Source organism: Lactuca virosa, chromosome 7 (assembly GCF_052849685.1).
Source record: "Lactuca virosa cultivar CGN04683 chromosome 7, Lactuca_virosa_CGN04683_v6, whole genome shotgun sequence".
Classification (NCBI taxonomy): Eukaryota; Viridiplantae; Streptophyta; class Magnoliopsida; order Asterales; family Asteraceae; genus Lactuca; species Lactuca virosa.
The window spans coordinates 115980268-116052356 of record NC_136432.1 but is presented as its reverse complement, the minus strand read 5'-3'; the positions used below and the strand labels follow the sequence as shown (position 1 = coordinate 116052356).

Genomic DNA, 72089 nt, shown 5'->3' with positions numbered 1-72089 from the left:
TCGAGTCAAAACCCTAACCCTGCCAGTGGCTAATGCCATGGGTTGGGAAAGACTGGAAGAACTCATGCTGGCTGAATACTGCCCGAGGGGCGACGTGCAAAAGTTGGAACACGAACTTTGGAACTTGAAGATGAAGGGTTATGACATTGCTGCCTACACTGCTAGATTCTGTGATCTGGCGCTTCTCTGTCTGGGAATGGTCACCCCGGAAAGCAAGAAAATCGAGAGGTACATCTGGAGACTGACACAACCAACCAAAGGAAATGTCTTGGCTGCTAGACTGACTACATATGAAAGCGCCAAGGATCTGGCACAAGTTCTGATCGATAATGAGGTTGATCTAGATGAGGTGGCAGCTGTTTCCGAGCCACAGAAGGAAAGTGGTGGGAAGAAGAAGAAATCATGGAACAAACGGAAGGGTCAGTCTTCGCAGGAGCCTTCCAAGAAGCAACAAACAGTGGCAGTTCATGCTGCTACTACTCCTGGTGCCACTCCAGCTGCCGTTCCAACCTCAAGCTCCTACTGGTGTTTATGCGGGGAAGCTATCTCTATGCAACAAGTGCAACTTTCATCATCACGGACCCTGCCGTGAGTTGAGTTGCAACAGCTGTGGAAGGAAGGGACACACAGCTCGGTTGTGCAAGGTGCCAACCCAACCGACCAACTAGGCTCCGGGAGCGGGTACTGGTCAAGCTTGTTATGGATGTGGAGAGGCTTGGCACTTCAGGAGAAACTGCCCCAAGGCAACAACTGGTGGCAATACAGGGAGAGTTCTGGCAATGGGCCAGGAGGAAGCGGTCACTGATCTTACCGTTGTTACGGGTACGTTCCTCCTTGACAACTCTTATGCATGCATTCTTTTCGATTCTGGTGCAGAGAGGAGTTTTGTGAGTCATGCATTCAAACGTCTAATCAAACTTAAACCTCAACCTTTAACTGAAACGTTCACTGTCGAGATGGCTAACGAAAAGAAAGAGAGCGCTAGCGACAAATTCATAGGTTGTACTCTTACCCTAGACAATCACACCTTTCTCATCGATCTTATGCCGATATCCATCAAGAGTTTCGATGTCATTATCGGCATGGACTGGTTGAGCTCCAATCGTGCTGATATTCTTTGTTTCGAGAAAGTTATATGTCTCAATCTTCCCTCTGGTGAAACCCTCATGATTTACGGAGATAAACTTAGCTCGAACCTTCATATCATTTCATGCATCAAGGCCCAAAAGTATATGCGGAAGGAATGTCATGCATTCCTGGCTCACGTCGTTGATGAGACGCAAAAAGTTAAAGACCTCGGGAGTCTTCCCGAAGTCTGCAACTTTCCTGATGTCTTCCCCGAATACCTCCCAGGAATTCCTCCCGAGCGTCAAGTCGAGTTTCGTATCGACTTAATCTCCGGAGCTACTCCCGTAGCTAAGTCCCCTTATCGTTTAGCGTCGGCGGAAATGCAAGAGTTATCTAGCCAGCTCAATGAGCTGATCAGCAAGGGATTCATAAGGCCGAGTTCCTCACCCTGGGGAGCTCCGATCTTATTCATGAAAAAGAAAGATGGATCTTTTCAGATGTGCATTGACTACCGAGAACTGAACAAGCTGATGGTCAAGTCCCCGACAGTACTCTCACTGGACCTGAGATCATCCGAGAGACAACAGAAAAGATCGTTCTAATCCGAGAGCGACTGAAAGCCTCTCGAGATAGACAGAAGAGCTACGCCGATAAGAGACGAAAACCCTTGGAATTCCAGGTTGGTGATCGCGTCCTCCTAAAGGTCTCACCCTGGAAAGGCATGAAACGTTTCGGAAAACGTGGACAGCTATACCCAAGGTACATTGGACCATTTGAGATCCTTGCTAGGATCGGTCCCGTAGCATACAAACTACAGTTACCGTGAGAACTCAGCAACATCCATCCTGTCTTCCACGTGTCGAACCTAAAGAAGTGTCTGTCCGACGAGACACTTGTGATCCCTCTCGACGAGATCGAATTGGATGAGGGTCTACACTTTGTGGAAGAACCTGTCGAAATCATGGACGGAGAAGTCAAGCGTACGAAACAGAGTCGCATCCCGATAGTGAAGGTTCGCTGGAATGCCAAGCGAGGTCCTGAATTCACTTGGGAGCGCGAGGATTCAATGAAGCAGAAGTACCCTCACCTCTTTCCAAGTTCATGATTTGTACTCTATTCTTGAATTTCGGGAGGAAATTCCCTCTAACGGGGGGATGATGTAACAACCCGGAACTTTTATCTTGTACGCTTAGCCAATTCAGTCAATATTCAACTTGTTTTGTTGATTTCTGGTGTTGTTTAAGGGTTCATTTAAGTATTCTAAGCTTGTATATAACCAAGGTTGAGTTTAGGAATGAGTCAGCGTGTTGAATAGTGAGAAAATCGGGCCATACACACCTCTTGGAGGAGTGTACGACCGTACACCTGGGTGTGCGGTCGCACACCCACTCCCTTAGCAGCACACTCCCTCTTGACAGCACTCACACTCCTATATAAAGGGTAGACCCCTTTCCTTTCATTCCTTTAACACCTTGGCAGCACACTACACCATTTCTCTCAAGTTTCTTCAACCACAAACCCTTCCAAAGCTTCAAGAACGTGAGTACTTAATTCTCTATCTTGCAAATACATGAAAGACCACTCTATCCAAGCCCTAAGTGTGCAAAAACGACATGTTCTTCGTGTTTGGAAGTGAGTGCGGCCGCACACCCTCTTAGGGTGGCCGCACACCCTTAGAACACCCTCCAAAGTGAGAGTTTAACTTCCATAATCGATGTAGACATGCCCCTAGCCTTGTTGTACCATGGAAATGGCATTTTTGGACATTTTTGTGTGGGGTGTACGACCGCACACACCTGTGTACGACCGCACACACCTGTGTACGGCCGCACACACCCTTGTGCGGCAGCACACTCCAAATGTGCGGCAGCACACCCAAGTGTGCGACCACACACTCTTGTGTGCGACCATACACTCATTCTAAAATGCTACTATAGTATTACATGTTTGATCCTAGGGCTTCCTGATGTACGAAATCGATACGTTTTTAGACTTGTTGTTATTGTTTAGTATCATAAAATACTCCTATAGTATTTTAAACCTTAGGTTTGGCTCTAATGCTCCTTTACATGTAAGGTCGGTAAGTTTTAGACTCGTTGCAACGCTACCCTCACTCCCAAGCACATGTTGGTCGTATCTCAAATAAATATAGTTGATCAGGCTATATTTATCCCATATATGATTACATAACTGCCCAGGTTTGACTATAGTGTTCAACATCTAAATGCTTTTGTTTTGTTCGTATTATGATACGTTCTAGCAAGTATGTATACTTTTAGAAGATACTTATATTCTTAAGGTATACTTTTAGTCAGAGTGTTTTTAGTCCCACTGTATTTATAGTTGTATATCTTGTATGGTTAGATATACTAGTTCACTATAAACAATGCTCTGATACCAACCTGTCACACCCCCGAACCTGGACGACGGAAACGTCCGGGGGCGGATGACTTCGTGTACAGTATCATAACAATTGAATATAAATGAAGCATAACAACCAAACATCATACATTAGAAATACACAGTTACATAGTTTACATATTGAATCTTGTTCATCAGTTACACAAAAGTAAGAAAGTAAAATTTATTGAAGTCGCACCACTTGATCTTATAGTCGAACTTATTACCTGCTACTGGAATTCCTGAGAATACAAGTCGTTTTGAAAAGCGTTAACTAAAAAGTTGGTGAGTTCATAAGCAGTTTTATATAAAAATGGTTTTTGTACTTGTTTAGAATAGTTTTCATAGCGCTTTCAGAAATCCGATATTTTCTAAAAAGAAATGGTTTGAAATATTTGTGTTTGATCTTATATTAATGCATGTGTGTTAATGTTTACGAAAATAGAAAGAGAATGATTTCCAGACAACCCGATGGGCTTCTTATTGTAATAGATGTTGGTACATGAATTTCATATGGTGAGGATCAAGTCAGCCCATGTCAATTGACACCGTTGGGCTTCTTATTGTAATAGATGTTGGATTGATCTGAAAGGGACAATTGTTTGAAATGATAGTGTGTTCTATGTACACATTTTTAATGTCACCCATTTCGTTCTTAGTACTACTACTTTGGTTGTCTCGGTCTAAATTTTTGGGTGCCCTAGCAATACAAGTGCCTTGGTATAAACGGTGTGATTTCATAGTCTGATTTCTATTAGACCTCTCTATGATGGTTCGATGTAGCTTAGTCGTACGTAATTCAAGATTTAAAAGGTTGTAGACTGAGTGATTATGCCCTAAATTCACAGTCAGACAAGGAAGAAGAATCAAGGCGGGTCTACGTACTCTAAGTTTATAGAATCTTGATTACACACGGCCTTACGTTTACACTAAGTTACAATAACTTTCGCAAGGCTCTTTTGTTTTCCTACGAAGGGTATGATTAGTTCGGATGAGGGAGTACTTTATGATTATGATTTTTAATTGGCAAAATTTTTGTGAAAATGCGATGCTTAATTTTTGTTGTTTTGAAACGTACTGGTAATCCCAGTCGGGTTCCTTGTTGCTTCATCATGTCCTGTTGTTAAAATCCTCCTGGTCCTTCGTCATTCTTCTCTGTTGGACAATTCCTCTTGAAGTGTCCCGTATCACCGCATGCGTGGCATACTGGACTTACTTCTGGGTTGAGGGTTGGAGTGACGCATGGGGTCGGGGCCCTACAGATGCGGGAGATGTGCCCCTTCCTGTTGCACCTATTGCAATGCAATTTCCGACAGACTCCATGATGATGGTAGCGGCACTTGCTGCAGAGTGGGAGGTATCCATGATACAGTTTTCTCGGTGCTGGGGGGCTAGTGGGGTTAGGGGCTGCTACAACTTGTTGCCTTTTGGGAGGCCCTTGAGTCGATCCGCTTCCTTTCTTTTTCCCCTGCTTTCGCTTCATGACCTTAGGTTTGGAGTTTGGGGTGTATGGGTAAGTTGTCCCTTGTTGGTTTCCTTGGTTGTTACTACAGTTGGAGTTATCGACACCATTTCCATTTCCATTTGGATTGTTGGCGTTGAGTTGTGCCATGACAGCTGTCACGACAGCTGTTACAGCGGCTTGGAAGGTTGCAGGGTCCATCTGCAGAACTGGTGTTTCGCCGGCTAGCTGGTTGTTTCCATGGGAAGACATGATTCTGTTGCATGATGAGAAACTGGTTCGTGAGTAACTACGGTTATATCTAGTCGTATCTCATCTATGATTATAGATATGAAATTATGCATGTACGCATATGAATCATATGTTTTGTTGTACGATTCTCGTGGTTTCGACCTACATCCCTATGATGTATTAATGGTAGTATGTAGAAATAGGTATTGTACAAATGTTAAGTTACCCTAATAGATTATAGATATCAGATCCTTAAGCTGGCTCAGGTTACATGAGTTCTCGTAGGGCGTACCTCTCTCGATTTACTACTACTAGTTGTGACGAATTAGATGGTAGACCTAGGACTTAGTGTGATGACCCTCATATGTCTAAATAGCGTAAAGGTGTCCAACCATTTCGCTCATCTCACGAGTGTCCTTTTCCACTCTCTGCTCTGCTAAGGCTGCTCTAGCCTCAGCTTCCATGAGCTATTGCCTTAGGGTGGTCACCTCCTCTTCTAAGGGGCGGAGATGATTGGTAAGGTCTTCCTGTTCTGCGTGTTGGTTCGGTATAGCATTCCGAGGGGGTAAGGCTCGCTAAGGATCTCTCTGGCGCCTTCATCCATGTCTGACTCCTCATCAGAATCCTTTCCCTCGGGGTTCCTCTCTTGGTATTTTTTAGGACCCAATTTTGGGTTCTCCCTTTGCACTTCCTCTGGTTCTCCCTCGGTCCATTCGTTGGCTATTACTGTAGGGTAGTAGGGGTCTTCGGGGTGAAGCTCAATCATGTTGTCTTCACGAGAGTGGAGGTATGAGATATATGCAGAAGATTTAAGTGTGGAGGTCATATGGTATTCTAAAATGCTACTATAGTATTACATGTTTGATCCTAGGGCTTCCTGATGTACGAAATCGATACGTTTTTAGACTTGTTGTTATTGTTTAGTATCATAAAATACTCCTATAGTATTTTAAACCTTAGGTTTGGCTCTAATGCTCCTTTACATGTAAGGTCGGTAAGTTTTAGACTCGTTGCAACGCTACCCTCACTCCCAAGCACATGTTGGTCGTATCTCAAATAAATATAGTTGATCAGACTATATTTATCCCATATATGATTACATAACTGCCCAGGTTTGACTATAATGTTCAACATCTAAATGCTTTTGTTTTGTTCGTATTATGATACGTTCTAGCAAGTATGTATACTTTTAGAAGATACTTATATTCTTAAGGTATACTTTTAGTCAGAGTGTTTTTAGTCCCACTGTATTTATAGTTGTATATCTTGTATGGTTAGATATACTAGTTCACTATAAACAATGCTCTGATACCAACCTGTCACACCCCCGAACCTGGACGGCGGAAACGTCCGGGGGCGGATGACTTCGTGTACAGTATCATAACAATTGAATATAAATGAAGCATAACAACCAAACATCATACATTAGAAATACACAGTTACATAGTTTACATATTGAATCTTGTTCATCAGTTACACAAAAGTAAGAAAGTAAAATTTATTGAAGTCGCACCACTTGATCTTATAGTCGAACTTATTACCTGCTACTGGAATTCCTGAGAATACAAGTCGTTTTGAAAAGCGTTAACTAAAAAGTTGGTGAGTTCATAAGCAGTTTTATATAAAAATGGTTTTTGTACTTGTTTAGAATAGTTTTCATAGCGCTTTCAGAAATCCGATATTTTCTAAAAAGAAATGGTTTGAAATATTTGTGTTTGATCTTATATTAATGCATGTGTGTTAATGTTTACGAAAATAGAAAGAGAATGATTTCCAGACAACCCGATGTTGTCCGCGATAGCTAATGCTGGAATCTCAACCCCGGTGGTTGAGTACCGGTGCTTATAAATTGTCGTTTTATCAAAAAGAAGGTTTCTTGTTTTATCCCAAAAAGAAAATAGAACGATTTCCTGTTTTATCCCAAAAAGAAAATAGAATGGTTTCCTGTTTTATCCCAAAAAGAAAATAGAATGCTTTCCTGTTTTATCCCAAAAAGAAAATAGAATGGTTTCCCGTAAATCTTATAGCGTTAATTCCTCTAAGTGAGTCGTTATAACCATACTAAATAATGACAATTTCGTCTGTCTTTGCGTCTTTGGGACGCCGACGGAATAGGATAAGGTTTTTGTCACCCTAGACTGGCTAGTCTAACTGTAGCGAACAGCTCAGGTGTGGGGTGTCACCTCCGTATAGATCTATACACAAACTCCCGCTTTCCCTCCAGGAAACTCTGGTTATAACTACAGGCTACGATTGTACACTCAAAGGTGCCAACCGACAGGTCTCACTAGACCCTTAATCGAAAAATTTCACGGAAAAGAAAGAAGAACACATATAAAACTCATTCACAGGCCCAATAAACATGTAAGTGGACCACTAAGGCCCACTATACGTATCTATTATTTCCAGGCACAAAAGGAATGTGAATGTCTACCCTGAGCCCAATATACATGTAAAATGACACTAAGGCCCACTAAACATGTATATTATTTACAGGCCCAATAAGGATAAGAATATCGTTTTTAACCCGTTTGTTATTGTTCTGTTTATTTTAGCTCGATTATTTACAAAATTGATATAAAAAGCCCACTTTTTGTAAAATTACGTTATTGGCCCAATAAGCCATAAAGTTTTCAATTAAGGCCCAATTATAGTAAAAATAACACTTTAGCCCCTATTTTGTTCAAAACTTGTGTTTTTGACTAGTTTGTGGTAAAAATAACATTTTAAACTCATTTTTGTCAAAAATATCATTTTTGGCTTGATTTTTGTGAAATACACATTTTTCTGCTTTTTGGCTTTTTTGACCTAGTTGTTGGAAAATTTGTAGAAAAATCATCGTAAGTCGAAATTTGGATCCGTAAATTCTAGAAGTTTGGAAATTTTGTCTACTTTGTTAAAAAAATTTCTCATAATTTTTATTGGCCTCTAACAAGTGTGAAATTGCTCACCTTCACAGGTTGGTCCGAAATTATTTCAAATCTGATAGGCAGTTTTGTAAAATTCGCCAAAAATAGTAGAAAACTCGTATGAAAACGTGAGAGTAGTCATTTTAAAGGTAATAACCTGAACTTTTTGCATATAAAACAGTTTTGAAAAATATCACCATTAAGGAGGTCAAAATAGTTCGATATTGGACTAAAACTTTTCTGTCAAGGGCTGATTTTTGAGTTTAAGTTATCTAAGTTTGTTCACAACACTTGTTTTTGCTATTTTAAGTGGATAAATCCTAGATCTACAAGTTTACAAGTATTATATGTGAGGACACATACTTTTCTCAAGGTTTATATGAAGATCCAAGTGATAAACTTCATTTTCAAGTAAAGATCTAAAAGTTAAACACATAAGCATGCATATATACATAGATCTAACACAAAAGCACTTGTATTCTCCCCCAAAAACATTATAAAACCGAAAACAAGGGGGTATGAACTCACCTTTGGGGTTTTTGAGATGTGGATGAAGAAGAAGATGGAACTTTGAACCTAGCTTGAGTTTTTTTGGTGAGATCTCAAAATGGTGGTGGATCTAAGAGCATAAACCCGAAAATAAAGTGGATTTTAAGGAAAGATCTTAGCATAGAATGGAGTTAAACAACTTAAGTGTGAAGTAAACTTACCAAGGGATGGAGACTTGAAGAAAATCCTCTTGAAAACTCATACAAATTCACGATTTTTAGATGAAGAAATGAGAGGAAATTTGAAGTTTTGAGAGGAAAGAAAAAGTGTTTGAAGTTTTGGAAATGTGAAGTGTGTGTGTGAGGGTGTGGCCGAGAATAGAGAAGGAGACGGAGGAGAGTAGGTTAGTCATCTTTAGATATAGATGTGAAGTGCTTGGTTGTTTGGTGGTTCATGCCTAGATACATGGTAGTTTAAAATGAGGTGGCAAGCTCATTATCCACCCTCATTTCCCTTTTTTTTTTGAATAACTCAACCGGCCCAAGAGAGATTCTCGGCCCAAATAGGAGATCCATTAACAAAAATGTGGCCCATTAATGCTAAAATAGGTTTTTCGGCCCATTAAAGCCCAAAGGAGGGGTTATCGGTCCATTTGAGCCCATTAAGAGAGTCTTGGTCCAATAAGGGTATTGGGTTGAGAATTTATGGGTTATGGCCCAAAAATTATTGGGCTTGGCTTATTGGATCTAGTTTTGGGTTTGAATCGCAATATATGAAAGTATGAACTTAAAGGGCGTCGTAGTTTGAATTTTTCTGGCTGGGTCCTTGTAAGTTTACATGGAGGAATCATCTTGTACACGGATTAAGATCTAACCCCATTTTTGCTAGTTGTGACATCATCCCCCCGTTAGAGGGAATTTCGTCCCGAAATTCGTTCTATGGCAGTATCCCCAGTACTAAGTAAAATGTTTGAGTGTCTCTGTTATATCTAGTCTCTTTGTTCCTAGGAGAATTTAAGTCTTTGCTTAGTGTTCTAGCGGACCTTTGCTACTGGTCTTTGACCTTTCTCCTCTGGTTAGTTGGGTGTTGGTCATCTCAGCCCAACACACAGGTATTCTGCCTTTGCATCCTATATGGGGAAGTGAATGGATGGTCATGGTTAATGAGGATCACGTATTTGACGCCCCAAAAGTAGTGTCTCTAAACCTTAGGGCGAACACGTTTGTTACCAGAGTTAAAGTTTTGTGCGGTATGGTTGGCCTCATACTTCTTAAGTTGCTATGGGAGTTTCTTACTAAGAGATTTTGAACTAGTGGGAGGTTTATCTTTGCTTGTTTCTAGGAGTAGGTCGAGTAAATCTTCGATTCGGGATAAGGGATATCGAGCCTCGAGGATGGTTTCGTTTGATTCTTAGTAGTCAGTGGTCGTATGGACACTTAGCCTTTCCTATTTATGAGTTGGATAGGCGTTCTCTAAGGCTCAAGTCTTGGTTTGATAACCTCATACTTACTGGGTCGTTCCACCGACCGGATACCTTCGGTGTTTATGTTGGTGCTAAGTGGTCTTGGTGGTCTGGCTACGAGAATGGCTCCTTGAGTTGAGTCGATCTCCGAACTCAACTTGACATGTAGGTGATGTTTACGAAAGGGCTTCGGAAACATCTTAAGGGGGTTTATAAATCTCTAGGTTACCCTTGGTGTCCTTTGCTCCTTGTTTTCTTATCCCTATTAAGGGCTAGGAAAGAGTGTGGTATTACTTGCACGGGTACCTAAGGGTCTAGATGCTCGAGATAATTCGAGTATCGTCGTTAGAAGTTGTAGGGGTCTCGTTAATTGATTGGTTAAGGTGAAGAGTCTCGTTGGTACATGAATTTCATATGGTGAGGATCAAGTCAGCCCATGTCAATTGACACCGTTGGGCTTCTTATTGTAATAGATGTTGGATTGATCTGAAAGGGACAATTGTTTGAAATGATAGTGTGTTCTATGTACACATTTTTAATGTCACCCATTTCGTTCTTAGTACTACTACTTTGGTTGTCTCGGTCTAAATTTTTGGGTGCCCTAGCAATACAAGTGCCTTGGTATAAACGGTGTGATTTCATAGTCTGATTTCTATTAGACCTCTCTATGATGGTTCGATGTAGCTTAGTCGTACGTAATTCAAGATTTAAAAGGTTGTAGACTGAGTGGTTATGCCCTAAATTCACAGTCAGACAAGGAACAAGAATCAAGGCGGGTCTACGTACTCTAAGTTTATAGAATCTTGATTACACACGGCCTTACGTTTACACTAAGTTACAATAACTTTCGCAAGGCTCTTTTGTTTTCCTACGAAGGGTATGATTAGTTCGGATGAGGGAGTACTTTATGATTATGATTTTTAATTGGCAAAATTTTTGTGAAAATGCGATGCTTAATTTTTGTTGTTTTGAAACGTACCGGTAATCCCAGTAGGGTTCCTTGTTGCTTCATCATGTCCTGTTGTTAAAATCCTCCTGGTCCTTCGTCATTCTTCTCTGTTGGACAATTCCTCTTGAAGTGTCCCGTATCACCGCATGCGTGGCATACTGGACTTACTTCTGGGTTGAGGGTTGGAGTGACGCATGGGGTCGGGGCCCTACAGATGCGGGAGATGTGCCCCTTCCTGTTGCACCTATTGCAATGCAATTTCCGACAGACTCCATGATGATGGTAGCGGCACTTGCTGCAGAGTGGGAGGTATCCATGATACAGTTTTCTCGGTGCTGGGGGGCTAGTGGGGTTAGGGGCTGCTACAACTTGTTGCCTTTTGGGAGGCCCTTGAGTCGATCCGCTTCCTTTCTTTTTCCCCTACTTTCGCTTCATGACCTTAGGTTTGGAGTTTGGGGTGTATGGGTAAGTTGTCCCTTGTTGGTTTCCTTGGTTGTTACTACAGTTGGAGTTATCGACACCATTTCCATTTCCATTTGGATTGTTGGCGTTGAGTTGTGCCATGACAGCTGTCACGACAGCTGTTACAGCGGCTTGGAAGGTTGCAGGGTCCATCTGCAGAACTGGTGTTTCGCCGGCTAGCTGGTTGTTTCCATGGGAAGACATGATTCTGTTGCATGATGAGAAACTGGTTCGTGAGTAACTACGGTTATATCTAGTCGTATCTCATCTATGATTATAGATATGAAATTATGCATGTACGCATATGAATCATATGTTTTGTTGTACGATTCTCGTGGTTTCGACCTACATCCCTATGATGTATTAATGGTAGTATGTAGAAATAGGTATTGTACAAATGTTAAGTTACCCTAATAGATTATAGATATCAGATCCTTAAGCTGGCTCAGGTTACATGAGTTCTCGTAGGGCGTACCTCTCTCGATTTACTACTACTAGTTGTGACGAATTAGATGGTAGACCTAGGACTTAGTGTGATGACCCTCATATGTCTAAATAGCGTAAAGGTGTCCAACCATTTCGCTCATCTCACGAGTGTCCTTTTCCACTCTCTGCTCTGCTAAGGCTGCTCTAGCCTCAGCTTCCATGAGCTATTGCCTTAGGGTGGTCACCTCCTCTTCTAAGGGGCGGAGATGATTGGTAAGGTCTTCCTGTTCTGCGTGTTGGTTCGGTATAGCATTCCGAGGGGGTAAGGCTCGCTAAGGATCTCTCTGGCGCCTTCATCCATGTCTGACTCCTCATCAGAATCCTTTCCCTCGGGGTTCCTCTCTTGGTATTTTTTAGGACCCAATTTTGGGTTCTCCCTTTGCACTTCCTCTGGTTCTCCCTCGGTCCATTCGTTGGCTATTACTGCAGGGTAGTAGGGGTCTTCGGGGTGAAGCTCAATCATGTTGTCTTCACGAGAGTGGAGGTATGAGATATATGCAGAAGATTTAAGTGTGGAGGTCATATGGTATTCTAAAATGCTACTATAGTATTACATGTTTGATCCTAGGGCTTCCTGATGTACGAAATCGATACGTTTTTAGACTTGTTGTTATTGTTTAGTATCATAAAATACTCCTATAGTATTTTAAACCTTAGGTTTGGCTCTAATGCTCCTTTACATGTAAGGTCGGTAAGTTTTAGACTCGTTGCAACGCTACCCTCACTCCCAAGCACATGTTGGTCGTATCTCAAATAAATATAGTTGATCAGACTATATTTATCCCATATATGATTACATAACTGCCCAGGTTTGACTATAATGTTCAACATCTAAATGCTTTTGTTTTGTTCGTATTATGATACGTTCTAGCAAGTATGTATACTTTTAGAAGATACTTATATTCTTAAGGTATACTTTTAGTCAGAGTGTTTTTAGTCCCACTGTATTTATAGTTGTATATCTTGTATGGTTAGATATACTAGTTCACTATAAACAATGCTCTGATACCAACCTGTCACACCCCCGAACCTGGACGGCGGAAACGTCCGGGGGCGGATGACTTCGTGTACAGTATCATAACAATTGAATATAAATGAAGCATAACAACCAAACATCATACATTAGAAATACACAGTTACATAGTTTACATATTGAATCTTGTTCATCAGTTACACAAAAGTAAGAAAGTAAAATTTATTGAAGTCGCACCACTTGATCTTATAGTCGAACTTATTACCTGCTACTGGAATTCCTGAGAATACAAGTCGTTTTGAAAAGCGTTAACTAAAAAGTTGGTGAGTTCATAAGCAGTTTTATATAAAAATGGTTTTTGTACTTGTTTAGAATAGTTTTCATAGCGCTTTCAGAAATCCGATATTTTCTAAAAAGAAATGGTTTGAAATATTTGTGTTTGATCTTATATTAATGCATGTGTGTTAATGTTTACGAAAATAGAAAGAGAATGATTTCCAGACAACCCGATGTTGTCCGCGATAGCTAATGCTGGAATCTCAACCCCGGTGGTTGAGTACCGGTGCTTATAAATTGTCGTTTTATCAAAAAGAAGGTTTCTTGTTTTATCCCAAAAAGAAAATAGAACGATTTCCTGTTTTATCCCAAAAAGAAAATAGAATGGTTTCCTGTTTTATCCCAAAAAGAAAATAGAATGCTTTCCTGTTTTATCCCAAAAAGAAAATAGAATGGTTTCCCGTAAATCTTATAGCGTTAATTCCTCTAAGTGAGTCGTTATAACCATACTAAATAATGACAATTTCGTCTGTCTTTGCGTCTTTGGGACGCCGACGGAATAGGATAAGGTTTTTGTCACCCTAGACTGGCTAGTCTAACTGTAGCGAACAGCTCAGGTGTGGGGTGTCACCTCCGTATAGATCTATACACAAACTCCCGCTTTCCCTCCAGGAAACTCTGGTTATAACTACAGGCTACGATTGTACACTCAAAGGTGCCAACCGACAGGTCTCACTAGACCCTTAATCGAAAAATTTCACGGAAAAGAAAGAAGAACACATATAAAACTCATTCACAGGCCCAATAAACATGTAAGTGGACCACTAAGGCCCACTATACGTATCTATTATTTCCAGGCACAAAAGGAATGTGAATGTCTACCCTGAGCCCAATATACATGTAAAATGACACTAAGGCCCACTAAACATGTATATTATTTACAGGCCCAATAAGGATAAGAATATCGTTTTTAACCCGTTTGTTATTGTTCTGTTTATTTTAGCTCGATTATTTACAAAATTGATATAAAAAGCCCACTTTTTGTAAAATTACGTTATTGGCCCAATAAGCCATAAAGTTTTCAATTAAGGCCCAATTATAGTAAAAATAACACTTTAGCCCCTATTTTGTTCAAAACTTGTGTTTTTGACTAGTTTGTGGTAAAAATAACATTTTAAACTCATTTTTGTCAAAAATATCATTTTTGGCTTGATTTTTGTGAAATACACATTTTTCTGCTTTTTGGCTTTTTTGACCTAGTTGTTGGAAAATTTGTAGAAAAATCATCGTAAGTCGAAATTTGGATCCGTAAATTCTAGAAGTTTGGAAATTTTGTCTACTTTGTTAAAAAAATTTCTCATAATTTTTATTGGCCTCTAACAAGTGTGAAATTGCTCACCTTCACAGGTTGGTCCGAAATTATTTCAAATCTGATAGGCAGTTTTGTAAAATTCGCCAAAAATAGTAGAAAACTCGTATGAAAACGTGAGAGTAGTCATTTTAAAGGTAATAACCTGAACTTTTTGCATATAAAACAGTTTTGAAAAATATCACCATTAAGGAGGTCAAAACAGTTCGATATTGGACTAAAACTTTTCTGTCAAGGGCTGATTTTTGAGTTTAAGTTATCTAAGTTTGTTCACAACACTTGTTTTTGCTATTTTAAGTGGATAAATCCTAGATCTACAAGTTTACAAGTATTATATGTGAGGACACATACTTTTCTCAAGGTTTATATGAAGATCCAAGTGATAAACTTCATTTTCAAGTAAAGATCTAAAAGTTAAACACATAAGCATGCATATATACATAGATCTAACACAAAAGCACTTGTATTCTCCCCCAAAAACATTATAAAACCGAAAACAAGGGGGTATGAACTCACCTTTGGGGGTTTTGAGATGTGGATGAAGAAGAAGATGGAACTTTGAACCTAGCTTGAGTTTTTTTGGTGAGATCTCAAAATGGTGGTGGATCTAAGAGCATAAACCCGAAAATAAAGTGGATTTTAAGGAAAGATCTTAGCATAGAATGGAGTTAAACAACTTAAGTGTGAAGTAAACTTACCAAGGGATGGAGACTTGAAGAAAATCCTCTTGAAAACTCATACAAATTCACGATTTTTAGATGAAGAAATGAGAGGAAATTTGAAGTTTTGAGAGGAAAGAAAAAGTGTTTGAAGTTTTGGAAATGTGAAGTGTGTGTGTGAGGGTGTGGCCGAGAATAGAGAAGGAGACGGAGGAGAGTAGGTTAGTCATCTTTAGATATAGATGTGAAGTGCTTGGTTGTTTGGTGGTTCATGCCTAGATACATGGTAGTTTAAAATGAGGTGGCAAGCTCATTATCCACCCTCATTTCCCTTTTTTTTTAATAACTCAACCGGCCCAAGAGGGATTCTCGGCCCAAATAGGAGATCCAATAACAAAAATGTGGCCCATTAATGCTAAAATAGGTTTTTCGGCCCATTAAAGCCCAAAGGATGGGTTATCGGTCCATTTGAGCCCATTAAGAGAGTCTTGGTCCAATAAGGGTATTGGGTTGAGAATTTATGGGTTATGGCCCAAAAATTATTGGGCTTGGCTTATTGGATCTAGTTTTGGGTTTGAATCGCAATATATGAAAGTATGAACTTAAAGGGCGTCGTAGTTTGAATTTTTCTGGTTGGGTCCTTGTAAGTTTACATAGAGGAATCATCTTGTACACGGATTAAGATCTAACCCCAAATTTGCTAGTTGTGACAATGTAATCATGTTTCGGGTGAATATAGCCTGATCAACTATATTCAGTCAAAACATGACCAACATGTGCTTGAGTATGACTGTGGTGTTACAGCAGGCCTAAAACTTACCAAAAACATTCATTATAAAATACTATAGGAGTATTTTGCTAGAGCCTACTTCAATGAGGAGAATCATTCTTAGTGTTGCTACATATTTGTTTCGTAGCGATAACTTAGTTACATTAGTAACCTTTCTTACTTATCGCTTGGAAGAACACTTGTTTATCAGGATGAGATATATTCTATTTCATATATCTTGAGGACTTACCATCCTCTTCTTCCTGATTGTTTCTAGAACAAGATGCCTCCGATCAACTGCAGGGAGCCAGTTACTTTTCAAAGATAGATCTAAGATAGATCTAAGATCAAGGTACCATCAGTTGCGAGTTCACGAGAATGATGTTCCCAAGACAGCATTCCGAACTCGCTATAGGCACTACGAATTTGTGGTGATGCCCTTTGTTCTGACCAACGCACCGGCAGTATTCATGGATCTGATGAATCGGGTGTGTCGCCCTTTCCTAGACAAGTTCGTGATCGTGTTCATTGATGATATACTTGTCTATTCGCAGAGTGAGAGTGATCATAAACAACACTTGAGGCAGGTGTTGGAAACATTAAGGTCGAAAAAGCTATATGCGAAATTTTCAAAGTGTGAATTCTGGATCAGGAAGGTAAATTTCCTAGGTCACGTGATTAGCAAGGAATGAATATACGTGGACCCTTCCAAGATTAAAGCGAATGAAAATTGGTCTGCACCAAAGACACCCACGGAAATCCGACAATTCTTGGGTCTCGCGGGCTATTATCACAGGTTCATCCAGAACTTCTCCAAAATCGCTAAGCCTCTAACTACCCTGACACAGAAAGGTGTAACCTTTAGTTGGGGAGTCCAACAAGACACTGCATTTCAAACATTGAAGCAGGCCCTGTGTAGCGCACCTATCTTGTCCCTGCCCGAGGGGACGGAAGACTTCGTTGTCTACTGTGATGCATCCAATCAGGGCCTAGGCTGTGTGCTCATGCAACGAGGAAAAGTTATCGCTTATGCCTCGAGGAAGTTAAAAACACACGAGGTCAATTACACAACTCACGATCTAGAGTTGGGAGCAGTGGTCTTTGCATTGAAAATCTGGAGACACTATCTCTATGGAACCAAGTGCACTATCTTCACCGACCATAAGAGCCTGCAACACATATTTGATCAGAAGGAGTTAAACATGAGACAACGACGATGGGTAGAGCTACTCAGCGACTACGAGTGCGAAATTCGCTACCATCCTGGCAAGGCCAATGTGGTAGCAGATGCCCTCAGCTGAAAGGAGTATTCAGGGCGAAAGGTGAAGGCATTGACAATGACCGTTCATTCCCACCTATCCGCGCAAATCAGAGAGGCTCAGCTGGAAGCTTTGAAATCAGAGAAAGTGGCGGATGAAGCATTGCGGGGAATGGACAAGAACTTAGAGGTCAAGCGAGACGGAGTGTACTATTTCATGAACCGGATCTGGACCCCAAAGTTTGGCGGGTACAGAGAGGTTGTCATGAATGAGGCTCACAAGACAAAATACTCCGTTCACCCAGGTTCAGATAAGAAGTATCTGGAACTCAAACAACTCTATTGTTGGCCAAACATGAAAGCGGAGATTGCAACCTTCGTGGGCAAGTGCTTGACTTGCGCCAAGGTGAAGGTGGAGTATCAGAAGCCCTCAGGTTTACTTCAGCAGCCATAAATACCTGAGTGGAAGTGGGAAATGATAACAATGGGTTTTATCACTAAGTTACCTAGATCCCCGAGTGGGCACGACGCCATCTGGGTAATTGTCGACCGGTTGACAAAATCCGCCCACTTCCTGCCAATCAAAGAAAGCTTCAAAATGGAGAGACTCACGCAGATCTACATTCGAGAGATAGTTCGCCTTCACGGGGTACCTGTATCCATTATCTCCGACCGAGATAGCAGGTTCACCTCAAGGTTCTGGCAATCGCTTCAGAAGGCACTTGGAACTAGGTTGGATATGAGCACAACTTATCATCCTCAAACAGATGGTCAGAGTGAGAGGACAATCCAGACATTGGAAGATATGTTGAGAGCATGTGTCATCGACTTCGGTATGTCATGGGACACTCATCTTCCTTTGGTCGAATTTTCCTACAACAACAGCTACCATACCAGCATCAAGGCTGCGCCGTTTGAAGCCCTTTATGGCCGCAAGTGCAAATCCCCTCTGTGCTGGGCTGAAGTGGGTGACACGCAGCTAGCCAGGGGTCAAGTCCCCGACAGTACTCTCACTGGACCTGAGATCATCTGAGAGACAACAGAAAAGATCGTTCTAATCCGAGAGCGACTGAAAGCCTCTAGGGATAGACAGAAGAGCTACGCCGATAAGAGACGAAAACCCTTGGAATTCCAGGTTGGTGACCGCGTCCTCCTAAAGGTCTCACCCTGGAAAGGCATGAAACGTTTCGGAAAACGTGGAAAGCTATACCCAAGGTACATTGGATCATTTGAGATCCTTGCTAGGATCGGTCCCGTAGCATACAAACTACAGTTACCGTGAGAACTCAGCAACATCCATCCTGTCTTCCACGTGTCGAACCTAAAGAAGTGTCTGTCCGACGAGACACTTGTGATCCCTCTCGACGAGATCGAATTGGACGAGGGTCTACACTTTGTGGAAGAACCTGTCGAAATCATGGACCGAGAAGTCAATCGTACGAAACAGAGTCGCATCCTGATAGTGAAGGTTCGCTGGAATGCCAAGCGAGGTCCTGAATTCACTTGGGAGCGCGAGGATTCAATGAAGCAGAAGTACCCTCACCTCTTTCCAAGTTCATGATTTGTACCCTATTCTTGAATTTTGGGACGAAATTCCCTCTAACGGGGGGATGATGTAACAACCCGAAACTTTTATCTTGTACGCTTAGCCAATTCAGTCAATATTCAACTTGTTTTGTTGATTTCTGGTGCTATTTAAGGGTTCATTTAAGTGTTCTAAGCTTGTATATAACCAAGGTTGAGTTTAGGAATGAGTCAGGGTGTTGAATAGTGAGAAAATCGGGTCATACACACCTCTTGGAGGAGTGTACGGCCGTACACCTGGGTGTGCGGCCGCACACCCACTCCCTTGGCAGCACACTCCCTCTTGACAGCACTCACACTCCTATATAAAGGGTAGACCCCTTTCCTTTCATTCCTTTAACACCTTGGCAGCACACTACACCATTTCTCTCAAGTTTCTTTAACCACAAACCCTTCCAAAGCTTCAAGAACGTGAGTACTTAATTCTCTATCTTGCAAATACATGAAAGACCACTCTATCCAAGCCCTAAGTGTGCAAAAACGACATGTTCTTCGTGTTTGGAAGTGAGTGCGGCCGCACACCCTTAGAACACCCTCCAAAGTGAGAGTTTAACTTCCATAATCGATGTAGACATGCCCCTAGCCTTGTTGTACCTTGGAAATGGCATTTTTGGACATTTTTGTGTGGGGTGTACGACCGCACACACCTGTGTACGGCCGCACACACCTGTGTACGGCCGCACACACCCTTGTGCGGCAGCACACTCCAAATGTGCGGCAGCACACCCAAGTGTGCGACCACACACTCTTGTGTGCGACCATACACTCATTCTAGGACCGTAAACCCACTTCTAGGACCCTTATCTTGCACTACAATTGAGTATATACCTAGAACACTTTGTAGATGTGAGTATGGACCTTGAGAACACTTCGAAGGCACCTCATTTCATGAGTGTACAGCCGCACACCCATTGGGCCGCACACCCATGGCCGCACACACACTCAAGGTGGCCATACACCCCCTATACTCAATCCTACAAGGTCCTATCACTTGGTGCAAGTAGTTTCAAGTCCCTAGAGTGAATTCCAATGGTATCTAGTAATGCAAAACCTTCATTTGACTCCTATGTGTGTGTCATTACTGTTGGGTTATGAGCATTCTAACACTCCTAAGTGTACATGCAACCCTAAATACCTTGGATCTATGTTTTCTCTATTATACATACAATTATGAACATCCAAGGTATTATCCTAATCTAGCATACAAAATAATAAATATAACAAGATAGAATACATACCTCTTTGATGTAGAATGTCTTCATGAAGCTTGAGTGCCTAGTGCCCCAAGTGTGACACCTCAAATGGTTCACACAACACCAAATACACTTGGAATAACTTGAGAGAAACTTGAACACTCCTTTAAATCGTCTAGCCCTCACACTCACACATTAGTGCACGATTTCTTGAGCCATGGGATTCTTTTATATGGTGGCTATTAGGGTTACACCATGTAACTCATAACTTTACCCATTCCTTATGCTCCATGGATTTTAACCTCCATGGAGTATCCATGGGTCACCCCATGGACTCAGTCCAACATAAGGAATCTTGGATCACAAGCCCACATATATAAGAATGAATGATTTACACAATCAATCCATATATTTAATTAGTCTCCTTTTGATCACTTAATTAATTCCAAATTAATTCTTGATCAATACTAGTTAAATAACCTTATTAATATATTAGAACTTATAATATATTAACCAACCTTAAGTGTTATTTCTCTCATTATAGTCTATCCAAATGCATGATGCCATGCAACCCAAATGGACCATGCCGGGTCGGGTCAAGTCTTACCAATTATAGTTATGGACTTAGTAATTAATCCAACAATTACATGTATTAGGATCAAGTTAAGTTCGAGGTTTCACTAGACACTCAACATCTCATACCGAGCTTTCGTGAAAACCACTTACCCGAGGTGAGTTCATACCCCTATATTTTTACTGGTTTTCAAACGTTTTCAGGGGGGAATACAAGCTAAACCATAAATGCTTTTGTTAATACAAAGAGCTTTTAACAAGTATAAAACTCATGCAATTCTCATACATTAACCCTTTTGTTCTGTGTTGAGCAAAAGGGACGTTTTCACTAAAATTGCATAGTTTTCCGGACTCGATATTCACTACACTATACATGCAAACTATAATCGGTATAGTTTGAGATTTTCTAAAACATAACAAGTACAGAAACTTTCACTACTAAACGTATGCACTAATACATAAATGGTTTACAGTTTACATCACTGCATCATCATGGTATTCATAACTGTAATATTCACTACATACGGTATACATACGAATTTTCACTATGATAAAACGGTACGACACTACATGTAAACTAGATTGTACGATACTGTGAGGCGCTACTTCACTACTGTACCCTTAGGTGTACAGGGATAAATCCTATCATAGTATAACCAGAGTCTCCTGGAGGGAGAGCGTGAGATTTGTGAATAGATCTATTCGGGACTGACAATCCCACACCCGAACTGCTAGCTACAGTTAGGCAGGCATGCCTGGGGTGACAAATGTCATTTAACTCAACGCCTGAAGAACGTTGGAAAGGTCTCTAGTCATATCAAGCATGGTTATACGACTCACATTATGTATAAATCACCTTTAGTTTACAACCTGACACTCTTCAACAGTTTTATTCATACTAAATAGAACTAACACACACTACGTATAATGGTTGAAGCCAGGGTTTCCAAACAATATCGTTTATGCAAGGGTTTCATATATACAAAATACTTATACTTCATGATTAGCCTTAGCTAGTCACATGAAGTAGTATTTTCACATATAATTATAGTTTTCAGTAACGAACACTCATGGTTTTATACAAAACTTACAATACTACATTCTCACTAAAGAAAATATCGGATTTTCTTGGAAACATACAGATATACACGGTTTATTACAAAACTTACAATACTACATTCTCACTAAAGAAAATATCGGATTTTCTTGGAAACATACAGATATTCATGGTTTTATACAAAACTTATAATACTACATTCTCACTAAAATATCAGATTTTCTTGAAACTATACAAACACTTCTACAAGTTCATCAACAAGTTTTCATTACAAACTACTGCTTATGAACTCACCAGCTTTATGCTGATATTTTCAAACTGCTTGTATTCTCAGGAAATCAGTAGACAGGTACCTGCTGGGTTTTTGAGGAGTTGGAGCAATAAGAGTTTAATGTTTATATTCATACAAACTATATGATGTAATTCAAAAAAGTTTCAGACAATTTCCAAATTGATGTAAACATTTTCATTTAAGTATTCATTGTAATGGTTGTGTTGCTATGATTGCTATTATACATTGGTTGTGATGCTATACATGACGTCCTCCACCCCAGAACGTTTCCGCCATTCTGGTTTTGGGGTGTGACAGAGAGGCAGGTTCGTTTTGCCTAATTTGGTCATACAGTTCAAGGCTATTTGCAAGAAATAGGAAGGTACTTCAAGTGTTTGAACAATCCAACCAATTCTAGCATTATACTTTCAATTTTATTTTCTTTTAGGACGTTTGTAGTTTGAAAATCTATAGAATTATCTGGGTGAAAATTTGTATTTGTTTTATGTGGTGTTGACGTGGACATGGGAAGAAAATGTTGATTAATTATCTGTCAACTGGATTCGTGTTAGATCCAAATACAAGTGCTCATTTGGTGTATTATTAGGTGAATGTTTGTGTTAAATAGTGTAAAAAAGTATGCAACTTTTTAATCTATGAAGCTAATCAATATGATTATCTAACTACTTATGACTCAAATTTTTTTTTTAATGTTTGGTGTTAAGTAGTGCAAAAATGTTTGTTCATGTAATTAAAACCCAAAACCCCAATCACAAGCAGATATGTTGATTATTGTTCTTCTTTTAATCTTCATGTTCTTGAGATTATTGCATAAACTAAAAATACATTGTGGTTAAACAAGTTTTGTTGGTGGTTACATATATTTTGAGGGTAATATAGTCATTTTGCACAGTCAGTCAGATGCAAAATCAAACAACAAATTTCAGTCAGAAGTTAACTCAGTCAGAACTTCTAATCCAGTCAGCTTCTAACCCAGTCAGCTCTAACCCAGTTAACATCTATCAAACGACCCCTTATACTTATCCAATAGGAAGACCATGATAAATAAACGATAATTTCCCGCAACTACACCCGTTGGAGTCGGCAACTCGTTGGACATTTGACCACTCCACATTAACCCCATAAATATGTGATTTATTCATATTTAATTTTAAACCTGATATCATATAAAACTCATGAAGAAGCCGATAGATATTACCAATCTGCACTTGATCCCACTCTGTAAGAAAAACAACATCATCTGCATTACTGCATATAGTAAATGTGATAAACAAAACACTGATACTCCCACAGAAACACCCTGAATCATTTGTCTTTATACTGCATCTTCTATTGCAACATGAAAACCTTCCATAGCTAATACAAAAAGAAATGGTGATAAAGGATTTCATTGTCTTAGTCCTCTATGTAGCGAGAATTCCAAAGTGGGACTTCCATTTACAAGAATAGAGGCCCGAGCGATATTTAACAAGCTTTTATCCAACCTCTCCATTTTATACCAAAACCGAGTGCCTCCAAGACATGATCTTGATATTTCCAAGACAGAGAATCATATGCCTTTTCAAAGTCTATTTTATATATAATGAGATGTTTATTTTTCTTCTTATACCAATCAACTACCTCACTCAACATAAGAGGACCGTCTAGAATTTGACGCCCTTTTATGAATGCAGTTTGTTCGTTACTAACCACGTCACCCACCACTTTAGCTAATCAAAGCATCAAGATCTTGGCGATTATTTTATATTGTACCCCTATCAAAGAAATTGGGCGAAAATCTTTTACAAATAGCTGATTTTGCAACTTTGGAATTAAATTTATAAACGACGCATTACACACGTGATGAATAACTCCTTTGAGAAAAAAAAAACTCTTTAACATACGCAACTATATCATCAACTAATACCGACCAATAACGTTTAATGAATTTAAACGAGAAACCATCCAGGCCCGGAGCTTTATCTCCTGCACACAACCATGTTGCATTCTTTATTTCCTCGATACTAATCTCAACTTCTGTGGACATTCGGTTCTCATTTGAAAGACTTTTGAAGCAATTGTTAGCGATCCTAATATCAATTGTATAAATAGGTTGATATTTCTCCTTACAAAAATTATAAAAAATTTCCATCACCGGATCTCGACACCAATTCCCTTCAAACATGATACCTTTAATTGCTAGATCCCGTCTCCTCTGTCTCAACATACCATGAAAAAGTTTTGAGTTTTCATCCCATTCAACGTCCCAACAAATTCTAGATTTTTGAGCGATACTCATCATTTGACGATATTCAAGATCTTATAACTTTTTAGAAGATTTATTCTTAATGCCACTCTCATCGTTCAAGTTTTTACTAAAATGAGCTGTGTAGTTATGTTAATCGATTTATTACATTATGCCACTCTCATCGTTTAAGTTTTTACTTTTTGGCCCTCACCCTATCAATATCTTAATACTTATATAACCAGTCAATTACTATTCTCTTGTCATCCATTTTCTAATGCCATATTTTAAAAATACTTAATTCTTAGGTGATTATGGTTATTTTATAATGCGAAAACTACAAAGAATGGTATTTGTTTTATTGTTTTAGTATGTATTTGTAAATAAATAACAATCAAGGTATCACATCATGTAAAGCATAAATTAGATCTAGGTATTTTCATATGAGCTATGACATGTTAAAAATTCTAAGATTTTATGTAATATCTAACTCCTAATTATAAATAGAACATGTGTATGCTTTTTGAAGCGCTTCCAACTTCCAAGTCAATACGAGGTAGGAGGTTCTTATGTGGTGAAAAATAAAAAGGTGATCAAGCTTGCAAGGATATAAACCGACACGTTTTTTTGAATAATTTGGATATATTTTGTGGAGGCATTACTACACAAAAGAATCATTAGATCTTATGCATGAAACATTTTTTTAATAAAATCAACGACATGCGAGACAATTATTAAATTCATGTTTTTTTGGTTGGCGTAGACTTCAAATTTAAAAAAAAAAAAAAAGATATTTGTGAAGACACAGTTCTTTTTCATGCGAATGACTAAGTCACATAACCATAAAACATGTTTTTTGGTCATGAATTTAGAAACATAACATATTTTACTTATCATCTTGCTTTTTTGCATACTTCTTTGGGTACTCTTTAGGCTAAACGGTATATACGTGAAGACCCTTATGCCTAGTTGATGTGGCATTGCTACATCATATTAGCACAATCCCCATTGCTAGTAAGGACCTTTGGTTATGGAGTGGGGTAATGGCGGTTAAGGAGCTTCACAAGGGAGAGAGAATAAATTGTCTTTCTCACTTTCTCCCCATTTTTCTCTTCTTCTCCCTGCGTAAACATCAACCTAAAAAATGATAGAATGATTTTGTGATGAGGTGGTCACCCTCTTTGGTAGCTTCATTCGTTGATCATACCTAATGGCCTTACTATTACCAATGGAAACAACAATATGTTATGATTCTTTAATAAATAAAAATTTAAAAACCCTATCAAAATTACTTATATATTTAACATGGTTATATTGTACGTGTATATAATATATTACACCCCTAGGCCACGTACATATAATGATTTTGCCAATCATATTGTATACTTACCACAATCAAATAATATGTCATAGCAGTGATCAATTGGTATAAAATATATTGAAATGAAATTGATTCAGATTCGAATCTCACACTTCAACATTAGAATGACATATCCAAAGAAAAAAAGAACCACACACTCTATCTAATCCACGGTATGTGCCATATCCTTACACTAGTATAAAAAACCATAAATGTCATTATTGTAGTAAAAGAAAATTTTAAATGAAGATTTTAAAAAAATGAAGAAATTGAACTGATATGAGATTTAATTAAGGGCCATAAATGTCAATCTTGTAAGAAGGAGCGGTTAGAAAGCAAAGTGAGAGAAAAGCCAGGGTCATTACGAGCATACATATATAATATACACCACCACTATAGTAGAGTGCAGTTTCGTTCTGGTTGCCCTTGCAAACAAACAAACACCTCATTTTATACTAACTTTTAATCTCTCTCTCTCTCTCTCTCTCTCTCTCTCTCTCTCTCTCTCTCATATGATCAACCATGTTTACACTTCGTCACTCCAGGTATGCAAAGATACTATTTTCTCACTCGCTGCTCCATGTACATGCCCCTTGATTCTTACTCTTTTCAATTTGGTACAAGTTCTTAGGGCTTTTGATTTCAGTTCGAGAATGATGGTACATTATCTTTTCGTTTGGTAAATCTAGTGTTTTTTGCGTACTTGGATTTCAATGTAGAAGAATACCCAATTGCCAAAACTTGATTTTGAAACTCAATTTGGCTGTACCTTTTGATTATTTGAAAATGGTGTATCTTGCTGTATATGTGCTTGTGTTTTTGCACAACAACTCCGATCTCCACATTAGGTAGCTTTACAATTTGGGGTACCTGATTTGGGATCCACAAAATGTTACAGATTGCATTTAAATATAGAAAATATATCTTCCTGTTTTAATTGATTCTGATTTCATACTACTTATTATAGTTTTGCTCCAAATTGGATCTTGATTTGTGTTAGATTCACCTAATTTGATGAAGATATCGTTTTTCCAGCGCGGACGTGCTAACAAAATCACAAGTTTTCTGATCTCATATCATTTCCATTTTTATTAAAATTATTAAGACTCATATCTATTTATAACCTTGATTTTGTAATATGATTCTATTAATAAAGCGTAAACCCACAATCGTAATGTACTGCTTCGTATGCTTCTTCAAATGCATATAATGTAATATATTGTTTTGCAGGTTTAATTAACATTTAACACCCTTTCTACTCTCAAATCCCAATCCGCTTTTTTCCCCCAAAATCTCCACCAATGAGTTCCCGATTCCCATCGCATCAACTGAACAATGGGTTATACGTATCAGGGCGGCCGGAGCCACCAAAAGAAAAAGCGCCGCCAATGTCCTCCACCGCCGTCCCCTACACAGGCGGTGACATCAAAAAATCCGGCGAACTTGGAAAGATGTTCGATGTCGACCATGGCAGTTCCAGGCCAAGAAAATCCGGCCATTTAGCCAATCCTCCATTAAGAACAGGATCCATGGGTGGTGGTGGTGGTGGTGGAAACACCAACAGAATGAGTTCATTATCCGGAAATGTCCCCGGAGCATCTTTAAAAAAAACAAGCTCCGGCCCATTAAACAAACACGGCGAACCAATAAGAAAATCGTCAGGTCCTCAGGGCGGAGGGTTGACCGGGTTGACTTCTGCCTCCAGGCAAAATTCTGGTCCTCTCCCTCCCGTTCTCCCTGCCACCGGGCTGTTGACTTCCGGGCCGATTTTGTCCGGCCCGCTTAACTCATCAGGTGGGCCCCGGAAGTCATCGGGCCCATTGGATGCTTCAGGGTCGATTAAGTCAAGGAGCACATCGATGGTTAAGAATCAAGCTGTTACTCATTTGAGCCAGGATGATGGACATTCATTCTTTAGGAGTTTTCCAAAGTTGGTTTTTTGGTCAATTGTTTTGCTGTTTGTGATGGGGTTTATTGCTGCGGTTTTTATACTTGCAGCTGTTGGTAATCCGATTCTTTTGGTGGTTGTTATTGTTCTTTTTGCTATTGTGAGTTTGGGTTTTGCATGGAATGCTTGTTTTGGTAGAAAAGCTGTTATTAAGTTTATTTCTGAGTATCCGGATGCTGAGCTTAGAACTGCAAAAGATGGACAGTTTGTCAAGGTTTCTGGGGTATGCCTCTCTCTCTCTCTCTCTCTCTCTCTCTCTCTCACACACACACACACACGCACATAATGATCTATGTATGCATGTGTTATATAACACATGCATGCATACATGATACATGATACATACACTCTACATTTGTTTGTGCTATTAACATGTATATGAAGATTATAGTTGTATGTGGACATGTGTGTTATTTTGGTATATTTTACTTTAGGGTTAAATGCAAGAAATAGAAATGTACTATTGTTGATTTGTTTATTACATAGCATCCTACATTCATTTGTTCCTATTACAAGTTACACCATTGTTCATTGAGAAGTCTACAGAGTATAGGAACATTATTTGAATACAAACAGTTTTCATTCCTATAATTGGGGATATTTTTAGAAGTATAATGTCCTAATATAGGAAATTTGAAAGTACAGTGCTATAATTGGGTAGATTTTCCAAAGTTCAATGCTTAATAAGAAAATAAATTGAAAGTACAATGTTGTAATAAAAAATGAAAGTAGTATGCTATAATATACGAATAAATGGAAATATATTGTTGTTTTTCACGTTTAGTTGTTTATCAACTACACACATATGTTCAACATTTGCTGTTAGTTTTGTAATTTTCGCTTCTGGAGAACTTATGATGTCTATGCTTTCAGCAACATGCATACGCAGATTGATTTGTGTTATTTTGGTATGTTTACTTTAAAGATAAAAATTTTCATGGGATTTTAAAATCGGCTCTAGTTGGTTACATATCATACTTTATTAGTGCATGATATCCATCCATTCATGCCTTATGTTGAAAAAAATATTGGTAGTTTAACTTCTATAAATAGACTTCAATGATGTAAGTTGTAAGCTTATAATTTCATATATGTAATTTGTGTACACGATATGCGTATTCCTTTACTGTAGTATGTTAATATTTCTAGTCTTCTAAATACCATAAATATTAGGTGATCAAAAGTTAGGTAATTTTTAATACTAAATAAATAAGTTCAACCTAGTTGTTTTCGTCATGAAGAATACACTAAATATGGGAAACTAATCATGATTCTTTTGCAATAAAATTTGCTAAATGTATTCTTCTTATGGAACTAAATAATAGGGTTCGAACAATATACATATTTGTTTTGCTTAGAATTCCAATTTAGCATACATTTCATCATTCCTACATTAAATATAGTATCTTTTTTTTTTTTTTTTTTTTTTTTTTATATATTTATATATTCTTGAAATGCATTTTGATGCAAGCATAAAGATGCTTTTTTGTGATTAAGAAAATCTTGATTTGTTGAAGGTTGTTACTTGTGGAAATGTTCCTTTGGAGTCATCATTTCAAAGGGTTCCTAGATGTGTTTATACATCCACAAGTTTATATGAATACCGAGGCTGGGATTCAAAAGCTGCCAACTCCACACATCGTCGCTTCACATGGGGTCTCCGATCCATGGAGGTTAGTAAGGGCAAAATAGTCATTTTTAGGTTTTCTTAAAAGCAGAATACTTAAAATGTAATAGCTCAATAGCTAAATTTAATCACTATAGAACATGGTTAAGTGGCTAAAATAAGCATAGCTGTTTTTCCATAGTGAAGTAATTTTTATAAAAATCTTTTGATTTTAATCTTTTGTGAATATATGCAGAGGCATGTGGTGGATTTTTATATATCTGATTTCCAATCTGGGTTAAGGGCATTAGTGAAGACTGGTTATGGGGCCCGAGTGACTCCATATGTGGAGGAATCTGCTGTTATTGATATTGATCAATCCAACAAAGATATGTCCCCTCAATTCATAAGATGGTTGGCTGAAAGAAACCTCTCAAGTGATGATCGTGTAATGCGACTCAAAGAAGGGTATGAAACCCTAATCTCTACTTTATGTAACCTTCAATTTATTTATTTCATTACGTTTTTTATATGATGTCAGAGATTAGGTGGGTAACATGTCAAAATGGGTGAATTCTTAGGGTAGGTCAAAAGGGTCACGTAGGTAGGGTTGACCTGCCAACACTTTTTTTGTCCATATTTTATATTTTATTAGGGTTTTAGTATTTAGTATAATGTGTGAGTTGGGTAAGATGTCAAAATGGTTAATTTCTTAAATCTTAGGTCATGTCAAAAGGGGTCAGTTGGGTAGGTTGACCTGCCATCACTTTCTTTGGCCATCTTTTTTTTATTTCATTAATAATTAAATATCAAATATGATAATTCAAACTATTTGTTAAATTACCGATCGAAGTCATATAATTGGTTTAATACAGTACTTTAGGATGCTGTAAACACTAAGTCTTTATCAAAAGACCAAAACACCTTCATTATGTATATTCTAAATTAAAAAAAAAAAACAAAAAAAAAAAAAACTATGATTAAATTCCTTTCCATTTGGTTAAAATTTGTAACATAGGTACATTAAAGAAGGAAGCAGTGTGAGCGTGATGGGAGTTGTCCAAAGAAACGATAATGTATTAATGATAGTGCCTCCACCCGATCCAATTCCAACTGGATGCCTATGGGATAGATGCATGCTTCCTTCAAGCCTAGACGGGGTCATTTTGAGATGTGAAGACTCCTCAAATCATGATGTGATTCCTGTGTAAGTCGACTTTGAGCTAAAGATGATAGGTGTATAGTCTGGTTTTTGTTTCACTTTCACTTCACCCCATGATCTTGTTTGGGAGTGTGTTTTGTTAATGGTGTTGTGTGATTATGGAGCTTTTGGGGGAAATTTGATACTTGAAGGAGTTTTACAATTTTCTTGGTTTTTTTTTCATGAGAAATGTTTGAAGAATTTGAGATTTTGATGGTATTATATGGTTCATTTATTAAGCCATGTTATTTTTTGTTTGCATGAGCAAGAAAAAGGTTTTGGGCGAGAGTTTTGATTTTAATGTGGATTGGTCGATTGGATTGCTTGTGGGCTTCCGGTTTGTTTTTTACATAAAAGATTTATTAATGATATGTCTTGATTTTTTAAGTGTATATGGTTTTTTTTTTAATAATTCAGGAAGAACCGTCTAATTAAGAAAATTTAGAAAATCAAGGAAATAAGGTTATTTTCATATAATTAAGAAGGGGTTAATCTAAAAAAAACTTATATTTTGTGTTTTTTCTAGATTAAACTTCAAATTTATTATTTGCCTGAAAAAAACCTTGTATTTTTTTTTTTCCAATCTGACCGTTTGCCATTTTTTTTTTAAAAAAAAATTGTAAAATGTAAGGGTTTTTTAAGAAAAACTAAAAGAGTTGAAGGTTTATTCGGAAGTATTTAGAAGGTTGAAGGTTTTTTTAAGAAAAAAAATACAAAGGGGTTTTTTGGAAAATTGAAAAAAAAAATGGTTAATCAATACACCACTTAAAAAAAACAGAACAATATTATTTTTTTATGCACCCTTCATATCTTGGGAGTTGTCATCAACTATTGTTTCCTTTATGGAATTTGGTTGGCAATTTACCGAATTCTCGTGTCTCCTGGAGGTTTTTTTTGTCTTTGTTTTCTCGTCATTGTTAGTTGACCGTTTATACAAAAGAAGTTGACTGGGGATTAACAACGGAGTGATAACTTAGATTATATAAAAACGTAATGAGACGATTCATTACAATGACTAAGGGTATGTTTGGGATTACTTTTTAAAGACTGAGGGTGTGTTTAGGATTATTTTTTAAACTTAAAGTCTTTTTTATAAAAAGATTTTTTGTAAGATAACTTTTTCTAAAAAAAAAGTTTTTAAAATGTGTTTGGTTTGATTTTTAAGACTTTTAAGTGACAAAAGTCAATGATTTCATGACTTTTAAAAAGCTATTTTTTTGTTCTTAACAAAAAGTTGTTTTAAAAAAAAAACATTTATACTTACTAAAGATCTTTTGGACATTTTTGCAGGGCGGAACCAATTGGTTGGTAGGGGTAGCCCGTGCTACCCCTCAGTTTTTTCCGAGATCGAATGTTAATCGCTTGCAAATCGAATGTGCCCCAAATTAATACTCTATGAGAAAAGGCCGATGAGTTGTGCTACTCCTTACTGAGAGATGAAGATGAAGGTAAAGCTAGTTTCTAGAATTTCAAATCGAAGGTAATCCTATCATCCTAATTTCTTCAATTTCAAATTGAAGAAAATATTCCTGATTTGATTCGATTGTTATAGGGTTTTTGATTTCTCCCATATCAAATCGAAGGTAATATTGATTTATCCAATTAGGCCTTCTTTTTCAATTTAAGATGTATCATATGATAGTGGATATGCCTTGTTTTATGTGCCCCTACAAATCGATCACAAAAGCCATACATTTATGCTGTTTGGTTTGTGTTCCTTTTAGAGGGTAATGAATTCAATTTCAAAGATTTTTCATATCTTCATCCGAATGGCATCATTGCTCCATTTTTCTGGAAACTGTGAATATAATCCTTTTTGCTTAGTTGATTTTCAATATTTTATAGTTCCTACACATAATGTTTACATTGTTTTCATTTGGTTTATTTGTTGTTGTATTTATTTTGTCACTGTTACATCTATAATCATTTGGTAAGAGCAGGGGTATCCTCAATGAAAAATAAAAAATTGTTTAGCAAGGGTAGGTTAGTCCAATGTTCATAACTGAAGTATATATTACAACTCCCAAGAACTAAAACAAATTATGATTATAAATGCCTTTAGTATAAACAAATTCATTACCCTATTTTGTATATATTGATGATCAGTTGCAAATTTGTTGTCCTTACTTGATATTTGATTTATATCGATGATTAAGTGATTACTTGACTCTTTCCTTTTTACATTTGATTGGAAAGTAGAAACTTATGGAGCAAAGACTAGATGGGGTGCACGTGAGTTGAAATCAGGCTTCCGAAAATTTAATGAAATTAAACATTTTCTTCCTTTGTTCAAACAATTGTTTCATAAATGCACTGTGTTTTTATTTATATTATCTACTTACATTTTTTTTATTGATAATATAATAGTAAATATGTAACAAATATAGTACATTACCTATATTGATATCGAAATAGAAGTAAAAGGCTTAAGTGCTTTGTTAGTATGGGTAAAAACAAAGCACAATGCCATTATCGATGAAGAAAAAAATGTGCTACCCCTTACGAGAATTTCTGGTTCCGCCCCTGCATTTTTGACTTTTTGAAAAGGGAAATCTCCAATAAAGTCCTAAAATTTTGGCCCGGTTTATGTTTTAGTCCTAAACTAATTTTTGTTTACGAAAAAATCCTAAAAACCGGCAAAAGTTTGTATTTTGACCATTTTTTACTGGTTGGAACCGGTAACAAATTAAATTGAGACTATTTCATAAACTGACCTAGAATATTGAGACTTTTCTGCAAAAACAAAAAATATTAGGGCTTTTCTGCAAACAAAAATCTTATTATTATTATTATTATTATTATTATTATTATTATTATATTAAAAATATAAATAAGTATACTATTTTTTAAATTTGTTATTATTAGTATTGTTAATAATACATATAAATACATTTAAATTAAAAAAAAATTAAAAATATTTTTTAAGGGTGAAGGTGGAGCGGATGGTAATGCTTTAAACATTGAAATCATGAACGTCTGTTTGTATATTCTAACTTTGTATATGATCATTTCATATTTGTTACTATTGTTTTTATAGTGTGATAAAGCAAAACAAGTCATATTACTTTCTATTAAACAAGATATTGTAATTAATACTTTCGAATTTTGATATGGGCCGCCAATGTAAATATTTATTGTGGATCTATTGGATTTGAAAAGAAATCCTTCTACCTTAAAACATTTTATATACAAAGTGAGAAATCATTTTATCCTAAACTATTTATACACAATTTTACAAATAGGCAACTTCTTTTAAACTGTCAAGTGTTAATATTCTGAATTGAAAATAATAATAAGAAATGTGAAATGATCATATAAAAAGTGAGGACATAGAATCATATATTAATGATTTCAATGCTTAAAGCATTACCATCACCACCACCTTCACCTTTAAATAATTTCTTTAATATTTTTTTTATTTAAGTGTATTTATATGTATTATTAAAAATATTAATAATAAAGAATTTAAAAATTAGTATACTTGTTTATATTTTTAATATAATAATAATAATAATAATAATAATAATAATAAGGTTTTTGTTTGCAGAAAAGTCCTCATATTTTTTTGCAGAAAAATCTCAATATTTTGGGTCATTTTGTGAAATAGTCCCAATATTTTAGGTCAGTTTATGAAATAGTCCCAAATTAATTTGTTGTCGGTTCCAACCGGTCAAAAAGGGTCAAAATGCATACTTTTGCCGGTTTTTAGGACTTTTTCGTAAATAAAAATTAGTTTAGGACTAAAACGTAAACCGGGCCAAAATTTTAGGACTTTATTGGAGATTTCTCTTTTGAAAAAGTCAAAAGTTTAAAAGTCATTTTAGAAAGTAATGTCAAACACCCTCTAAGTGATTAACCCTAAATGAGTTTGAAATATGTCTATTTTATAAGAGGTATTTCATAAGAGGTTGAGAGTTTAAATCATATAATCTAGGAGTAGGATTTAAATGTGTATATTAATTGTTCTAATAATAATAACAAATGAAAAGACATTCATTACAATAAACTCTTTTGGGATTGCTATTATATAATTTTTCATATACGACATAACTCTGTTAAAATCTCTAATTTTAAATGAAAGATTTATCTAACTAATTTAATTTTTGTTTTTTGTAATATCTATATTACTAATTTTAAATGACAAGCGAACTTTTTTTGTTTTTCTCACTCACTATATTATTATTTTTAAATAACAAACATGCTTATTTTTTGTGATATACATATGCTACTATTTATTATTCATTTAATATTTATTCTAACTTGATTTTTATAGAAACAAGATAACAAGTTTTAATTTTTTTAGAACTAAGACAAAAAAAAAATGAATACATATATAGTTTGTATGAATTTCAAAGTTATGCAAGGGAATTACCTTTCAAACAACTACGTGAAAATATGCTGATTCAAATTTTAATTTGTTGTTAGCAAATCAATATATAAAAGTTAAAAAAGTTAAAAGCACATTCAAAACAATTCAAGCTTTATTGACATGACTTATAAATTTACTTACTTTGATTTATTACCCAACTAGTTATGTTATCATATATAATGGGACATATATATCATCTCATGACCATATTTATCATATATAATGAGACATATATATCATCTCATGACCATATTTATCATATATAATGGGACATATATATCATCTCATGACCATATTTTCTTCAAATATAATGTAACAACCAAAAAGATCATGAACATGTTTTGCTAAATAACGATGTAGCGGCTTCTAAAAAAAAGATACCATTAATTCCTGTCACAACAATAATACATGTCAAATCTTCTCAACTACCCTATATGTATTCTTGCATAATGCCCGCAAAATATTATATTTGTGAATTGTAGATCTATAAATTGATGTATGTGCTTAACAAACCCTTGACCACTTTCTTATCTCTTTATACATAAGAAATCTTATCTCTATAAAAATGTTTGTTAGGTCATTCACGAAGTCAGATAGTTGTACATGAGTTGCAAGCTCATATAATACCAACAAAGGTTAATATTGTTGGGGATTATTAGCATTAAGTACGCTATCTAAAGGTAACAAAATAATCAAAAAATTTACATGAGTGCACATGCATACTAGAATTTAGGTTTTGCTAGTTTTAGCAACATACTTTAAAATTAAACTAAAATAATAGAACGCTTACCTTTTGATCCTTACAACATGTGATCAACAACCTTGCAATGGATAGAGGGCCCAAAGTAGAACTCGTCTAATGTAGGCAGACCCAAGACTCCAAAAGCAAACAAGGAATAAACCATATTAGGGTTTATGCGAAATTCACTAAACCTATGGGATAGTTGTGAGTTTCATCAATATTGAGAGAAAGGGAGAGAGGAACGAAAATTTACGGCAAAGATCAGCTAGAGTTTTATCCCTAACATCCTATTTATAGGAATCAGGTAAATCCTTTAGTGTTTAAAACTTTTAGGGATAGTCCTTACCATATTCAAAACATACCTTATCTTTATCAAGATAAGCATAAATCGTCCACCTCCTCGTTCTGCAGAGTTATAGGATATTCCAAATAATCCCAAGGATTTAATTAATCTTCAAACCATTTAATTGATTAAAACTCGTTAATTAATCACCACAATAATTTCTAATTAATTTATGAATTCCTTAATAAATTAAGAACTTAATTTTTCCATTTCCTTAATGTTATTTGTGTCATGAGGCAAACCCAAAAGGGTCCTGTTATTATTTAGAAATATTACCAACTGGTTAATGACATTAGACACTATTTTCAACAAGTATCACAGTGACAAATAATGTTATTCTTCAATGCTCAACTCATTCATGGTATAGGCCTAGCTTTTTATCATGGTGTAAGGAAATTATGGCATGTAGAGATGGTATTGTAGTAGAGGGCTAAAACAAAAGAAAAGAACTACTGATATTAAAAAGAAATAAAAGGTATGGAAAAATGATTATCTTATGTCGGTATGAACATTTATCGATTTCTTCAAGAGTTTCACCATATTAAAAAAAATCAAATTAGAAAAGAAATTATTGATAGCAAAATAACACACTGCCCATTACAATTTTCAGAACTATGTAAATAAAAATAGTTGGTCATTTAGTTATTTGTTAACCAATGTAACATCTATTTCACTATATATTATTTAATTGATTTTTTTTATAAAAAATACTATGTAAATGTGTGTACTATTGGATTAAGGTGTCTAAACTCATAACTAAATTAGTATATATTTGTAATTAAAAGCAAAATATTTTTTGGGTTGCCCTAATAACTAGAACTTGGTTAGAATGTCATTTATAGAGAGAAAATGATTTATTAGTTTATTATATAATAAATAAATTGTAATAAATGATTTGTTTGTATATTATGTGATTAATATATTAATTGAAAATAGTAATAATTAATTAAGAATTAATTAGAAATTAAATGGAATTAATTTTTTGGATTAATTAGAATTAATTGAGAGTACAAGGGTTGAGCTGTAATTATTCAAAAGTTGAACAATGGATGGGTTCCAGAACCTTCATTTATGGACGGTTTTGGGATGCCTTAATAGGCCATTCTGGAAGCCTCCTGATGATAAGGAAATTTGATAACCACCTGGATTTGAAATATTATTATTATATGTTCAAATTAGGGTTTCTAAGGTTTCCTAAGCATGTATAAATAGGACCCTTGGATCTCCTATTTTCGGCTACTCATTATTCTAGAAGGATAACCGAATTTTGCCTCTCCCTTCTCTCTCCTCAATAGTCTTCTAGTTCTAGGATTTGGGTACAAGTCATTAGATGCATCATCCTTTTGGTGCTAAGCTTTCCTATACCAACAACTACAAGGGATTGAAGTGACTTGTTTACTACAATAAATCAAAGGTATGTAACCCTAATTTCATGATTTCGATTATATTAGGGTTCATCTAGTTTTGTTGTTCATAGTATGTTTCCTTCAAAGTGTCATGACATAGATCCTTATATGTTGCATGTGCCCTCTTAATTGTTAAGTGTTTTTCCGCATTGTACGTGTATTTATAACCTATAAAACTCATCATGTACATCACGAAATGCCTGAATAATCCATGATGTCATACTCTTACGATACTTTCTTACAAAGATTATGGTATTATCTTCTTTAATTTTCAACTCCTTATCACTACTTATATACTCTAATCATATACAAACAAATGCCTTACAATCTTTGTTGTTTTGTTGACGGGATATACCTTTAGAAAAATAAATAGTAAACTTCACAAGGGAGTAAGTTTGTCCACTCAATATCCAATAATCTACTGACTCTAAGAATAACCAAAAGACACTAGTGTTTCTTTTACCATTTCTCTACGGAATTCTTAAAACAAGTCGTATATTGTAAAATTCCATGTCTATAGTCCAAAATGACATTCAAGTACTATTAATATGAAACAATACTTATACAATGATGTCAGATTTTAATTCAAAATATAGATAATTTTATAAATTTGAAAGTATACTTACCCGATCAGATTATCCTAAGCTTGTTATGGAGGTTAGATCCATCTACAAGTTGCAACATTCTCTTGACATGCTGAAATTTAAAAAAATAGATGGGTAAAATCATTTAGCTTTGGTCAATTGGCTTGGAATCTAATAGTATGAGATCCTTAAGATCTATATGTTTTTTATGAACGAAAAAAAACATAAATATTATTCGATCCTTTCAATTGTATATTTCATTTTAAGATGTATGGGCTTACATATGTTTGTTTTTCAACTAATCATGAGGTTTAATAGGAAAACTATTGCTAGAAAGATGCAACAAAATAACAAAAGTCACCATAAAAATGTTCTTCCTATATGTAAATGATTACATCTAACCCAAATATGTGAAGGTGGAATACTAGATGAAAAGGGTTACTCATATACAAAAATTGTAAATAGGATGTTAAGTGTATGTCACATTGAGCGGGTACCAAGTTTTCTATTGTTTTATACATAGGCCCCTGATCATCCATCGATCCATACTATATACCAACACTACTACAAACACATAAAGTTGGCTAAACTGCTACAAAAATGTGGTTTCCTTATCAGACTTTATGTTGCCAAAATCTTTTATATGTTGGAATTTCATTTTCATTTTTTTAGGATGTTTTGGAATAAAATTTGATGTGTTGGGTTTAGTATGTATGTAACACCCGAAATCTTGTGGAGCAATTTTAAGGATTGAATCCTATTTTGAGGACTGGACACGGCGTAACCAACACAACGTGTCTAGTTGAGGAAAAGTGTGGTTCTCATTAAGGTCAACACGACGTGTTGGTGTCTGAACATGGCGTGCTGGAAGCTGGGAAGGAAACCCTAATTTTTAGGATGTTGCACCCTATATAATCTCTTTAAGCCCCAAGGGTTGGTCTCCTTACCAGCCTCCATTGTCACTAAAACCCTAAAATCGATCCTTAAGTCTCTTGTTGGTGTTCTTGAGCTAGTAAGAAGATATTGGTGCTCATTGTTGGTCTTGTGAAGGAAGAGGAGATATAGAAGTTGCTTTGTTTGGGGAAAATGCCTTAGATCCAGAATCATCACTTGTGAGGAAGCTTTCTGAGGTATCAAGTTTGCATCTTGTCTTGTATATGTTTAGATCTCTTCTTTTGTGCTTTGTTGTGCTTTTGGCCCCTTTTTGGGTTGATGAGATAGTGAAGTCGTTTAAGGGCTTGTTATTCCAGATCTGAGTTTGTTTTGGTCCCTTTGAGCATAAAGGTGAATAGCTTTATGAGATTTTAGGTGTCATGCATGCATTAAGTCAATTATTAAGTCCCTTTTAAGCTTGAGAGCTTCATTTAGGCATGCATAACCGTAAAGTTGGCAACTTTACGTGGTTTTACAGCTCAAGGAAGTTAGATTTATGTTTTGGGGTTATGTCTTCAAGGATCAAGTGCTTATTGGTTACGCCCTTGCATAATCAACCTTTGTGGGTTGGGTTTTTGGACTATTTGGTAGTTGTAACACCCGGAATCAGGAAGACTAAGAAGGAAAGGAAAACCCAAGGTCAAGGGGGTCAACTCGTCGAGTCCAAGGGTGAACTCGACGAGTTGGAGCGGGATCCGGGTATGGAATAAGTGACCGACTCGGCGAGTCGGCAAAGTGGACTCGGCGAGTCTGGTTTGAACGAGGAAAACCCTAATCCGAGGGTTTGCACCCTATTTAAAGGACCTTATGTCCTCTCCTTAGTCCCCCTTGTCGGCCAGAAGCTGCTATACACGATTCCAAACCCTAAGTTGAGTGAGAGGAGGAAGAAAGTGAGCTTGGGGCTTTTGCAAGAGGAAGATTTGGAGGATTTGACCACTAAGGAGCTGGAGGATCCAACCCTTTTGTTGTGAGCATCAGTTTGAAGGTAACAATCTGCCACCTTGCCTTTGTTGCTTCTAGATCTTCTCTTGGATAATGTTTTGGGGCTATTTTGGTATGATAAGGAGCCTCTTCGAGTTAGAAGCCCAGATCTGAAGTTGCTACTTCAGATCTAAGTGTATCTTGGCCTAGAGAGTCATAAAGTATCAGTCTTGGGGGTGTAGGTGAAGCATGGTTGTCTTAAACCCGAGTTTGGAGTGTTTTGGGCCTAGATCTCCTTAGCTACACGTAAAGTTTGCACCTTTACGTGAGGGATGGACTTTGGAAGAGTGGATCTACAGTTTGGAGCCCCTGCATGGCTCGAAAAGCCACTGTATGGATTAAGAACTGAAGCTACTCGGCGAGTCACATGGGTGGACTCGGCGAGTTGGATGAAGATAGGCAGGAACTCGACGAGTTGGAAGAACAACTCGGCGAGTCTGTTGAAGATTGCCTTGGACTCGGCGAGTCTGTTCTTGGACTCGGCGAGTCAAGTCGCGAAATCCCAAACCCTTCGAGTTAAGACTCGGATCAGTGAGTTGAGTGGGGACTCAGTGAGTTGGACAGGTCAGGACTCGGAAATCGGTAGACTCGGCGAGTCAGGGGATGACTCGGCGAGTCGAGTCGCGAATGAAAGGATTCTGAACGTATGAACTCGGCGAGTCAGTAGGCAGACTCGGCGAGTAGGGTTGACCTGGAAGGTTGACTTTGACCAGGACTTTGACTTTGACCAGAGTGGACTTGGTTGACTTTCGGAGGACAGTTAGACTAAGTGTTTTATTGGTATTAGTAGCTCGGAGAGCTAGTGGAGCAGCGGTTCAGAAAGTGGGCGGACAGCAGCCAGAGGATTATCAGCAAGTTCAGCAGTGCGAGGTGAGTCTCCTCACTGTTTGTATAGGTCTACGGCCACAATGTCGGCCCATTTAGTTTATGTATGGTAGGAAGACCCGAGGGTTAGCCCTAGGCAATATGCATGAAAGACCAGGAGGCGGCTCCTGGCACACAGTATGTTAATACGTATGGTAGGAAGACCCGGGGGTTAGCCCTAGGCAATATGCATGAAAGACCAGGAGACGGCTCCTGGCACACAGTATGTTATTGAATATGATAGGAAGACCCGGGGGTTAGCCCTAGGCAATATGTATGAAAGACCAGGAGGTGGCTCCTGGTGCACAGTATGCTATTGTATGAAAGACCAGGGGTGGCTCCTGGCACACTATATGCGGAGTAACCCAATAGAGTAGTCTGTATAGTTGTCTTTATGATGCTTACATGGAAGACCAGGGGGTGGCCCTTGGCACCTGTCTGTAAGACCAGGGAGTGGCCCCGGGCTTGACCAGGAAGACCACGTGCGGCCCGTTGCATAATAGTAAGACTATGTTTGGCACATAGCACCCTACTTGATTATGGATATGTATGCCTCTTGGCTATGTATGGCATGTATGGAACAGTTGGTTTGTATGGTATGTGGTATCTGGGGAACTCACTAAGCTTCGTGCTTACGGTTTACAGTTTTGGTTTCAGGTACTTTGTTTTCAAGGAAAGGAGCCGGCTCGATCGCAGCGCATCACACTATGTTTTCCGCATATGAGATCTTGGGGATCACACTCTGATAGAGTTTTATGATAATATGTTTTGATTACTGACACTTTGGCTTGACACGAAATATTATTATGAATGTTTTTATAACGGATGATTTATGTAATAACCTATTTAAAAATGAAATTTTTGGCCTCGGAAATTGGAATCGTATGGACGTATACTTTTAGTTATATCATAAATTATGTATGAATGTTCATACTTTTACATGAATTACATAGTAAGTTTATCACATTACTAGTTTAACAAAATCACATTACATGATTGGCATAATCACATGTGATTGTTGTTGGCCTATTTTGACTGGTGTTACATTCTCCCCCCGTTAGAACAATTTCGTCCCGAAATTTATCTTATGGATGGGGTTTTGAAAAATAGTTGGGGGTATTGTTGTTTCATCTGATATTCACATTCCCAAGTAAATTCAGGTTCTCGTAAAGAGTTCCATCGAACTTTCACTATGGGAATACGACTTTGTTTTAATCGTTTGGCGTATCGATCCATGATTTCGACAGGTTCTTCTACAAAGTTGAGTTAGGTATTGAATTGTATCTCGTCGAGAGGTACAACAAGAGTGTCATCAGATAGACATCTTTTGAGATTTGACACGTGAAAAACATCGTGTACACTGCTTAGCTCTTGAGGTAACTTGAGTGGGTATGCGACAGAACCAATTCTTGCTAGAATTTCAAAAGGTTCTATATATTGTGGGTTTAGTTTGCCTCGTTTCCTGAATCGAATTACGGCTTTCCAAGGAGAGACCTTCAACATTACTTCATCTCCAACTTGGAACTCTAAAGGCTTACGTCTTACGTCAGCATAACTCTTCTGACGATCACATGCTGCCTTTAATCGATCTTTAATTTGCACGATCTTTTGAGTTTGTCTCGTGGATTATTTCTGGCTCGGCACATAAGGTATCACATATATGTTCTCTGGCCAATTGTGTGTCTCTAACTTCTCAGTGCAAAAACTACAGCTCCCAATTCATGGTCATGGGTAGTGTAATTATTCTCATGCACCTTAAGTTGTCGTGATGCGTAGGCGATAACTTTTCCTCTTTGCATCAACACACATCCCAATCCTTGATTTGATGCGTTGCAGTATACGACGAAATCTTCTGTTGGCGTCTTTGGTGCTTCTCAATTCTTGATTGCTTCAATCTTGGAGGGTTCGACATGAATCCCTTTGTTACTAACTACATGTTCTAAAAATTTGTACTTCTCTAATCCAAAATTCACATTCGGAGAATTTGGCGTACAATTTTTCTTTTCCTAGTAGTTCCAAGATTACTTGCAAGTGTTGACCGTGTTCTTCCTTGGTTCGTGAATATATCAATTTATCATCGATAACTACTATCACGAATTTATCCAAGTACGGTTTGCAAACACTATTTATGAGGTCCATGAACATTGTTGGAGCGTTGGTCAATCCAAAGGCATAACTAAACACTCTTAATGACCATACCGAGTCCTAAATGTTGTTTTCGGAACATCGTCTTCTTGTACTCCGAGTTGATGGTATCCTGATCTGAGATCTATCTTGAATCTTCTAGAATCTTCAGGTGTTTTAGTCTATCAACCACCGTATCCAAGTTTAGTTGTGCATCGGTCTGACCATAATTAAACATAGGTGACCAGTCTACGTTTAGTTGTGGTTCGGCCCATGTACAATAAAACTCGACTAAGGAGCTTTGACCTAAAACATTGTTTTGAATTCTTATCGAGGGTTCGGGTTTTCTATATTTTTGGGTTATATACATGTTTTCTCATCGCGGGACTGAGTTCATACACAACTCTATATCTTTGTGTTTGTTGTATTCACGGGTATTATTAATTATTGTTTGTTACTTTAGGTCTATCTGATAAGGCACCGGCCAGTCAGGACAGTCGGTGGGCAAGATCATTTTAGCATATAGCCATTCTGAAATCCAGCAACCCAAGCGACATGTCTATCCTGTCACCGCTCCCGTAAGTAGTCCTTCAGTAGTATAATTACTAATACTTTATATTGTAGACTAAGGGATATACCTAAAACTAACAGAGTAAGCCCTAAACTATAGTCGTGCTTTCCTAAGAAAGTACTAATTCACTATAGTTAATAGCTTTGATACCAATCTGTCACACCCCGGCCGTCGGCGGAAACACCGGGCAGTGTAACGTCATTTCTCGTATCATAGTTATCAACTTCCTGAAAACACATGCAATTTAAAATACGTCAACATAAAGTTGGTGAGTTCACAGGTTTTGACTCCATTAAATAATACATTTTCCAAGTTCAAAAGTATAGTTTTGAAAGTATCATTTTGACTCTCCAACGTTTAGTATATATATCCTAGGTATAAAATTTTATTTACCAAATAAGTAGTTTACCTATAAGTCTCATATACTATGAATATAAGTGTTTGTAATTCCATACAAACGAAAGTTGCTACGTATAAATCTTATTTCAATTCGATACGAGTATGTCTGTTAGGTATAATTATCTACTTAATATACAAGTAGTACCTAGGGTATAAGTAGGGGAAACTTATACTTAACATTAATACTTGTATACGACAAAGTATAATGTGTCTAACAAGTTGCTACCATGAGTCTGTAACCGCTGCTTGACAACAAAACCTCTGACAAAACACACTCATGATTTACCATGAGAAACAATACACTCATGATTTACCATGAGAAACAATGCACTCATGATTTACCTTGAGAAACAATACCGTGCGCTTCATCGAATCCGGAACAATAACAAATAAAAGGAACGGATCGTCACTCGCTTGTCTTGGGTTGTAATTAACAACCACGAGTGGGGTCGTCAACCCGTATCTTATTCATACACGACTTCCTCGCTCACACGGGATTACCGGTTACAGGTCAGAGGACTTCCACTAAGATCCCCAATCTTAGTTGATGAATGAGGTAGCTCATGTAGACTTTGACGACGTTCTATAGTCCTAACAACAAAAGCATTTTCATGTCTAAAACCCTAAGTTACTATACTATGCTTTTAAACAGTACTCCTAACTTCATAACATTTAGGCAGTATAACAGCTATAACTTGAAGTAAAACCAGGTTTTATCTTGACATAAAACCAACAATAACATACAGGTTTTATCTTGACATAAAACCAATAACAACAACATATAACATACCTGGTTTTATCTTGACATAAAACCAACAATAACAACATACTTATCAATTACATATAGAACTTCCGAGTATAACTCTGGAACTATATCGCACACAAAATATATATAGAATCCTAAGTATAACTTAAGATCAACATTAGTATACTACTATAACAATAACATGCTAACAACTTTACGATGGTTGTATACTTTCAGATACGAAATAACTATATCCCGGTTATTATAACTATCTACGTTGATACTAATATACTATCATATAGACATAATAATAACGTATATATAATATTTAGCATGCGTTTTCCCCCGAAATATTAGAAAGTGGGGCCGTGAAACTCACCCTAGTAGCGTGATCTATAGAATCTAAGCGGACAGAAGCTCGTCGTTGTCAGGCTCGGGAAGGGAAACGGCCTTCGGAAACGAGAGAGAAATAAGAGATTTGGTGTAAGGAATGAAAGAGTCTTGATCGCTATTTATAGGCTGTTTTGGGCCATTCCACGTCGTGGAATACATATGGCCACGTCGTGGACTTCCATGAGTCACCCCGTAGCTTTAACACGTGTTTTCTAGCCCCGATTAGTGTCCCTGACATGTTTCACGTCGTGAAATTAATGTCCACGTCGTGAACCATGGCGGCTAGGGTTTCTGCCACGTGTCATGTCCTTAGACAGCTGCATCTTCGGAAGGTCATAACTTTTGCATACGAACTCCGTTTTTGACGTTCTTTATATGCACACGTAGCTAATTCTGAGTACTACGACTTTCTTTTAGACTCCAGTAGCTAATTCTAAATCTATTTTAAATTCATCTTATTATAGAGATTTATAGTGTTCGGTTTATCATAACTTCTTCATGCGAAGTCAGATTCAGACGTTTTCTATATTTTTGGAATCGTATGGACGTATACTTTGAGTTATATCATAAATTATGTATGAATGTTCATACTTTTACATGAATTACATAATAAGTTTATCACATTACTAGTTTAACAAAATCACATTACATGATTGGCATAATCACATGTGATTGTTGTTGACCTATTTTGACTGGTGTTACAACTTGCATATTATGGTGATTGATTCTTGATTGTTCTTGATATTCCGCATTCGTCGTCTCGGATTTATTCCCAACAAGTGGTATTAGAACGGGTCTTTGAAGATCTTTTGATGTTTTAAGTATCGGTTCTTGATTTGATGATTTTCTGCACAAGTTATTGAAGATTTTTGGTGTTTTGGCGGTTTGGAATCAAGCTTTCTGTTCAAGCAACTATTCATGGAGACTTATGTATTGTGTTACTGTTCATCTGGTATTATTTCAATCTGATTCATTTTTCTGTTCGTATTTTTTTGATCTGATCTGATCATTCAGTTGATGTCAATGGATCTATTTCTCTTGATTTAGTCCATTTATTCGATTCCATATTGTTCTTGAGCCCAACAAGCAATGTTCACTGTTCATTCTTGAGCTCAATTTTTCGTCCACTGTTCATCATCTAGAAATTGCATCTATGTCAATATCGCATAGTCTAGATTCACAAATCAAATTCTTCACTCAAATGATGCGTATATGACGATCATATGTTCCCGTACTTTAATCGATTCAGAATTAGGTTTATGTTTTCCATAAGTTTCACTTTCAATCGATTTAATCCTCATGTTAATAGATTTCTGGTTACAGTGTGTTCTATGTTGTCGATTTGTTCTGTAATCATTATTTGATTGGGTGCTTGTTGGGTGCTTGTTGAATATAGTCGATTTATGATGAAGATGGGATGAACAACATTGCATCTTGAGTTGGATGGTCAAACTCGAAAAGTCAAAATTCAAAACCATTTGAAATCGGATGATGTATTCGATGTGGTAGTATTTGGTGTTTCAGAATTACCACTCGGAATCAAAAACAATATCTTTTCTTGATATCTATTTTGGAATTACAGTCAAATCGAAAAGGTTGTACCTGTTTGCAATCTCCATATGGGTCTCACATCGAAGCTCAATACAATCAGAACGAATGATATTGGATTCGCAATCGGAAGTGTGATGTTCGGAACAAATGATATCGGGATTGAATCTTAACTGTAATGATTTAAGGATGGACAATGGTCAAACAGAAAAGTCAAAATTGAGATACTGCGAACGTCTCACCTGCGAACGATCGGAGCTTGATAATCTGGGCTCGCACTCGTTTTTTCCCACGAACGTTCGGAACCTATTGTTCGGAGTATGCTTGAATTCGGGGATTGGCTTTGATTCGCACTGCAATTGCTTGACTCGAAACGAACCTGGATTCGGAGTTCCAGTTGGCTCGCAATCGGAAATAAGACTGGACTCGGGTTCGTAATTGTGTGCTCGAAATAAATGATCGATCTGTGTTGTTTAGATTCAGAGCTCATGCTGTGTTTCAAGAGTGGTTTTGAGTCGATGGTTGTTTCACTTTTGGTCCCTGTTACTTTCGCAACTTGGCAGTTTTGGCTTAAATTCATAAATTGTTACAAATCAAAGGGAAAATGATGCAGAATTACTTTTTCAGTCCCTGGCTTTCAGCAAAGTGACAGTTTCTGCCTAATTTTTGAAAATGTTTACAAATTTAAGGGTTGATGAACAAATTTGGATTTTTAATGCACATATTTTTTGTGAACAGAAAATTATGGATTCCAACAAGTCTTGGCGGTTCGGAAAGTCGTTTTTATGATAACGTTAAATTTTTCCGACTATTTCGGATTTTAAACTTCATTGTTTATATCATTTTTTTTGTGGGGGAGCATAGTATTTGTTTATCCGTTCAAGATCATTCTCATGACCATTTGAAGGTTTTATAATCACGTTTTTTATTATAAATAGGGGGAGAATTTGATATGGTCGTTCGAAATTGGATTGTGACTTTTCAAATTTGAAGATTTTTTATGAAGCTTGTAGATCTTAGTGATTATTGCAAGAATCGATCTTGTTTATGACAATATTTTATCATGAATCTCACCTTGTTCTTCAAGTTTTGTAAGTTTTCTGAAAAGTAAAAGTCTAATACCTCGTTTTATTGCAAAATCTTGTTCAGATCTGTTATCTTATACTCATTATTTCATCTGATTTGTTCTTGAATCGTGTTTTGGAAGAGAAACAGAAGAAGAATTTTATGTTTATTCTCATATTTGTGTTCAAAGAAATCAACAATGAACTGATTCCCTCGCATGCTAGGACGGTCCAAGAAGGAAACAATGATGACTCGAAAAGTTATCAAGGACCGGAGAAACTAGAGGTCCAAAGAGAATGATGAACCCATAGGCTACTACAAGTATAAGGATTTCATGACTTGCAAGCCATCATCATTTAACGAGAAAGAAGATCCCTTAGGGGTCATGAATTGGATATCAGAGATGGAGTCGACCTTCATAACATGTGGATGCATGTGAAAGCTACAAACCGCCTATGTTGTGAGGCAGTTCAATGGCACATCACTTCGTTGGTGGAACACGTTAGGGAATATTATGAGCTCCAACAAGCCACTGCAGCTGACATGGGACGAATTTTTGACCCATTTCAATAGGAAGTTCAGTTCAACTAAGAAAATTTTGGAATTGGAGAATCAATTATTGTCTTTGACAGAGGGAAGCATGTTAGTGGATGAGTATACCAATGCCTTTCACTGATAAAATGAAGTTCGCCCTACGACTTGTTCCGGACGAACTGCCAAGATTGATAGGTATGCCAAAGGGCTACCTTGGGAGTACACTGTGCCGGTTAAGCAGGCACGTATATTTGAGGCGACCGTCTGGGCTGCAAAGTCTATCGAAGAGATGATAAAGAAAAGGGCAACCGACAAAGCTGAAGTCGGTGGGAAGAGGAGAGTTGAGGGAAGCAATAACAACAACGACAAGAAAAAGAAGTATTCGAAGCGAAGCAACGAGTCTGGAGCAACCAGGAAGGGAAGTGGTACGACCAGTGGAATAAGAGGCATTATGGCGACTATGTCGTCTGCTACAAATGCAAGAAGTCGTACATATCTCTACAAACTGCCCAGTAAAAGGAAAAGCTTGCTTCACTTGAGGAGAAGAAGGGCACATAAAGGTAGAGTAACTAAAAGCTAAGAAGCAAACCCTAAGGATCCCACCAGCAAAGCCCAAGGGCAGAAGCTACCAAATCATCCATGATGAAGCGGATGTCGTTGTAGGAAATCAAGAGTAGGAAACTATTTGTTTGAAGATTGATATATGAGTAGTTGTCCTATATAAATAGTAATAGGACGTGAATCCCAATATAAGGGGCATAATGTATGAATAAATGTTGTAATCATTTTCGAAAGTTATAAAATTTCTACTTAAGTTACATCGCTGTGTGACATTAATAAATTATAATTTCAATATAATGGTTTGGTTAAGAATAAATTCTGGTATAGTGTGCTTGTAAGGAGGACACTACACGAAAAAGAATTTATACCAAAGGTTGGAAAATAGAATTGTTGTTGAAGATACGCATTAAACAAATCGTAGAGGAGTCTAGGAAATTTTTGGTTAAGAATAAATTATGGTATAATGTGCATGTAAGCATGACACTACACGAGAAATAATTTATACCAAAGGTTGGAAAATAAATTGCAGTTGAAGATACACATGAAAAAAAATCGTAGTGGAGTCTAGGAAATTTCAACATACTATAAGTTATATTATCCAACATGGATATGTGTTTATTGTTCAACAATGTGTTTATTATTTTAATAATATTATAAAGGATATTATAAAAAATTCAAGTATACTTTACATAATTTCAAAACCGTTTGACAAATTTCATATAAATATTTTTTGTATTACATTGTGTATAACCAAATATTAATAAATTATAAAATTAATCACTAAAATTACCAAATCTATTGAAGTTAACCAAAGAAATAATCATTGTTTTGGAAAATAAAAAAATGAATATATTGTTCGCTAAATTAACAATTTTATTTAATGTTATTTAGCAATCATTATGTTTAATTATTTTATATAAACGTCTTTAAAAATCATATCATCACGATGATCTTTATATTCGATTTGTGTATGACTAAAACTAAATAAACTTTTGATTTCGAATTATTTTTAACTATTTTATGGTTGATTTCAGTTTATTTCAGCAGTCTGTAAACATTAAAAAACAAACAAACTTCTTATTGCAGTTTGTAGACGTTTGATCTACCTCTTTTGCTGTAGAGGGTTGCAGATATTGTCCGCAGACTTCAGACGTTTTAGCTTTGAAAAAACAAACAACACTGTAGTCATTGTTTGTTTTGTAGTCCATAATTTCATAAGGAAATACAATATTTATGACAAATTATTTATGAACTTCGAACAAAACATTATGATTACAATGAAGTATAAGGGGGGGAAGTGAAGTATAAGGCCAAAACATACACACCGTTGAGTGAGATCACATGACAATGAATACATGACTAATTTGTGTGGCGAGATTGAAAATTATTATTTTAAGCTACTTTAAATTAATAAATTTATAGGATTTCATTTGGATTTTAATATGTTGTCATGGATTCCAAAAGATTTATGTTTAATTTGGATTTTAAAGAGATTAATGTTTAATTTGGATGTTGTTTGATGTTTTATATATTTTTTTAATAATTATTTGGTATGTTTATAAATCATGAGCATTTAATTCAATAGAAAATAATTCTCAAAAGACAAAATAATATCATTCAACATAAACATTCAAATACTGACCAAAAAACATATTTTCATTCAAATACATATTTTTCAAAGCCTCTATGCATTCATACCCTCTACACATTCATACGGAATGATTAAGATCCAATTTAGATATTTAGATCTATAACCATTAAAAATAATTTTTAAAATTGTAAGGATATAAATTAAGAGAAATTTTATATGTATTCCTAAAATATCCCTTTCTAAGTGAAATAGTGATTGATATTTTATATAGGGAAAATGACTTGATAGGGTAAGATACTTTTTGAAATGTACATATTTAGTCCTTATTCTTTTTTTTAGTAAATTAAACCCTTATACCAGATTTTTTGTAATTATGTAATCCGTTTGACCGGCTATACCCGGTATACCGGTCATATATGAATTTTCTTTTATTTTCTTGAAATAAAATAACCAGGTGGCATCCACATGTCACCTTACATGGATATTGTTAAATTACACCACATTTTTACGACAATTAGGCTCATTTAATCAGCCATTCCTCCATTCACTCAGCCGATAATCCCTCAAACTTCTTGACTCACAATCACCATCAACAATGGCAGAAGATGCAGATACAATCGTTGATGTACACTATAATGGGATGTTCACACCTACCCCATTGATGTATTTTGATGGAGTAAAAGCCTCTGTACCATACACGGTTGTGAACAAGATGAACTTCCCTGATTTCATCCCCTTTATTGAAAAGCTTACTAACAGAAGATGCAGAGATGTGTATTACTGTCCACATGAAGTGAGGTTGTCTGAGGGATTACATGCTATTCAGAATGACTGCGATTTTAACGAGTTTCTTGAAGATATCAATGAAAAGAAGAGATTGGATGTGTATGTGGATCATCATCATGAACCTTTGTTTGATTGGATTCAGGAGGAAGAAGCAGACATTGAAGATGATGATTTGGTTTATATTGATGATGTTGACTCCATTTTAGAAGATTGTCTGAAAGCTGAACATGTAGAGGACGATGTGTTGATAATTTTAATAACTTAATCTATGAATGCGGAAGCTTTTTAAGGCCAGACCTTCAAACTCGAATCCGAATAAAAGAATAATAAGAGAAGGAGATTGTGTACCTGCTTCCATTGAAGCTTTTGGATCTGAAGAACAAGCTTGGTTTTCCAGTTGATCTCAAGACAACTCCAAGACCCCTTAGCAATCAGAAAAAATGAATTTGTGAATTAATTTCGTCCTTTTGGATTTGCTCCTCATCACATATATTTATAGATGGAGATAAACCCTAATGTGAGAGATGGAAGGGATCTTGAGGATCTTGAGTCAAACCGGGAACTCAAGCCACAAATGGTAAGTAAATATCGGTTCATCAACAATCTTATACACTTGCAATAATAAATTGGATTTAAATGATAACAATTATATATGTTCATTTATAGAATGGTCCCATGATTTTCTAACAATCTCCCACTGGACCATGAATTTATAAATGTACATATAACCAGATTAGCGCTTTAATATATGTTATCATGATATTGGTACCCTTAAACAGTCTTGTCCATCAATCATAATTGTATAGGATCAATGCGGTCTTTGTTACAATTTACGTAACTAAACCATCAATGGTCACATATATAAGTATAACTAACGACATAGATTAAACATGATGCATGGTCACAAAATCAAAATTGATTTCCGACGAGTTCCTCTTTAACTTGAAGTGAGATCAAACTTCAAATAAGTGCAACTAATAATGAAATTAACCGAATTCTTAAGTCTGTACAGAAAAAAACATAATTGTTCTTAAACCAAAATAAAGCACCCAAAAATAAATTGTAAAACTCCCACTAAAACAAAATATCATCAATATTTATCACACCCATGTGTGTAGTATGCTCATGAAAGACCTTGGGAGGTAATCCCTTCGTGAGCGGATCCGCTATCATGGAGTTTGTTCCGATGTGCTCTATTGCAATTTTTCCATTTTGCACTCTTTCTTTAACAATTAGAAACTTAATGTCAATATGCCTAGACTTTGTAGAACTTCTGTTGTTGTTGGAATACAACACTGCCGACTTATTGTCACAATACAACTTTAGTGGTCTTTCAACACCAATAATACGCAGCCCCGTGACTAAGTTCCGCAGCCATATTGCATGATCTGATGCCTCGAAACATGCTACAAATTCTACCGTCATGGTGGAAGAAGTTACTAAAATCTGTTTAGCACTCTTCCATGAAATAGCTCCTCCTGGTAATAAGTAAATGTAGCCGGATGTGGATCGATAACTGTCTTGGCATCCAACAAAATCAGAATCAGAATACCCAGTAATCTCCAAAACATCTGATTTCCTATATGTGAGAATGTAGTCTTTTGTTCTCTGTAGATATCTCAAAACCCGTTTGGCTGCTTTCCAATGGTCCATGCCTGGGTTACTTAGATATCTTCCCAACATCCCTACAATGAAAGATATGTCGGGACGTGTACACACTTGAGCATACATAAGACTCCCAACAACCGATGCATAAGGAATCTTCTGCATCTCTTTAACTTCAAGGTCATTTTTAGGGCATTGATTTAGACTGAATTTGTCTCCTTTCGAAATAGGGGTGTCTCCTGGTTTGCAGTTTTGCATGCCAAATATTTCAAGAATCTTTTCAATATAGCTCTTTTGTGATAATCCTAGAATTCCACGAGACCTGTCTCGTTGAATTTGGATTCCTAATACAAATGAGGCGTCCCCAAGATCTTTCATCTCAAAATGCTTTGAAAGAAATTTCTTGGTCTCATATAAGACCCCTAAATCATTAGTGGCAAGTAATATATCATCAACATACAAGACCAGAAAGATGTATTTACTCCCACTGAACTTGTGATATACACAATCATCTACTATATTTGCCTCAAAACCAAATGAGACAACGATTTGATGAAACTTGTGGTACCACTGACGGGAGGCTTGCTTGAGTCTATAGATAGATTTATTTAGTTTGCAAACCATTTCCTTTGAGTCGTTCGATACGAAGTTTTCTGGTTGCACCATATATATAGTTTCATCAATGTCACCATTGAGAAATGCTGTCTTAACATCCATCTGATGTAACTCAAGATTGTAATGTGTGACTAGTGCCATGATCAACCTAAAAGAATCTTTTGATGAAACTGGAGATAATGTCTCTTTAAAATCAATTCCTTCCTTTTGAGTATAGCCCTTAGCTACAAGACGTGCCTTATGTCTTTCCACATTACCTTTTGAATCCCTTTTGGTCTTAAAAATCCATTTGCAACCAATAGGCTTCGAACCTTCAGGTAGTGGAACAAGTTCCCAAACTTTATTGTCTTGCATGGACTTATACTCCTCGTTCATGGCATCAATCCACTTTTGAGAATTTGAACTTTGCATGGCCTGAGAGAAGTTGATTGGATCATTTTCAATCATTCCATCTGGTTCTTCATTTTCTTGGAGATATACATGGAAATCCGAAGGGATTGCACTTCTCCTTTCTCTAGTGGATCTCCTAAGTTGAGGTTGTTGAGGTTGTTCATTATGAACAGGAGAGTGAATAACATTGTCTTGTTGAGGTTCCTGAATTACTTCTTCTTCGACAGGCACATTAATTTGTGTATCGTCAAAAGTAACAGTAGGAATCGAGATTGATTCCTCCTCAAAGACAATGTCTCTAACCTTATTTCTCCCTCCAAACTCAACATCCTCAAAAAACGTTGCAGTTCCTGTTTCAAAAATTGATTTTGTTGCAGGATCATAAAACTTATAACCCCTGGATCGTTCAGAATAGCCAATGAAGTAGTTGCTAACGGTTTTGGAGTCCAATTTCTTTTCATTCGGCCTATAAGGCCTTGCCTCAGCTGGACATCCCCAAATACGAAGATGAGTTAAACAAGGCTTTTTCCCTGTCTAAAGCTCATAAGGTGTTTTAACAGCTGCTTTAGTTGGTACTCTATTAAGAATGTAAGCTGCAGTCTTAAGTGCTTCACCCCATAGTGACTCTGGTAAAGTAGAATGACTTATCATACTCCTTACCATATCCTTAAGAGTTCTGTTGCGTCTTTCAGATACACCATTCATGCTAGGCGAACCTGACATTGTGTATTGTGGGACGATTCCACATTCCTCTAGGAATTTAGCAAAGGTCCTGGACGTTGTTCACCCGATCCGTCATATCTACCATAGTACTCACCAGCACGGTCAGATCTAACACATTTAATCTTTTTATTAAGTTGGTTCTCAACTTCAAGTTTAAAAGATTTAAACACTTCCAATGAGATTTTTCATGAATAAGATATAGATACCCATAACGTGAGTAATCGTCTATGAATGATATAAAATATTGTTGACCATTCCAAGAAGCCGAAGGGAATGGTCCACAAATATCTGTATGTATCAATTCTAAGACATCTGAAGACCTGGTGGCATCTAATCTTTTGGTTTTTGTCTGTTTTCCTTTGATGCATTCAACACAAATTTTCAAATCTGTGAAGTTGAGGTTACTTAACACTCCATCTGACACAAGCCTATCAATTCTCATTTTTGAGATATGGCCTAAGCGTTTGTGCCATAGTGTTGCTGAATTTTCATTATTTAATTTTCGCTTAGTACCACGTGAATCCACGTGCAAGGTTTCATTATATGAAGTAACAATATCAAGCATATATAACTTATCACAATACGTTAGAGAACCAGTACCGATAACATTTGAATTTAAAGACAAACTAAATTCACCATTTCCAAAAGAACAATAATAACCAGATTTATCCAATTTAGAAACAGAAACCAAATTGCGTCTAAAAGACGGTACAATGCAAGTGTCTTGAAAATCCAAATAAAAACCAGTATCTAGTAATAAACGAAATGTGCCAACTGCTTTGACTTCAACCTGCTTGCCATCACCCACATAGATGTATCTTTCAACATCATTTGGTTTTCGGTAGTTCAGGCAACCCTGCATAGAAATACTTACGTGAGTAGTAGCACCAGAGTCTACCCACCAAGTATTTCTAGGTACAGAAACTAAATTAATTTCAGAACAGACCAAAGCACGAATTATACCCTTCTTAACTCGCCAAGCGTGGTATTTCGGACAATTCGGCTTCAAATGACCAGGTTCTTGACAAAAGAAGCATTTAGGAGGTCCTGATTCCTTTTTCTTTTGATCATTACCTAAATGTTGTTTCTTTTGCATTGGTCCCTTAGTAGCAGCTTCTTTTCTCTTTCTTTTGCCCTTACCTTTAGAGGTACTAGCAAAATGAGCACTCTCAGTTGTTTCCTGCTTCATCCTTTCTTCTTCTTGCACACAAAAGGAAATGAGCTCATTAAGAGTCCATTTGTCCCTTTGGCAGTTGTAACTGACCTTGAACTGGTTAAATTGTGCAGGAAGAGAAAGCAACACCAAATGAACTAGAAAATCATCAGAAATTTCTAGTTTCAATGCCTTAAGTTTTGAAGCAAGATGAGACATTTCCATGATGTGCTCCCTTATGTTTCCTTTGCCTTTATACTTCATTGAAATCATCTTTTGCAAAAAAGTACTTGTTTCAGCCTTATCATTTTTTGCAAAACGTTGTTCAATTTCAGCAAGAAAATCTTTAGCATTAATAGACTGCTCATTTGCACCTCTAAAAGCTTCTGGAACGCCGCGCTTAATGATCATTAGACTCATGCGATTTGAGCGATCCCATTTTTCAGCATCCCTTTTGTTCTTCACTGAACTTGTGGCAGTAAGGATGGGTTGCTCAATCCGAAGTGCAAGGTCAAGATCCATGCAGCCGAGAACTAACATAATGTTCTCTTTCCATTCCTTAAAGTTAGTCCCATTAAGGACTGGAATGTGATTCAAGTTGGAAGATATTATGCCACAATTAGCATTTGTTGTATTTCAGAACAAAATATTAATTAGTTTTCATGCTTATTAAACCATAATTATAATCAATAAAATTCAATTTATGACATCACAATATATCGACACAACATTAATATCAAGTCTTTGGACAACAATATTAACTTGTAAGAGATATCTTGTTTAAGTAGTAAAAAATATTAACAATAAAATATGTTAATCAATAAGCCCCTTTTTGGATTGACTGATTAATCACATGAAACCTAAAAATTATCATATATTTACCACTATATATATGTGTTTATCCGACCAAATATTAACCTACCTTTGGGTCGATTAATATCCACATTGACAAACACATAAACCATAAAAAAAATTAATAATAATATATGACAATAAATCATCCCATCTAACAAGCCCCTCTTTGGATTGACTTATTAATGACATGTAACCAAAAAATAATTATCGCATATTCATTATCATATTCGTGTTTATTCGGTAAAATATCAACCTACATTTGGGTAGATTGGTATCCCCAATAATAAACACATAAACCGTAATATTTAGATTCTTAGAAAATTAATTTTCACAAAAAAACATCACTTTGCGTCAATAAATTTGCCAAGAAAATAAATAATGTCATAACTGAATTTATTGACAACCAAAATAATTTCATAAAAAACTGATAATAAATTCAAATATCATTAACAGTGCTTATCGAATAAAAATGTAGCTCTTTAATTAAATTGCATGCACACTAACGTAATTAAATTGTAGACATGCTGACAACAGTAAACATTATCACATAAAAAACTGCTTTCTTAAATCATATACACGGCAAAGTCAAATAATAATAAAAGCTAAGAGAATATATGTGTATTATATGTACAGCTCAAAACGAGAGATAATATAAACACAAGGGCTAAAGGCATTTATTTATTTTAACAAAGTGCATGTATATGTGGTCTCCAAAACAACTTACGACTTCAAGACAAATTACAATCCACAAATATTTGCATGTTAGTTTAAAGTTGTATTGGCACAAATAATACTTATTAATTTTATCTAATATGTACATAAGTAAAAATATCAATAGCCATTCACAAAAGACAAAAAAATATATATAAAACATAATACACAGCGTTCGCATGACAGACTTTAATAGTCACTATCAAACTTATTAGTCAAACATTTGTTTGGACAATTGTAAAGCAATGTCGGCAACAAAAGGTAAAAGCAAATAGTACATGAATTTAACAACTCAAACAAAGATATTGTGCCTTTAATACGGATAATCGTAAAATATTTGAAGTTTTACTTTTCTTTTGGAGCAAGAAGCAATCTCAGTAGCAAAAATACAAATATATATTACATCCTTCGTTATTCATCGACAGTCAAAGAAAAATCAAGCATCTGATGAAATAAATAGTTCTCGACGTAACGAAGAACATGTATGTTTCAAATATAATGTTAGAGATCTTAAACCAACAGAAAATTTCTATTATCAAATTCGAGAAGGCTTTGATACCAGTTGTTGATAATTTTAATAACTTAATCTATGAATGCGGAAGCTTTTTAAGGCCAGACCTTCAAACTCGAATCTAAATAAAAGAATAATAAGAGAAGGAGATTGTGTACCTGCTTCCATTGAAGCTTTTGGATCTGAAGAACAAGCTTGGTTTTCCAGTTGATCTCAAGACAACTCCAAGACCCCTTAGCAATCAGAAAAAACGAATTTGTGAATTAATTTCGTCCTTTTGGATTTGCTCCTCGTCACATATATTTATAGATGGAGATAAACCCTAATGTGAGAGATGGAAGGGATCTTGAGGATCTTGATTCAAACCGGGAACTCAAGCCACAAATGGTAAGTGAATATCGATCCATCAACAATCTTATACACTTGCCATAATAATTTGGATTTAAATGATAACAATTATATATGTTCATTTATAGAATGGTCCCATGATTTTCTAACACGATGAAGTTATATCTCTCAAAAGAAACTTCAATGATCAATTCCTCAACAAACTTTGTCCAATACAGAATGATGACTTGGTTGAATAAGATCATAATGCAATACGACCTATTTACCCAAGACATGATCATACTCAGGAATGGAATGAGATGAAGCCCCGATTAGGTATGAAATACTATACTATTGCTGAACTTAAATACTCTCTTAGTTGCTATGCTGTAGCAAATGGTTATGATCTGTGGTATGAAAAGAATGACAAGAGTAGGTTGTTAGTTAGGTGTTGTAAAGGAAAGAATCCAACATGCCCTTTTAGATTGTATACTTCCTGGATGAAAGAGGAACACACTTTTTAGATTAAGTCTCTTATAACAGAGCACAAGTGCTCTAGGGCATTCAAACTTGGGTCAATTGTAACATATAAGTGGATAGGGAAACAATTTGTGAATGATGTTTTGAAGAGTCCTAAACTGAGTTTGAGGAAAATGAAAGCCCTAGTATTTAAGAGATACAACATTAAAGTCAAGGATGGAACTGGATGCAGCCAAGACAAACCTGTGACCTTAGAGTAATTAGGTTTTGGTGTAGTGGGGAATGCATGTGATATATATTTTGATGTAGTGTGGAGTAATCTTTTGAACTTAATTACTATATTACCCCTACTAGTTGTTTACTTTTGATGTACTTGTCGAATATTTTGAACTAAATTACTGTATTACCCATACTGGTGGGCTTATCTTTTGTAATTATTAAATGGCTTGATGCCTTTTTTTAGCCACTTTTATTTGTCTTTACATCCAATTGTCTATAAAAGAATATTTCCTGGAATTTGTATTGGTTTTACCTCCATTTGACTGACTTAATTACATCAACATTCATACATAATATCAATAAACTTTACCATTACATAAACATAAAGTACATCAACATCCATTACATAAACAAGAATTACACAACAAGTCTATTACATCAACATCCCCTAAAACCTCCAGAAGCATATCTTCAACCCCAAAACATAACCTTAACAATGACTAGCAGAATCAGTACACAAACCATAACCTTCAACTGTTTCACTTATTCTCTAACAGATGCCACATCCTCTAAAACTTGTATAAGATAATCTGCAACATCTGAAATAGTATATTCTGCAATAGGCTTCATATTCTCAGGTTCTTCATCAATCCATTCCCAAACTTTACACTTTTTCCCTGGTTTCTGTAGTAATAAAATCAACAACATAGAAGGTAAGAAGAAGAAAATTGATGCTATTTGACAAATAAAATCAATTTAGGTATTTACCAATGAGTTAGGGCACACTCATAATTTATTTCCAGGGTTATCTTTGGTCTTGGAGGTACGAATTCTTATAGGGAGTTTACAATCACAGATGATTTCCTTATCTACTCTGTGATTGCTTGAACCTGTGGAGATTCTTGAGCCACTCGACGTCTTCTTTCTTCTTCTACGACAAAATCGTGATTCCTCCTGATTTTGGATGTTAACATTCGTTTATAAGGAGTGACTAAGCTAATTAATTGTTATGCAGTTGTTTTTAGTGTCACGTGTGCTTCCACATCAGCAAAATCTATAGAATCCGGTCAAAAGGACCTAATGTGTACATATTAATAAAGTATAAGGGTTTAATTTAAAAAAAAATAATGACTAAATATGTACATTTCAAAAAATTACTTACCATATAAGTCATTTTCCCATTTATATACTAGAAGGGCTATACTAGCACCTAAATCAAAAACAAATTTTAACTCGAAGGGCTATAGTTGTTTCGAGTGAAGGGTTCTCAACTCGCAACTGATTATTTGATGAACGTGAGAAAAAAAAAAAATCTTGGCGTCTTTACGAATTCTTCGAGTCGTTAAACCCTTACAACAAATGCTAATATGGAAACATTTTCAAGTCGTTAAACCCTCTGTATTGAAAAACCCTAACCAAAATATACAACAATGGCTTCTAACGTACATTCTGGGAACGTAACCGCTGCCCGAACCTCCGAAACTGAGATTCCCCTCACTGCCACCGTAGAAACCGAGCGGACGGTGGGAGCGGAAGTGAAAGAGGAGAAGCTAGTAGCTGATCATCCAACGGTTACTGAGGTAGCTCCGGCTGCAGAAACGACGGTTCCTAAGAAGAAACGACCTGGATACTGTATGTTTCGGGTTATAGTGCCTGTGCATAAAGTTGAGAGTATTATAGGACGGAATGGAGGTCTAATCAAGATGTGCGAAGAGACTAAAGCTAATATTCGTGTACTGAAAGGCCCTGTTTCTGACCCTAACCGCATTGTAAGTTGATCTTTTGAGATTTCTGGTTCTTTTTGTTTTGGATAAACAAGTTAGTTTTCAATTTGTGTCACTGTTGCTTTTTCATACTTTTTAGTACCTAGGTCGTTTGGTAATTGAGAAACATGTTTTAATAGTTTTATTGACCATGGATTAAGCCTTACATGATACATGAAATAAAAACTAACCACATGTTTACAATTTACCTAACATTTTTAGGTAGAAATATCTAGCAAGGAAGATATAGAGGCACCTTTGTCACCTGCAATGGATGCTGTGATAAGAGTATTTAAATGTGTTAATGAATTTCCAGAAAATGAAAGTGATGGTGTAGCCTCTATTCCATTTTGTTCAATTCGACTGTTGTTAACATCAATACAAGCCACGAGTTTGCTTGAGACACAAGGATCTCTTTTAAAGAGAATACAGGAGAACACGGGTTGTTATATTCGCATTTTATCTTGTGGTATAGATTCTGTTCTAAATCTAATGATTATCTATTTATATGTATATAGGATTTTTTTTTTCACATGACACACAATTTCTATGTTGTCTTCAAAGTTTAAAACAACAAAACCCAAATCCCACTGGAATACAGTTAGGGGAGGTTAGATGCAGACAGTTGTATCTCCACCCAAAGGTAGAGAGACTGCTTCTATAGATAAAATTAGAATTTTATTATCATTATCATCATTTGTGACAACTCAGCGATTGAATCTGATAAGCCAATTCTTTGACAATAGCATCCTACTTTCATTTCTTTATCTTACAACACTGTACTTTCTAAAAGTTTCTTATTAAGACATTGTACTCTGAAAAATCTAGCCAGTTATAGTATTGTACTTTCAAATTTTCTTCTCTTATAAGGACATTATAATTTGAAAAATTTAGCTAAGTATAGCAGTAAAAATTGATTTGTATTTGGATGACGTTGCTATTATTGGGTAAATATTTTCAATGTAGAATGTTGTACTATGAAGAAATGTAAAAGGGATGCTACAATAAAGTGTTAACCGCAAGAAATTATAAATAGAAATATGTTCTTATTTCTTGTATTTAGCCTATACTAAACACATTAATGAAAGTATGTTTCTGTTTCTTGTATTTAAACCTAAAGTTTATTCGAAACAACTCATTTATAAGTTATTTTGACATGTGTGATATATATGCTTCAACTTTTTAGTTTTTAGAAGCATCTCCATTTCAATATATGTTTGTCTCCAAGATTTTCTCTTTTTGTTTTTACGGTTTTTTATTGGTTTCAAATACTTACTATTTCCACTTTTTTTTTTTCTGCCAGATGAAGTATCAAAATTATCCACCAACTCAGATGATAGAGTTGTCAATTTAAAGGGAGAAGGTCTCAAGGTTCTGCAAGCTTTAGAAGCTGTTCTCGGACACCTATGCATGTTTTTGGTTGATCATACCATTCTTCCTCTCTATGAGAAGACTGTAAGTTGTTCAGATTTTGGGCAGTTTATTTTGGGCTAAATGCAAGAAGTAGCAACATACTTTCATTTATTGTTTTTAACCCAAATGATTACATTGAGGAATATAATAATTACTCGAGTATTCGGCTATTTGCTCTATAACAATATTCTGACAAGAAGTAGCAACATACTTTCATTTATTGTTTTTTTTTTTTTTAATTTTAATTTTAATGTTCACAAGTTAAGACCGGGCCAAGTAGTCTTAAACACGCGTCACAGTAAGAAGCGCCGCCGAATCGTTGCTGCTGAAGCACCACATAAAGAAGGGATGGTGTGTAGCTCTTTGGTTAAAGTACCTCCAGAGTTGCCTCAAGTACAACCCGCAACTGCATGTGTGACAGTAGAGAATAAAGCTGAGGTACCACCAGAATTGCCTCAAGTACAACCCGCAACTGCATTTGTGACAGTAGAGAATAAAGCTGAGGTACCACCAGAATTGCCTCAAGTACAACCTGCAACTGCATGTGAACCTATAGAGACTAAAACCGAGGTGCTGGTTTCTGTTGATGATTCGAACATGGTTGAAGACCAGGCTTTGACCGGACCGGAACCGGGTAACAATTTGTTTTTCTTATTTGAAAGGGTTTGTGTTCATTTCTCATATTGATGATGTGTAACTAACTCTCTGGTTGAAGTTGAAATACATCCAAAGTGGAATTATTCTGTTTTTCATGTGTGATCTTTTAGGTGAAATAACCGAAGAACCTCAAGCAGCCGTACCTCTTGTTCCGCTATCATCCAAAAAGTCACCACCGCCCTCAGCCGCTACTGTAGCACAAGTGGAACCACAGAAAAAACCGATAATGTGCAACTCTCTGGTTAAAGTTGAAGTACCACCAGAATTGCCTAAAGTACAACCTGCAAGTGTAGTGGCAATAGAGACTAAAAGGAGGATGTCGGTTTTTGAAGAAGAAATATTGGGAGTCTTGAAGATGATAGCTGATAACATTAACAACAAACCAGAATCACCTCCAAAACCAACATTTGAAGATTGTGAAAAGAAGTTGAATGAGCTTGGGTGGGCGAAAGATGATCCGTTACACCTAGTTGCACTCCCCATTTTTTGTGATGAAAAAGAGAACTATAGGGAATTATGGATGAAATTAAACCCGAATTTGTGTGTTAGTTGGGTTAGAATGATTGGACGTAGTAAAAGATTCACGTAATTGAATTAGTTTATGTTACGGTTTTGTTGGGATTTGTATAAATGTGAATATGAATCAATTAAGCGTAAACTGCAAAAATGCTGTGGTTTGCAATCTTTTGAGAGGGTTTGGTTGTTTAGGTCCATGGAATAGTATAGTTAACATCTATTTGTTTTGGTTTGTTAAGCTTTGATAAATGACCATTTCGCACTCTTAATTATTATTATTATCGCTATTAATAGTATATTGCTAATATTAATTAATTAATTAATTATACATCGTTGTCGCTACTCCAAGGTCCATCATTGCCAAGAGACTGAAAATAGGAGTAAACCGCCAAACTGCCATGTGAGTTTTGGTGCTGGAGCTGGCCTCTCGCTGTTGGCGTGATGGCTGCTTGGCCAAGGTTAGACGAGATATGATACATATTCAAAGGAATAACTTAGTACTTTCTATATTTATATATTCAAGTTCAAGCAATTAACTGAAATTAAAGCAAAAACCTTACTTTACAAGGGGCATGGCATCCAAGCATTCCAATTAACATCAAATTTGAAAGCTCGATGTTTTTAGGAAAACAAATTTAAAACTATACTATCAAAAATAATATTGTTACAAATAAGATTGTCATAAAAAACCACTGAATTTTGTTGCTTCCACAACACCCAAATTGTAGTCAAAATAATCACCTCAACCCGCCTCTTCTCAATATACTCGACCATATGGAGTCATCCACCTAAGAAAGTCATTCAACTATAGAATTCGACAAAGGGAATACGACATCACAACAATGCTCTACACGTCACCACACATTCATCGAAACTTGACAATGAAAGAATCGATGAAAAGTAGTCTCCACCCCCATATTGCAAATTGGACACACCAAGGAATTTAATTCAATGCCTTTTTTGACAAGTTAAAACAAGTTGGAAGCCTATCAAAGATCAACCGCCAAATAAATATGTTTACCTTCTTTGGGACTATTTTACACCATCTTCCTATTAACATCAACAAGAGAAACACCATCAATATGTTTTTGTTGAGTTAGCTGTGGAGCACCCGAGAATACGGGTCTAGATTTGATGATACTTCAATGCCATGCAACACCGCCAGTAACCCAGCGAAGTTGCTCATTTTCATGGCCTAGCTCCCTGAATTTCCCTCCTCCAAACCCATATCCAACGACCTCCTTGAACCCGATCCATACAACCAATCAAAACTTCCAACAAACGTAAGATATTGTTGATTATGTGTTTAACTAACATTCACGATATTGGTGATTATGTGTTTAACTAACATTCACGTTAGACTTGGACTTAGAATTAACTCCACTTTATGATTGCCTTTGGTGGATCAACCATGAACCAAGATGCACATGTTAGGCGTATGTGTCCCGCCTGTTAGCTGGCAGTCACTCCATTTTTTTATTATCAAACGCTCCCTTAGAATGGGATACCATTATGTTTTCATGAAATTATGTTTTTGTGCATGTCAATAACATTGCAACCGACAAACATACAGTTGTAAGAGTTATTTAAATAAAACGTAAGATAATGTTGATTATGTATTTGACTAACATTCACGTTAGACTTGGACTTAGAATTAACTCTACTTTATGATTATGAATTTGTTGGATCAATCATGAACGAAGATCCACATGTTAGGCGTATGTGTCCTACCTGTTGGCGGGTAATCACTCCGGTTTTTTTATTATCAGACGTTCCCTTAGGATGGGATACAATTATGTTTTCGTGCACATCCAACTTGAGGTTTATCCATCAACGATTGTAAAACTTCCATCACTTAATATGATTATTCACATTCAACGTGTGAACGGACACATGAAAATGCACAACCTCTTGTATGTAGCCGGATACATCTCCATTATGAAATAACCTCAACCACTTTATTACACTGTGTAAATCGTAGGTGTTTGAAAGTCTATATCACATGACCACTTGGTAAACCAATATATCGTCATTTCCTACATGTACATTATCATCTCTTGTAGGTTGACAATAACAATTTTCTTGAGGACGGACACTTGATAGTTGTTGGTGTCGATTTGGTATGCCCTCCATTTTGCACACTTATAAATCCTCCTTTCAAGAATCTTCTTATCATGCAGGACAGTGTTGTAAAATCCTGACTAGATTCCGAACCTTCTCATCACTTAATATAATTATTCACATTCAGTATGAACGGACACATGAAAATGCACGGACTCTATGTATGTAGCTCGGTACATCTCCATTATGAAATAACCTCAACCAATTTATTACACTGTGTAAATCGTAGGTGTTTGAAATTCGATATCATATGACCACTTGGTAAACCAATACATTGCCATTTTCCACATATTCCTTATCGTCTCTTGTAGTTTGACAAATTTTTTTTGTAGTCAGTCACTTGATAGTTGTTGGTGTCGATTTGGTATTCCTTCTATGTTGCACACTTATGAATACTCCTTTCAAGAACCTTCTCGTCGTGCATGGCAGTGTTGTAAAATCTCGACTAAGTTCCGATTAATCTTCGATTAGTCCATAGACGCTACTCCACAGACTGAAGACGCCTAACAATTAATTTCTGCCTACACAATGAGCAAAGCAGTAGCAAACAATGAAATTTTAACACTTTGAAGGTGTTATATTTCAGTAGAAACTATTTGAAAGGACCCCTTTCATAATTTAACATTATTACTCCAAGTTACTCCAAAACATGCTACATGCATATTCATAAACATATTTTATAGATATATGGTCTTATTACAAAAGACTGGATACAAACCGACTAACGAGGTTTTTACAAAGTTATATATATATATATATATATATATATATATATATATATATATATATATATATATATATATATACACATATTCATAAACATATTTTATAGATATATGGTCTTATTACAAAAGACCGGATACAAACCGACTAACGAGGTTTTACAAAGTTTATATATATATATATATATATATATATATATATATATATATATATATATATATATATATATATATATATATATATATATATGGAAACGGCCATTGATTAAGCGGAAGCCTACTCGCATATTTCAGCGAGCACCCCGGGTTCGAGCTCATTTACAGGGCAAACCCAGCCCCCACAGGGGTTTCCAGGGAAAATTTCCCCACATGTGGCACAAGTTTAAGAGGCTCCCGTGGCTTTTGCAGGGATTGAACTCCCGACCTCTGACCTCGTGGGTATTAAACCCGGTACCTCTTCCCAGCTAGGTTGGAAGTCATTGGTATATATATATATATATATATATATATATATATATATATGTAACGACGTAAATTTCCAAAACAATTTTTCATTTTAAAAACATACTCTCATTCATAAAATATCATAGTAATCCAATGTAACACATGTTATCTCAATAAACAAATCCCAAGATCCTCAAATACATAAATCCTCTCAGTGTGTACGGATCATGTCGGCACCTTCCCGCGATCCTCGCTAGTACCTGAAACACATAACACAACAACTGTAAGCATAAATGCTTAGTGAGTTCCCCAAAATACCACATACAACACATACGCCACTTGAGGCTACAGTACGACCCTCCGGTCGATGTGTCTCAGCGGGACCGTCCAGTCCCGTAGCTCGTTGGACCCTCTGGTCCGGTCATAGCTCGTTGGACCCTTCGGTCCGGTCTATCTCGTTGAACCCTTCGGTCCGGTCTATATCGTTGGACCGTTTGGTACGGTCTATATCGTTGGACCCTCCGGTCCGGTCTATACAACACATAGCATACATATATCACAATGCACATAATCTCATATATACACATAGCATACAAGACCCTCCGGTCTACACATAAATACCACTTTAGGTAATGTATAGTGAGAAGACTCGCCTCGTATGATGTCTAGTAACTCACGTGCTCGATATCCCTGAATCTCGAAACAACGACCTAGCCACGCCTAATCACATAAAGTAATTATTTCAAATCATTAACGGCTCTCAAGGCTAGACTAATCCCTTCTTATGTCCTCTCAGAAGGCTAAAAGACCATTTTACCCCTCAATGGTCCCGAAAGTCCAATTGTTGACCAAACCCTAAAAGTCAACAAAAGTCAACTCTCCGGGTTACGCTGCGCGTACCAAGCCTGTACGCTGGGCGTACCCGGCGACCTCACAGAAACGGGGAACGGGACCCCCTACGCCGCGCGTACTGGGATTACGCCCAGCGTAACTCCCAGTTTCAGACTCCTTAGCTCTTGAGGTCTTAAACAGTTAAGACCCACGTCCAACTTTTAGATCTGACCATTTCTAAGCCTCTTAATCCATAAAGTTGGTGACTTTAAGCCTTTGCATTGCTGGACAAGTCACTAACACCCATAACATTCCATTTCTCAACTCTAGAAAGCTCATAATTCAAGCATGACCTCATATCAACGACCAAGATGGAAACTTTATGGATCTATAACACAAATATCACTGAAATGGGACAGATCTAGGTCCATGGAGTCCTTTATGCTCATAAAGTCTCCACCTTTGGGACTTTAACCCTAGAAATGGTCCATGAAGCACAAATCAAAAATAACAAGGAAAGCTTTGAGCTTTATACCTCCAAGTGAAGCTCCTCCCTCTATAGAACTCAGATCCAAGCTTGTACTCCAACTTCTAGCCTCCACAAGAACCTCCTATTCTTCTTTACTAACACACAAAGACACTTTCTTGCTCAAGAACACATACTAGCTTTAGAACGATAAAGTTGCTCTTCTAGGGTTTCTCTCTAAGGGATGGTGGTTGGGGACAAGACCATCTCATTCCTTTTATAGCCCTCAAGCCACAATTAGGGTTTTGCACCTGGGCCAACTACGCCCAGCGTAACCCTGGGTACGCCCAGCGTACCTAGGCGAGCCCGCGTCCAAAATAAGAGCATGAGTACGCGCAGCGTACTCATTTGCTACAATTTCCACTCAAGGGCTAATCTTGACAACTTGACAAAAGAGAAGGGTTAAATAGTTGTACCTGAATTTCGGGATGTTACAATTCTCCCCCACTAGATCTAGACTTCGCCCTCGAAGTCTCATGCTGAAAACAACTCCGGATGCTGCTCCCACATCTCTGACTCTGTCTCCCAGGTCAGCTCAGACCCCCTCCGATGTTGCCACTGAACCTGAACCAGGGGCACCTCCTTGTTCCTCAGAACCTTGATCTTTCCATCCACAATCGCGATTGGCCTCTCAGCATAATTCAGGCTCGCATCCACCTGAATATCCTCCAGCGGTACCACCGCCGACTCGTCGGCTATACACTTCCTCAACTGAGACATGTGGAAAGTATCATGAATCTGGCTCAACTCCGCAGGTAGCTTTAACCGATATGCTACCTTGCCCACCCTCGCGGTCACCATGAACGGACCGATGTACCGGGGCCCCAACTTGCCCCTCTTCCTGAATCGGATCACTCCTTTCCAAGGGGACACTTTCAGGAGTATGAAGTCCCCCACCTGGAACTCCAGCTCGGATCGTCGCCGATCCGCATAACTCTTCTGACGACTCTGAGCCGTCAGTAACCTCTGTCTAACCTGCTGTATCTGCTCTGTCGTCTGCAGCAGTATCTCAATGCTACCTATCACCCGCTGTCCTACCTCTCCCCAGCAAATGGGAGTCTGACACCTCCTCCCATACAACAACTCGAAGGGAGGCATACCAATACTAGAATGGTGGCTGTTGTTGTAGGAAAACTCAGCCAACGACAAGTACGTGTCCCAACTTCCCCCGAAGTCCAACACACATGCTCGAAGCATGTCCTCGAGTGTCTGAATCGTCCGCTCACTCTGTCCGTCCGTCTGGGGGTGGTAGGCGGTACTGAAATGCAACCTCGTACCCAACTCCTCGTGGAACTTCTTCCAGAACCTGGAAGTGAAACGTACATCTCGATCTGACACAATCGAGATCGGCACCTCATGCCGCGATACCACCTCCCTCACATACAACTCTGCCAGCCTCTCAGCAGAAGAGCTCTCACTGATAGCAAGAAAATGCGTGCTCTTCGTCAGTCGGTCGACGATCACCCAAATTGCATCGACACCCCGTGAGGTCCTCGGCAATTTGGTGATGAAATCCATAGAAATCTGTTCCCACTTCCATTGGGGAACCTCAAGTGGCTGCAACTTGCCATGCGGACGCTGGTGCTCGGCCTTAACCCTGCGACAGGTTAAACATCTCTCAACAAACCATGCTACATCCCTCTTCATATAGGGCCACCAATAGTCTCTCTTCAGGTCCAAATACATCTTAGTGGCCTCGGGATGGATCGAGAACCTCGATCGGTGCGCCTCCTCCATCAAAGTGGTGCGCGTCCCGCCTGCATACGACACCCAAATCCGACCCAGAAAGGTCATCAGCCCACGACTATCGGTAGCAAACTCAGGTACCTGCCCAATCACCCGCTCTCTCTTGCGGTTCTCCGGTCTCACGGCCTCTATCTGGGCCTCCCGAATGGTGTCCAACACCGGATTCATCACTGTCAATCGCATACAAGTGTCTCGAATCGGGGCACTCTCCGCCCTACGACTCAGTGCATCAGCTACAACATTAGCTTTGCCCGGGTGGTACAGGATCTCACAATCGTAATCCTTTACCACATCCAACCATCTCCTCTGGCGCATATTCAGGTTGGGCTGATCCATCAGATACTTCAAACTCTTGTGGTCCGTGTATATGGTACACCGAACCCCGTACATGTAATAGCCGGCCAACCCCAGAAAACTCCTGATCTCGGTAGGGGTTCTCGGCACCTCCCAACTCATCACCGCCTCAATCTTGGCCGGATCGACCAATATCCCATTCTGATTAACAAGATGTCCCAGGAACTGGACTTCTCGTAACCAGAAATCACACTTGGAGAATTTGGCGTAAAGCCTCTCCGATCTCAGAACTCCGAGGATCTCCCTCAAATGCTCCTCATGCTGCTCTCTGGATCTCGAATACACCAATATGTCATCGATGAACACGATCACCGATCGATCCAACATCGGCCTACATACCCTGTTCATGAGATCCATGAACGCTGCCGGTGCATTGGTGAGCCCGAAAGGCAGCACCACGAACTCGTAATGCCCGTAACAAGTCCTGAACGCCGTCTTCTGGACATCCTCATCACGCACTCTCATCTGATGATATCCAGACCTCAGATCAATCTTGGAGAACCAAGACGCTCCCTACAACTGATCAAACAGATCATCAATCCTAGGCAGTGGGTAACGGTTCTTGACCGTTAACTTGTTCAACTCTCGGTAATCAATGCACATCCGGTGTGAACCATCCTTTTTCTTGACAAAAAGGATCGGCGCTCCCCACGGCGAGCTACTCGGTCTGATAAATCCCTTCCCCAACAACTCCTGAAGCTGTGAGGATAACTCATGCATCTCTGGTGGCGCAAGGCGATAGGGCGCCTTGGCGATAGGCACCGCTCCCAGAACCAAATCGATGCGAAACTCCACCTGCCTCTCGGGAGGCACACCCGACAACTCCTCGGGGAAAACGTCTGGGAACTCACGCACTATCGGCACATCATCAACAGAACTAGGTCTCTCCGCTGCTACTCGTGTGTCTATCACATAGGCCACAAACCCACTACAGCCCTGCTGTAGACTCTGCCTCGCTCTAGCAGCCGAACAGAATGCTGACCCTGAACGGGTACCCTCGCCGTACACCGTAAGAACTCCCCCGCTAGGGTCTCGTATCGTCATCAACTGTCGCTCGCAGTCTATAACTGCCCCAAAATGGCTCAACCAATCCATACCCACTATAACACACACGTCCCACATCGCAATCGGGACCAGATCAATCGAAAACTCAACCCCGAAGATCTCGAGTACACATCCCCGAATCACCTCCGTAGCATATACCGCTCGCTCGTCAGCTATGGAAATTCGTAGAGGTCGACTCAACGCCTCCCGCTGGATACTGATGTGTTGACTAAACGCTAACGACACAAAAGACCGACTCGCACCCGAGTCAAATAACACCAAAGCAGGTACATAACTCACAAGAAAAGTACCTACGCATAACATTATATAAGCACAATATCTCAAACTCAGCATAAATAAATGAAAGAATACATACCAGCCACGACATCGGGCGCTGCGCGGACCTCCTCCGCTGTCAACTGGAAGGCTCTCCCGCGAGCATTCGGTGCCTCGGCCTTCGCTGACCGGGTCTCAGTAGCTCGACCAACAGGTGCAGATCCCTGCGCTGATCCCTGCAACAACTGTGGGCACTCGGCCTTTCGATGGCCGGTTTGGTTGCAATGAAAGCAAACCGAGAATCCCTTGGGGCAATCCCTCGCGTAATGCCCCTCCTTCCCACACTTGTAACACACCCCAGTCTTGCACCCTCCCTCGTGGCTCTTGCCGCACTTTCCACAAGTGCGGCCCTTCGGACCCCCAGATCTCGAATCAGCGGGCTTTGCCCACTTGGCTGCCGGCTGCACCTGTGCCGGTCGCATGTCCCTCCTCTGAGACTCGGCCTCCTCCCTGACCTGAGTCTCCAGCTCAATCTCTCTCTTCCGGGCATTTGCCTGAAGCTCGGAAAATGTCCGGTATGACGAGTTCGCCACGAACTCGCGGATATCCCTCCTCAGTATGCTCAAGTACCGGCTCATACGTGCCTGCTCAGTCGACACGTGCCCAGGGCAAAACAACGCCCTCTCGTGAAACATCCTCGTAATCACCGTCACAGACTCAGTTCCCTGCTTGAGGGATAAGAACTCCTGGGCCAGACGTTCACTCTCCACAGGGGGAACATACTCATCTCGAAACATCATGGTGAACCTCTCCCAGGTCACCGCAGTAAGCTCTTCCATAGTGAAGTCTGCCGTCACAAACTTCCATCAGTCCTTCGCTCCCAAGCGAAGCTGGTTCAGCGCAAACCGAACCCTCAGATGCTCCGGACACGAGTAGGTGTAGAAGCATCCCTCGATATCAGAAATCCATCTCATCGCAGCAATCGGGTCCTGCGTCCCATCAAACTCTGGTGGCTTCGTGTTGCTGAATTCTCGGTACAGCAACGAGTCACCCCCCTGCGGCCTAGCAGCAGCGACGGCTGCGGTGGCCGCAGCAACAGCAATCTCAGTAAGAGCAGCGTACCGCTCATCAAAATTCTCGATAAATGTGGTCTTGATAGACCTGAACATCTCTGGTATCTCAGCTCGAATGGCCGCAGCCACCTCCTCGTGAATCAACCTACGAATCTCCTCATCGCTGGTACCACTGGTACCACTGCCTCCTGGGTGGTGGCGCGTCCCAACCATGA

General features: G+C 37.5%; 2 protein-coding genes and 1 long non-coding RNA gene across 5 annotated transcripts; 2 read left to right on the top strand and 1 right to left on the bottom strand.

Moving 5' to 3' along the window:
• The first annotated feature begins 25921 nt into the window (after nt 1-25921).
• Nucleotides 25922-30521, top strand: LOC145124735 (protein SHOU4-like). 2 transcript variants are annotated; one of them, XM_079060187.1, is made up of 5 exons: nt 25922-26050; nt 26736-27676; nt 28971-29126; nt 29316-29527; nt 30078-30521. In XM_079060187.1, the coding sequence occupies exons 2-5, from the start codon at nt 26807-26809 to the stop codon at nt 30268-30270; spliced, it is 1431 nt and encodes a 476-aa protein (XP_078916313.1). In that variant the 5' UTR covers nt 25922-26050; nt 26736-26806; the 3' UTR covers nt 30271-30521. The 2 variants fall into 2 exon arrangements, with proteins under 2 accessions (XP_078916313.1, XP_078916314.1); XM_079060188.1 differs by lacking the exon at nt 25922-26050 and adding an exon at nt 26055-26164.
• Nucleotides 30522-45460: 14939 nt separating this feature from the next.
• LOC145127866 (uncharacterized) lies at nt 45461-46725 on the bottom strand. Of its 2 annotated transcripts, none has more exons than XR_013716495.1 (3): nt 46505-46725; nt 46317-46435; nt 45461-45852 (listed from the first exon to the last, which is right to left on the bottom strand). It is a non-coding gene; the product is annotated as an uncharacterized LOC145127866 (long non-coding RNA). The 2 variants fall into 2 exon arrangements; XR_013716496.1 differs by having other exon boundaries at nt 45461-45561.
• A 12894-nt stretch (nt 46726-59619) lies between these two features.
• LOC145123285 (uncharacterized) lies at nt 59620-63012 on the top strand. The gene is made up of 5 exons (XM_079058500.1): nt 59620-60157; nt 60374-60620; nt 61455-61606; nt 61826-62198; nt 62332-63012. Exons 1-5 carry the CDS (start codon nt 59819-59821, stop codon nt 62808-62810), a joined length of 1590 nt encoding a protein of 529 aa, XP_078914626.1. The 5' UTR covers nt 59620-59818; the 3' UTR covers nt 62811-63012.
• The last annotated feature ends 9077 nt before the right edge of the window (nt 63013-72089 follow it).

Bases quoted from the DNA above. Each gene is read 5' to 3' on its own strand.
- LOC145124735 (XM_079060187.1), top strand. From the start codon at position 26,807: ATGAGTTCCCGATTCCCATCGCATCAACTGAACAATGGGTTATACGTA. The intron at 29,127-29,315 runs GTTAGTAAGGGC...GAATATATGCAG, and splicing joins GGGGTCTCCGATCCATGGAG to AGGCATGTGGTGGATTTTTA. The intron at 29,528-30,077 runs GTATGAAACCCT...TTTGTAACATAG, and splicing joins GTAATGCGACTCAAAGAAGG to GTACATTAAAGAAGGAAGCA.
- LOC145123285 (XM_079058500.1), top strand. From the start codon at position 59,819: ATGGCTTCTAACGTACATTCTGGGAACGTAACCGCTGCCCGAACCTCC. The intron at 60,621-61,454 runs GTATAGATTCTG...TTTTTCTGCCAG, and splicing joins TATTCGCATTTTATCTTGTG to ATGAAGTATCAAAATTATCC. The intron at 61,607-61,825 runs GTAAGTTGTTCA...AATGTTCACAAG, and splicing joins TTCCTCTCTATGAGAAGACT to TTAAGACCGGGCCAAGTAGT.